This window comes from Euphorbia lathyris, chromosome 5 (genome assembly GCF_963576675.1).
Source record: "Euphorbia lathyris chromosome 5, ddEupLath1.1, whole genome shotgun sequence".
NCBI lineage: Eukaryota > Viridiplantae > Streptophyta > Magnoliopsida > Malpighiales > Euphorbiaceae > Euphorbia > Euphorbia lathyris.
Genome location: NC_088914.1, coordinates 38,709,974 through 38,782,062, shown reverse-complemented (window position 1 = coordinate 38,782,062; position 72,089 = coordinate 38,709,974). Strand labels below are relative to the sequence as shown.

The window sequence follows — 72,089 nt, the reverse complement described above, 5'->3', positions numbered from 1 at the left end:
ACCTACGTACCTACAGATGACCAGCTTGCAGATATCTTCACCAAGCCTTTGGCTCGTGAGCAATTCAGCATATTAGGGGAAGCTATCGGTATGTCTAATCCTCTTCAATAATACTATGTGCTTAATTGAATGTTGAGTGATTACCATGTTGAGTAACTTGTGCTAAATTAGTAACTTCTACATGCTGAGCTTAATATGTGTTATAGAAAATTACCCTATGCTGAGTAAGACATACATGCTAAGTGATTATCTTAAGATGAGTTACTAAAGTAGTATGAAAACCCTCTATGTAAAACTGTGCACTCAGTACCACAAAACGTTCAGTATTCTAACAAACTGAGTAAAATTCATTTGCCCAATTAATACTAGTGCACGTGCCATAAATAGACACCTAGGGTGACATAATCGCAATAATGAAGAAAACGAACGCGCCGAACATGTCATAAATGTCAAGATCTTTGTCGATTGATCATTTCGAGGTAAAACGACTAGTTCAAACGTTTAGGATCATTCGAACTTCTATAAATATTGGAAGAATTCCCACATATCACTCTTTACACTCAAAATCCTTGGCAAATAGATTTTCATCTCTCTCACTCTCCAAATCCCAAAACCTCTCGAAAATCTCTGAGAAAACATGTCGGATTCCCAGAATATCTCCGGCGGTGATTACGACAGAAATCACTCCGATGAAAACCCAAAATCTCCTCCTCATCAGGAATTTAGCGAGACACCCACCAAAGGACAAGTTCAGCATGACCAAACTCCAAGCAAGAGCCCTCAAGCTGACCTCGCAACCTCTTCGAAAAAGAAGAAGAAAAAGAAGGACAAGCAGCCCAAGGAAAAGTTTTTCCTCAAAGTCTACAAAAGTGTTAAGAACCATGAGGTACTTCGCTGTCGATGGTTTTCTCCGAGCTTCGTAACGGCTGAGCAACCGTTCTGTGAATGGATCTCGAAAAATGAATGGGCTGGACTCTTCTCCCTTCCTGGTAAAGCCTACCCTAGGTTAGTAAGGGAATTTTATTCCAACCTCTGTGTTGATGAAGAAGATGCTGACCATCTTGTAACCCATGTCAAAGGCCAAAAGATAACGATTACCCCATCTTATCTAGCAACCCTGCTAAACCTGCCAGCCAAAGGGAAAGAATTTAGAACCACAAAGGAGAAACTTGACCATGTCGTGACGTTTTGTAAGCTGGAGGATCACAAAGGGGAAATAGCTAGTACATGTATGGGTCAGAATCAAAAGATGGCTCACTACCTGCTAACTAACTTTATCTTCCCAAAAATCAACTCCGCATCATCCGCTTCAAACTTCAAGCAGTGCTTCATCTGGCACATGCTGACCTATCAACCACTCAACATGCCGGTGTTTCTTGTCGGTGCACTTCAACGAAGTACTGGGAAACTCATGTTGGGATCCCTCATTACCAGAATCCTGGAAGATCATCAAAAAGACTTGATTAATGAGACTGAGTCTTGCGGAACTGAAATCACAGCGGCTCTGCTGTTCGGGTTAGTATACGACCAACCCCTTAAGTCCAAAGAGGGAAAAGGGGTCATTGAGGAAAATGAGGAAGCTGATGATGTACAGGATGTGCAACCCAAGGAAGGGAAGAACGCCATGGCTGAACCTGCTGACCAAACTAAGCGAGAAAAGAAAAGGAAAGCCATTCAAACCTGTTGCAAAGATGTTAATGCTGTTCCCAAGAAAATCAGGATTGTATCAAAGGGGAAGAAAGTTGATGCTGAGCAAACTCAGGACACACCTAAGTCAGCAGAGAAACGAAAAAGACAAGTTGAGCTTGAAGAAGAGAGTGAGGAAACTCCAGAGCAACCACTGCAGAAAAAGAAAAAGAAATCTTTGGAGATAAGTCCTATTGATGCTGCCCCCCTTGGTTTCGTGATCTCCGATGATTCACATTTTGCCAAGAGTCAAGAAATTGATCTTGAGAAAATCCATGCTGACCAAGATGAAGAAGAGTTGGGTAATCTTGGAGGTCAGTTTGATGCTGAGGAGACAGCAAATATTGAGCAACATACTGAGATCCTAGAAGAACAAGCTGAGCCCATAGCAAAGGAACATGCTGACCTAGGGGTAAATTCACCTTCTGAATCTCTTGATTCTATCCGAGCTGACCCCTCTCCTCCAAAGGCTAAGAGATTAAGGCGACTCAAGAAAAAGGCTTACAAATCGCCAGTTATTGACCTTCTGGACGATTCTCCTCTGCGGGATCCCATTACTGATCTATCGGACATGCAGTTCCAATTCTTCTCCAATCCTACTGAGCCTTCTCCAAAAGAACTTGAGAAAAAGCAAGCCTCTGTTACTCATCCTGAAGAACAAGCCAAGTCTCCGGAAAATCCAATCCCTACCGAGCAAGAGCTCGAAGTCCAAGTTGTTCAACATGAAAAGCATGCAAAGGAAAATCCTGCTCAACCTGAGTTGACTCCTCCTGCACCAACTCAAACCAACATTGAGGAGGCCAATATTTCTGCTGATCCACCTCCGTCCACTCCAATATCACAAAATGTTGAGAAGTTAGTTCCTGCAGCTGACCTAAATAAAAGCCCAGCTGTTGACCATGCTGGCCCCTCTGGTTCCACACGAATTCCGGCAACTGAGCCAATTCCTGAAACAACATATGCCTATCTTCATGCTACTGAGTCCGGGCGTCGCATTATTGACTCCGCTCAAACTATTCTTCAGGATTTGAATACTTCTCATGCCGATGTTGCTGGGTCTGCAAATGTTGAGTCACCACAAATCTCATATATCACTCAGCTCCTCAATGAGATCAAGGGTCTGAAAGATCTGGTAAGTGTAATGGCAACGGTCCAAACATAGCAACCCAAGCAAGAATCCATCGTCAAGCTGGCCGAACTACAGTTAATGATGGTGAATCACATGGATTCCCTTCAAGGCCAAATTAATGCTCTTTCTGCAGTCAACACGGGCTATGCTACCTCTGCTGAGTTGAATCAACATTTCACCAAGTTGAACTCTGAGCTGACCGGCACTCACGAGCTAATCTCCTCAACTTCTCAATGTTCGGTCGAACAAATTAGCGAAGCTGTCCGTCTACTCAACTTGAGTAAAGAGGAAATGGAAACTGATCAACTCAAGACAAACGAACTGTTGCAATACTCCAGAGCCACCTACAAACATGTGCGCCACACGAATGCTCAACATCAGTTTTATGATTCGGGTTTGCTTAAAATGTACCATCAAGCTTATGCCATGCTAACTGACACTATTACATGGGTAGGAAAATCTCAAGAATATATCTTGAGTATGTTCCGTGCCTCCATCCGAATTCCCCGTGATACCTTGGACGACGGTATTCCAGTTTTTGATGGTCTAAGAGAAATCACGAAAAGGCTTAAGGCTTATTCCGTGAGATTGACTCGTGATGCTCTCAACGACACCTTCGTTCCTCCTCCGCCCGATGGTGGCAAAACGGGGGAGAAAGTACAAGCTGATAGAACTCAGCATGCAGGAGAAGCGTCTGGTAGTCAGCAGCAACAAAAAGGAAAAGGCAAAATCAATACTGCCCATGTCCAAGTCAATAGGAAGAAATAGTTTGGCTAGGTTGCTAGCTTTCACTCTTGACTTGTATTTGTTCTGTGTATTTTGTCTTGCTGACTATCTATAAAATTATGCATCTTTTATTCCAAATTGATTAATCGTATGCGATGCTTACTTACGTATTGTGTTTTATGCTGATCTGTCTTAATTGAACAAACAAACAAAAGAAAAAGGAATAAACTCAGTACACATTAGACTTGATACATCTGCTCTGAAATTTTTTCCCATAACTCTGTTATCAAACCAACCATGTATCAAAACTGAGTCAAAACATATTCCACACATTGACCTCTTTTGAAAAGCTGACCTAGGCTCATCTGAATTAGATCTTGGAAGGTCTAGAATTGAACTAAGTAAGTATAAGCATGCCTTAATTTTACTCAATTGAATCTTAGAAGGTTTAGAGTTAAGTTAAGTCAATAGATGCAACCCTCACGGGGGAGCAATTTCAGAAGCATAAAAAGAATTTCAATCATGGGGAATCTCAATGCTGAGTTCCATCAATTAAATATTTTGCCAACATCAAAATGGGGGAGTTTGTTGAAACACCTTTCCACATGATTTTGATTTGACAAAATTATTTAAGTTAATCCATGATTAAGGGACAATTAAATTTAAGTGCTTTGATTTAATTGTACTAATATGTTTGTTCAATGTTGAGTATAAATATAAATATAAATAGAAATAAAAAGTAAGACAGGACGAAGTCAGCATGAGATCACAGCACAAGCTGAGTAGAGTGGAACTCAGCGTGAAAGAAGATAAGTCATCTTCAGAACAGAAGCTTAAAGATCAAGAAGCTGAGTGGAACGGAACTCAGTATCAAAAGTAGAAAAGTCTTCTTGAGAACTATGTCTTGTAGAACGAAGCTGACCATGGAAGCGGAGTAAAAGAGAACTCAGTATCTGAATTGGCGACAATCAAAGACAATGGTCATTAAAGTCAAGCTGAATGACCTTCAGGACAGCATGAATGATCCGTTTGCTAAAAGACAAGATTCGACAACTGTCCGCACCAATCCAGAACCTTGGAATTATGCAAAAGCCAATTTCGAGATGCATGGGTCAACTGTTCGATTAGCAAAAAGACAAACTGGCGTAAGAAGATGAAATCTGAAAGAAGAAGACAAACCTGACGCCTGCGGAATTCAGACGACAGGATTGGTCTGCAAAACTGAAGCTGACCAGAACTTGTCTCAAAAAGGAGCCGTTTGGATTAACGGACAAATCCAAAGTTCAAACCATTTCTGCTTCAGACCTCAGCTATATAAGGATATGATCATTCTTGGATCATTAGCTGATTGCAACAAGAACAAAAAGAGTATACATACAAAGCACACAAAAGCCAAAAAGAGATCTTACACCAAACTTCTATTCTTGTGTAAAAGCTAGATTGATTTCCTATAATCATCTAAAGTGTTCTTTATTCGAAAAGAACAATTTGTATCAATTGTAAAATTGAGAGTGTTGTGCTGAGTACTCGGTGTTGAGTGCTTAGTGGTAGAGAAATCTAGGTGTTTGGTTATAGCACTTAGTAGGAGTTGAGTAGACGAATAGAGGAAGGTACTCTTGCATATCCAACTGCCTTGTAAACGATTTGTGCTCTACCTTTAAAGAGCTCAGTATTGGATTTAAAAAGCCCGGAGGGACTCTGGGGACTAGAAGTAGGCGGAGAGGCCGAACCAGGATAAGTCGTACTGAGTAATCTCTACCTCTCTCTCTCTATATATATATATCTGTATGTGTTGCTTGTCATATTTACTAAGCATATAAATTGTTTAAATTGACACTGAGTAAATAAGAGTGCTGAGTTGGAAGCTGACCACAATAGTGTCAATTCCCAACTCATATGTAAAATAGTTCTAGTCAACATCTGACTAAAGCTGTCTTACACTATAATCGGCCGTGCTGACCAAAGCTGAGTTAACAAACTCAAGAAAATATATTAAGTCAGCTTAATTAAATTTGAAAAAGTTAGATTAGTTCCTAACCCCCCCCCCCATTGGAACTAATCACACGGGACCAACATCATCCTTGTCACCTGTTCATCTTATTGGTATTAATAGGTATAAGTAATCCTCATACTCAAAGGAATGTTAATTAGTGATTCTGGATTACGGAATGTGATGCTTTGATCCTGTTGTAACACGATCCATAACAGAGATGACTCTGGGGTGTGAACGGCAAACGTTGGGTATCACAGGAAGTAATTGCAGGATAATTATACATTGGATTGAGCATTTGTCACTCCCGATAAATGGGAGATATGTCCAAGGATCGCTTGTGAAAGACTCGACTCTAAATCCTTGCAAGGTGATAGCTTAAAACTTGAAATACAGATTTCACTTAACCTATCTAATTGGAGTTGACTCGGCCTGTACAAGTAAAACGAACGTCTCGCTATATGTGACTTGACATTATCCATAGTCATAAGATTCAGTTCAAGGATGTAGTTGATAAAGGATCGAATTATACTGTAACTAATACAGAAAGGTCAACGACAGAATCAACATGTCTTCTTATAGCTCTGGGGGAATGTTTCGGATTTTCTAATCACATTTCGCGTACTCATTCCGTTATGCAACGATTAAATATAATTCTGTGAAAATTAATTTAATAGTTGCATACGGCTAGAAGCAATAAGAACCTAATGGGTCACACATAAGACTTGGAGCCCAAAAGAGAAACAGATGTTAATTAATTGATGGAAGCCCAACTGAGTCCACTAAGGCCCAGTAGAGAGAGGGGAGCGATTTTATGTATGAAAATACATAAATAATTTAATTTGATTTTAACAATTCTAATTAGATTATGATTGTGAATTAAATTAATAAAAGGATAAATAAGTTAGGAGGTTTAATGAGATTAAAATTACTCCTATTATTATCCTATAAGGTTATTATTATTATCTTTATATTTAGATATATTAATAGATAATAAATAAGAATTATATTCCGAATTAAATTCTTATTCAGTAACCTAATTCTATCTAACTAGGGTTTAGATACAAGAGAGTATTTATACCCCCCTCCTATGTAAATTTCAGCCAACCCTAGCCAGAGAGAGAGAGAGAGAATTTCAACCCACAAGTTTGAGGACGAGATTGTCTACCGCTTCCTTCCATTCAATTGATTTTCATCTCTTTCTTTTATTCCTTGATCTTGTGTTGATTGATTAGAGGCAATCTATTCTTGATTGCTTTTATACGGTTGATATCTAACTTGATTTTAGGTTGTGTTTGTTTTTTGCTCGTGAACTCGGAGTAAGAGTTGAGGGCACTTCGCTTGCAACGGTAGATAGTTCATCAAAAGGTATTTCCTTCTATCCCTCTTTATATGAAATAACGATTAACGGATCTTGGGTTAATGGAAAAATGTTAAAATTTTTATATTTCCGCTGCCATACGTTAGCCTTAAATTCCAACAGCTTTAAACTGACGTCGTTTGGAGTTTATATGCGTGTGCAGGTCAAAATAGGAGCAATTTCGGGTGAAAATCGCATCTCGGGGACCCCCGGTAGTCGCTCGGTGCGTTTAGGCATTTGTCGCTCATCGAACTGGCCTTTGTAGGCCAACTTGGTGAGCTGGCACTACTAGTGAGACGAGCTGGCGCCCAGCTCGCGCCGAGCTGACAACCCAATGGAAGATTAAGCCCAAATTACTGAGCCTTAGAGCTAGTTTCGGCCTTACAAGGGAATCACACGCTAGAAACTATAGCTAGTTTCGGCCTTACAAGGGAATCACGCGCTAGAAACCATAGAAGGATAAGTAGGGTTAATCGCCTTAGGCAAAAGCGACTCATATTAGGTTTTCACTTGATTAATGAATTAGGTTGAATTTAATATTATCGTATCACCACGCTTTCCTCGGGGCAATTGCATTGGTAAAAGATCACCTAGAAGTAGAATAACTTAGTTAGGAGTAGATTAATATAAAAACAAAACCAAGTAGCTTAAACCCCCCCCCCCCCCAAGCCTAGATAACACTAGAAACCGAGTAGCTTGATACTTACAGGAGTAAATCTTGTGGATTCGATACCTGGACTTATCCAGATTATTACTTGATAATGATGGGGTACACTTATCCCTTAGTGAGTCTCGTTGGGCGATAGCTCCGAGGTACATCAGTTTTTTGGTGCCATTGCCGGGGATTTACTTTCTCTGTAATATCGAACCAAAGGTCGAATTTGTTAGTTTAGGCATTCATTCTGTTTATAATTTTTGTTTTATACCTTTTATACTTGTTCATATGTTAAATAGATTAAGTTATACCTTTTCTATACTTTTTCGTATGTTGAATCTATTCAGTTGTATTTTGTTACATTGTAGAAATCTGTATTACTTATTTCTGTATTGCCAAAAACAGTTCTAAGTATCTCTTTGTAATTATGTAGACTATATGACAAACATGTATAGTATGTAATTATGCTTTCCTTTTCTTGGAAATCGTGTTTATTTAGTTATCTTTTCTTTTTAGCTTAGGCATACTTGATCAGCGGAATTACCTTGTGTCCCTCTTAATCTTGAACTTGAACGTACCCTTCGCAGGATCATGCAAATCGAGAATAGCAACTCCAGCCAAGACTATCGAACCTATCAAGATGGCAGATCCAGAGAACACTATTGAGACAGGCCCTGATACCCGCTCCATGAGCGAGATTCTGGCACCACACTGACACCAGCATTTATCTGGGATCATGGCTCCAAACATCCCAGCCAACTCCTACGAGATCAAGTCGAGGATAATACACTTGATCCAACAAGCGGGACTGTTCGGAGGAGAGGTGCAGGAGAGCCCGAATGATCATCTGGATCGCTTCTTAATGTGTGCAGACACCGCAAGGACAAACAAAGTCCCTCAAGATGCTGTCAGACTGAAAACTGTTCCCATTCTCTTTGACTGGGCAAGCTTTGGAATGGCTAAGATCGCTAGAGCCCGGGTCGATTACTACATAGGTGGGATTGGAGAAGGAGTTCCTCTCTTACTACTTTCCTCCTTCAAAAACGGTGATGCTAAGAAGTGAAATCACTTCATTCCACCAACCCGAGCACGAGGCGCTCCATGCATCCTGGACCAGATTTAGGAAGATGCTGCACATGTGCACTCATCATGATATACCTAAACATTAGTTAGTGAGCATCTTCTATCACGGTTTGACGCCTACTAACCAAGCTATTGTAGACTCCGCTGCAGGTGGAGACTTGTTTAGGAAGACTACGACAGAGGCATATGAGATGATCAACAAGCTGGCAAGGAAGAGTATGCAGTGGCAGGAGGAGAAACTTGCTGGTCCTTCAAGATAGCGGGTGTTTGCTGTAGAAGATCAGGATCAGAACCTGGTTGTAACAGAGCTGAGCAAGAAGATGGACGTCCTGTTGGTAAAATTCAGCCAACCTCCCACCTGCGTGCATTTTGGCGGCGACCACCATGGAAAGGAATGTCAAGTTGGCAACCCTTTCGCTGGAGATGGGATGGAGATGGTCAACTATGTTAGGGGACAGCAGAGGTATAGTCAGAACTTCAACACCTACAACCCCAACAACTATAACTCCTACAACAACAACAATTGGAGGAGACCTCAGCACCCGAACCTATCATACGAGAGCTCGAATCAGAATGTGCTAAGGCCTCCAAGCGGGTTCATCTAGGAGCACAAAAGCAGGGGCTTGGCATGCCCCCATATCAGCAGAAAATCCAAGGTCATATGCCATGTTCCAAGGAGGCTGATGAAGTGGTGACTCTCCTGAAAGAGATTTCAGCCAGGCTTGCCAATAATGAAGCTTTCTGCAAGGATCTGAGCAATTAGGTGGCTCATATTAACAAGGACATGCAAGAAAGGCTACAGGGTTCTCTTCCGAGCACAATGAAGAAGAATCCAAAGATCCAGAGGAAGGAATGAGTAACGGGAGAAAGGTGGGTTTTCCGGCTTTTTGATTCAATAATGAACAATTCTTTTATTTTTCAGTTTTTACTTTTCCTGAATATTTTTGTTTGTTTCATTTTCAATTTTTGTTTTCTTTGAATCGAATTTCCTGTTGGTTTTTCTTATTTCTTCCTCTAAAAAAATAAAAAAATCGTTTTTGGTATTTTTTGGTGTCCCGAGCTAAAGGGCGGCGAAATTTCACCCCCTAGTGCCCAGCTCGGCCGAGACGGGGCCGAGTTCAGGAAAACTATTCCCGAACTCTTAAAAAAATAATATTAAATTAAATTAAAAGAATGGGGGATGAAATTCATCCCGCTTCTTCTTCTTCACCTACCTTCTTTCTTTCTTCCTTCTTTCTTCTTCCTTCTTTTCTCTTTCTCTCTCTAACCAAACCCAAACCCCAATTCTTTGTTTCTCACCCGAATTCAACAAATAAGGTATGAAATCTTACCTATTTTTTATTTCAAGCATGATTCTAACTGTAGTTTCTAGTTTAGAGGCTTTACTTTTCGTTTTTAGCTAAACCTAGGTTTTAGGATTTCTAGTTTTTTTTATCATTTTTCTAGTTTTCCTTGATTGTTTGGCAAATTAATTGTTTGTTAGTGATTTCTACATGCTTTGGGTACGATTTGAACTTCTAATTTAGGATTTTTGGAAAAACTCTTCAATTTGGGTGTTTTCTCCATTTTTGCTTCAAAGATCGACTATGTTATTTATAGCCGAAAACTTGTCAATGGGCTTTCATCTTACCCGCACTACATGTTTTGGTCACTGAGGCTCGTTAATTTCGCACCAATTAGGATTTAGGAGTTAATTACCAACATTTAGGGACCAAACCTTGCAATTTAGTCCCTAAATGCCTAACTTTAGGATTAATCATGCTTTGCGAGTTTATGATTTGGGTAATTTAGTACTACTAACTAGTTCCGTGTATATATATGTTCTAACTTTTCTGGTTTGGTTACTCTTCTTAATCTCAGGGAGCTATGGGACGAAAAGGAAAAGACAAAGCCATTGTGGATGAGGAAAACGACGATTCCGACGTCGAGTTCATCGACACCCTTCGGGTTAAGTATGGCTAACCCTTCGGTTTAACATGTAAGGAAGAGGGAATTAGGTATGCCCGCTTTATGGAACAAGGTCATTCCCCCCCGAGTCCCTTTTGACCTATATAACTTAGCGTCTCTAGGATTGGATAAGGATTTCATGAAAATCCTGTAGGTCCAAGACTGGTATAATCTAGCCATAAAAAAGACTATCGCTTATGATAGCTATACCTCCTAAGTACACTAAAAAGGAAGGGGCCAATAAGTAGCGACCTCTATACCTTTCGGGTTAGGGGACGCCCCTTTCGCCTCTGAGAATCGGCCATAGCGCCTTATGTGGGTGTCAGAAATGTTAATGGGGCTCTTTCGAGTTTTGAAAAACCCATGGATGCGAAAACAGCCTGGGAAGATATGACCGGGGACAAACATTTTCACCCCAGTACTTCCACTCCTAGATCTTTACGGGATCCGCTCCTGAACCTCGCCCATGGTTTATAGCGCATAACTTATTGGGTGAGCAAGAGAGCAACAAGGTCTCTACCGATGAGGTCTTTATGCTTTGGTGAATTTCCCAAGGGAAACCAGTTGATAATGTGAATGCTATTTTTTCTTGTTTCCGTAGCATGCTTAGCAATAAACGTGGGTCACTTGGGTTAGGTTATTTGGTGACTAACTTCGTCAAAGACTACTGGAAAGACATTTCCTTTGATGAAGTTGGTCACCCACCACTTGTGCTTAACTCGGATTTTCTTGGGAGATCCACTTTTCAGGAGGTGCTGACCCGAATCCTAGAGTGTTAATGCCGACTACTCCAACATGCACTAGTTCCACTATATTGGGAGATATTATGACCAACAACAACATATGGAATATCTTGGCCAACTCCAAAAATCTGGGCAATTAGGACAGTACAAAGGGTGGAAACCCTAGCCTTTAACAAACAGTGGAAGACATGGATATGGAGAATGAGGAGGAGGGTGTTGAGTTTCTTGAGGACTGTAAACAACGCAGGGAGGAAGCCGTCTTAGTTTTGGGATGAAATTCTGAGAATGCAAGCAGTGGAGCTGCTCAAACCAAAACACAGCAAGAGGTTCCTATTTCTCATATTGATATGACAAGGCCTGACATTCAGGCCCGCCAAGCGCAATGAGTTGCATTAGCTGGAGTTGTCAGGGTTTGGGGAATACTCGGGCAATTCAAAATGTTGTCGAGCTTGTTAAAGCTCATTCTCCATCTGTTCTTTGTTTAATTAAAGCTTTGTGTGATAATAAAAGAATTGATACTTTGAAGAACCGAATTAACTTCAGTGGTATCTTCGGAGTTAATAGTAGAGGTCACAGTGGCAGACTGGTTGTTTTATGGAAGGATACTTCTCAAACACAGGTTCCGAGTTATAGTGACAACCATATTGAACTTAGCATGCCAGACCTCACGGTTGGGGAATGGAGACTGATTTGCTTCTATGGCCAACCCAATCGAAGTAATTATGTGCAATCCTGGGCGCTTCTTAATCAATTTTTTACTACCTCAATGTTGCCTACTGTCATAATTGGGGATTTCAACTACATTCTATCTCAGTTTGAGAAGAGAAGGGGGTCTTCCGTATCCAACTTCCCTTATGAATAATTTTTCTGATGCTATCATGTAGTGTCAGCTTCGGGAACTGATTCTTGAGGGAGATCAATTTACTTGGGAGCGAGGTCGTGGCATGACTGTCAGGGTACAGGAGAAACTGGATAGAGCTTTTTGTTCAGACTCATGGCTATTACGGTTTGGTACCTATAAACTTTCAAATTTAATTTCCTCTTACTCTAATCACTCTCCTCTTCTCCTTGAATTTACATTCCAACCTAGCCGGAGGAGGAACATGAAATTTAAATTTGACATGGGCTGGCTGCTTCAGGAGGGCTTTGACGAGATGGTTCGGGGTTGATGGAGTGTTGGCCGAGGGGCCACTGTTGTCTCGCGGCTTTCTTCATGTGCCTCCTTGATGGAGCAGTGGGGATTTGAGGACCGCAATCGGATCTCTCAAAAAATCGGGCACTGTAAGTATGTGATGCCTAGATATTGGTCTAGCAATTTGGAGAATGATATTAAGTAATACATGGATGCAAAAAATCAGCTGGAGCACATACTATATGAGGAGGAGATATCTCTTAAACAGCTAGCAAAGGTACACTGGTTGCAAGGGGGCAATTGCAACTCTAAATTCTTTCATGCTTGTATTCGCATCCGACATACACAAACTTAATTCAACGGATTAGAGGGGATGATGGCATATTTGTGGAAGGTAAATCTAAATTGGGCTCTCTTATAAAACAATATTTCAGTATTGTCTTCACTACTACTCAATCTAGTAATTATTCTGTTGTGGAAATCTTAGATGAAGTTATTACTCCTTCTATGAATAATGCATTGACTGCACCATTTCTGTATGCTGAGTTCACTACTGCTATTTTCCAAATGAAAGCCGATAAAGCACCGGGACCGGATGGCTTAAATCCGAGTTTCTATCACCACTTTTGGGAATTGATTAGACCTGATATATTTAGTGCATGCTCTGGTTGGCTGTGTAGAAATGAGTTCCATGTTGAGTGACACAGTATTTCCCTTACAATTATGTTGGAACTAATTGAGGAGGGATAAAAGTTGAAAGGAGCCTAAAAGAGGAAGAAGAGAGAAAGAGCCCGAGAATGAAGCCCAACAAGAGCAAACAACGTAAGTTAAGAACAAAGTGGCTAAAACAGGAATTCAAGGATGAGATGGTGAAAAACCCATGAGTGGTCACGAAGAGGGGTCAACGTCCGCAGAAATAGGGAACGTGGCAAATAAGGCAAGGAGTACCGGTCGTGGGTAGTTAGAGATCTCATTAGGAGCCAGATGGATCTAACAAAGAAAACAGTTATAGAACTTATTGCACGAAGGAGCTTGTTGAGAACGTGAGTAGTTGGCAAGCAAGTAGTGGGGAATGGAAGTTATTGGCTCAAGCATGGAAGGTATTTAAAGGAAGAAATCGAAAAGAAAAGGATCCAACTCAAACCAATCAAGAAAAATCAAATCAAAATCAAACTCAATCCTAATGGAATTCAAAAAATTCTCCAATTACGGACTTTAGTTATTCTACAACCTAGTTTATTCAATTTGATCAACTTCCAACTTGTAAGTTCTAGCTATAGTCTCTCAATGATGTCAACCCTCAATCTTATTCAATTTAATGCAAGCATTTCTACTTCATTTCTTTCTTTTAGCATCATTTCAGTGTAGTCATAATCAGTCTTCTAGATTTCGCTACGAACTCTAGGCTCTTTTATATCCTTGAAGTCTTTTACACTTTCGTTTTGATTAGAAGTTAGAACTCTAGGTCACTATTATTAAAAAATAAAATAAAATATAACTATTATTTAGACATCCCAAAAGTTAATTTGGGTATATATTAATCCATTTGTTCGTGGGGTAAATTTCACCAATGGTGTATAACTTTTGCTCCATTTCACACTTTAGTGTACAACCTTCAATTTGTCTCACTAATATATACGACCTTATAGGTGACCTCCCACTATGGTGTACATCCGGTTAAAATGACCGGTCAACGTTTGGTCAACGCGCCACCTCATCATTTTTTAACTCCAAAAAATAGAATTATGGGACCACCAATTAAAATTACTTTTACACCCTCTTATTTTCTCCTAATTAAAAAACCTATCTTTCTTCCTCCCCCAACTTCTCTCTCTGTCTAGCTCCTCTCTCTAGTGTATATTCTACCATATGCAAACCCAATTCATATTGAAACCTCAGATTCATATTGGCTGCCTTTAGTGATCAAATTCCACACCTATCCAACCCAATTTCATCATCTCCTCTTTTACCCATATGCCGGAGCTATGCTTTCTCCTCCGCTGAAGGTGATGTTGCTGAATCGTCGAAGATGCAAACATCGCCTCCGTATCAAACCGTTACTCCGATGAAAAAGTTGTTGCAGCACGTCCGAGATGCAAACGCGACCTCCGTATCGAACTTCTCCTCCGCTGAAGAAGCTGTTGCAGAACGTTGGATATGCAAACTTATTTGAAAATTAATAAACTTAACATCTCAAAAGAAGTAAGGGACCAATTGTTGTAATTTTTGATTTCAAAGCTTCACCTGCTATGGCCATCAATTCTTTAAATAAATTAATTCCTACTTTCCCAGCACTACATCCATTACTAGAAAGATTGAAGCTTTTAATGTTGCTTCTTACCTTGTACTTATTAATAACCATAGTAGAAAGAGATGACGTATGAGAGAAAAGCCTGCAATTTACAATTTACAATTTATACTTCAACCCAGTTTAGTTTTCGCAAAAAAAGCATTGACGTCAGAAAAAATTATTGGTTTAAGAGGAATATGATGAATATCACGAGAAAGACAAGTTTATTCCCCAAGGCCATGCCATTCAAGAATCCTAAAAAAAAAATTAACAAAAATCTAAAAGTAGTTGAACAATTGAGAGATCTACAAAAATTATCAGAAATAAGATTGAGAGAGATGAGATAAAGAGAGAGGAATGGAGGGAAAGGGAATCAATGGAGTTGTATAAGGGTATTTTAGTAATTATATTAGGAATAAGGATATTTTTGTAATTGTAGAAGGAGTGGGTCCCACAATTCTATTTTTTGGAGTTAAAAAATGATAAGGTGGCATGTTGACCAGGCGTTGACCGGTCATTTTAACCGGCTGTATACTATAGTGGGAGGTCACCTATAAAGTCGTGCATATTAAGGAGACAAATTGAAGGTTGTACACCAAAGTGTGAAATAGGACAAAGGTTGTACACCATTGGTGAAATTTACCCTTTGTTCATGTCCATTTGTATTTTCTACAGGCCCAATTCCGGCCCGGCCCAATTCCGGCCCAGCCCATTGGAATTCAAATTAGACCACTTCAACTCTCTCTATCCTTCCTTGTCAACTCAGCAGCAGGCACTCTGCTAGTCTGCTTGCTTCTCTCTTCGAAAGCTCATATTTTCGATACAGTCCTCTCCTCTTCCCGCCTCTTTTACAAACTTCCAGTATGTTATGATCTGTTGCTTTTCTCTTTTCTTTTTATATATTACCGGAAGCGCAGCTTCTTGATCGGCTTTGTGGTCTTTAATTACTGTTTCTGGTGTATATGTCCACTTAATTATTTTCGTCTTATCATTAATTTCCATATCATGTTTAATTACTGATGATAATTCGTTAGCTTAATCTGGGCTGAATTCAAGCCAGTATCTAGTTATGGTGATATGCAATTTTTAGGCAAATTACCATTGATTAGGCTTCATGAAGCTTTCTGTACTTTTGATGTTGTTCAGTGAATGTTGAAAATGCTGTCAAGAGCACTGACAATAGTAAGCAGTGGGCCTGAAAAGAGATTTCCGAGGCTATTTAGAAGATGTGCTTCTTTGTCAAGTAGAACTGTTTTGGACAATGCTGGTAAAGATGGGGAATTAAGAGTGTTCATTGTAGCTGGGGAAGCTTCTGGTGACACTATTGGTTCTCGTCTTATGGCTTCTCTCAAGAAACTCTCTCCTACTCCTGTCCGGTTTGCCGGTGTTGGAGGGTAAGCTAGGACTTTTAAAGCTTCTATGTTTACGTTTTTTTACTTTTAATTCTATTTTATATTCATCAGTTGAAATTATTCTTCAATTTACTGATGTGTATATGTGTTTATTTGCCCAATAATAAGATATAGATGACATTTCTGTAGTAAGAATCATGCTCTCGTACTCCAGTCTTTTAGTTGATCTTAGTACGGACTAAGTTCTCTTTTTTATAGGAAATATAACGTTTTCTCTAATTTATAAACTTAATATAATTGAGGATTTCCTTTTTTCTCTTGATTGGCACAAATTCGATTGTAGGTTTGAAATCTATTAATTCTTATCTGATGTGGTTTTGTGAAATTGGTTTTACCATTTGTATAAGGTTCATGATGTCCAAAGAAGGATTAGAATCTCTGTTCCCAATGGAGGACATTGCAGTAATGGGAATATTGGAGTTGCTACCACATCTGAATAAAATCAGAGTGAGCAGTGGGAAACAAATCATCCAATGAATTTCCATGAAATGGCCCCTTCTGAAAAGTTAATTAAAACTGGAATTTCAATATCAGGTGAAGTTAAAAACCACAACTGAAGCTGCTCTTCTATTTCAACCCCATGTTGTTGTAACTGTGGACTCCAAGGGATTCTCTTTTCGTCTTCTAAAGCAATTACGAGGTAACATGATTTTTTTCCGTTGGCACCAATTTTTGCTTATTGCTTATGTAACAATTATATTATAGGATTGGAGATATGCTTTTGCAGCTAGATATAGTCGGCAACAATTAAATAGTCGTCCTGCACACTTCCATTATGTGGCTCCTTCATTTTGGGCATGGAAAGGAGGAGAATCAAGACTCAAAAACTTAGCAACTTTTGTGGATCATGTGTTTTGCATACTTCCATTTGAGGAAACCGCCTGCAGATCAAATGGATTGGATGCAACCTTTGTGGGTCACCCCATTCTAGAAGATGTTCTTAAGTTCAATTTGGTTTGTTTTTATCTCCAACACGTAGAATATTTAAAAGGCTTCTAGATTTCGTTTTTTGACTATCTCATTTCCTAAGTTCCATGTGAAAGCTTGCTGCATGAATTTATTGTTCTCAAATGCTGATGTTCTATACAAACCATGCTTGGCACACGTTTGTGCCATTTTATCTGCCCATTGTAATAATTTATTGTTCTCAAATGCTGATGTTCTGTAAGAACTTGCTGGCTCTATAGGTTGATCAACTGCTGATGCACCAAAGTTTTCTTATCATGTGTAGGAAACGCAAACTTCACTGCGTGAATGCAAAATAGAGGGAAATGGTGACAAATTCCTAAACAAACATGCAATTTCTTCAGGTAAAATGAGAATTTGTGAGTATTTATTTTGTCCAGAGGAGTGACAGCCTACTTTGCAGTACAAAAGGCTCCATTTAATAATAAGTTGGCAAGTCATATGAGAAGGAGCTTGATTTCATTATAATGTTCCATTTTTATTGTTAAATCTTCTTAAACATGTATATTTATAATCTCTTTCTGCTGGCAACATATCTAATTCAGTTTTCATCTCTTATTAATACTTTATGAGCTTTTTCATTGGACAGGTGCCACTGTCATTTCATTGCTACCCGGAAGCAGGTTACAAGAAGTCACGCGGATGCTTTCCATTTTTTCTGATTCTATGAAACAGTTAAAAGACTCTTTACATGAAATAATTACAGTCATTCACCTGGCACCAAACCAGCATGTGGAGAATTATGTAAGAGGTTTCATTCATAAGTGGCCTGTGCCTGCTATATTGATTCCTGGCGGACAACTGGACTTGAAATATGATGCATTTAGCGTAAGTCCTCCCACTCTTCTTTCTAGCTAAGGCTGATAGAAATTAGAACGAAATGAGAAATACATAATGAGGTGAGTGGGAATTGCAGCAACTGATAAACGGGGTTGCACAGGGCGTTGCATGACGTGCGACTAGGAATTTATGAACTCCTGGTAGTACTTATCTATGCCAAAAGGATAAGAAAGGAGTCGTGCGAATGAACCCAGTCAGTAGTCAAACCGCATTAGAGTTGGGTTAATTCTCGATTCCATTCTGTCAAGATTTTGTCAATTGTAATGTTCATTATTGTGGTAAGCAGTGTCTTAATATTGTTTATGTTTAGTTTCTAATTAATTAGGCTTTAGATGTAATTAAGATGGATGACTGAGTTCCCAAGTACAGGTATATTAACTTCTAAATTGAAGCCAAAAGCTGTCCATTAAATTTTGCATCACTAACGTACTAAATTCAAAGTTATAGACTTTGTAGTGATTGGTTTGATATTACTGTTAATGACTAAAATTTTTTAACAAGTGATTTGAACTGATTGCAGCTATCAGTCAATTTGCATTAATACACTTTAGCTTCTAGAGAGGGCGAGCCTTGGCGCAACGGTAAACGTTGTTGTCGTGTTACACTTTCGCTTCTAGCTAGTTTTTCTCTCTAGGGCATCTAAATCTCTTTACGCCTTTTTATGTACTAGGTAGAGAAAAAATGTAGTGTTACTACTTTTTCTAGTTGGAGGGTTACTGAAAAGGTTGGCTGCTATTAAGTATTAACGACTGATTAGCCCTTTGTTTTTGTAATTAGTCATTAGGCTTTGAAGGTAAATTACAAAACTGGCTGAATTGAGTGACCCGTTTACATATTTAGACCCATTACAACATCTTTTATCAAACTAGACATTTTCAGAGTTAACTTTCCCGAACTACCCTTAGTATATATATTATCACTTAGCATATTTTGTACTCAGACAACTGCGAAACGATTTTGGGGTAATTTTTGTTACGTTTTTTGATGCAACATCCACCTTCTCGTGTATTCAATCCCAGAAAAAAGGGATAGCTCTCCATCTTTTATGCCATAAATGATCTCTTATGAGAGACCTAAGTGAAACCCTACAAGTTTAATGGACGAGGGGCTGGGACAACAAATGAGATTCAAACATTTGCTCTTTCCTAGATCGAGGTCTTATAGGAATCAACATCCGTCTTATAGTTAATAGTTTTTTTAGATAATCTCGCCATTTTGCTGCGATTCAACGGCCAAGGTCGGAAAGGAGGTATGAGGAAAACATAAAAACAAAACTACTTCGGAGATATAAACTTCTTCGCACGGCTAAACAAAATAAGCTGAAAATGCTTAGCAGTTGATGCAACCGCTAAACAGATGAAAAAACTGTGAAGATAATTGTCTTGCAGTTCCTCCAATCCCGCAGTTGCTTCCACTATAGAAGGTTTTTATGATTGCTAAATTATTTTCCTGCTGAAATAAGAGGATTTCTAACATTCAAACACGCAAATCTCAAATAAGTTTCTAACGTAACTCTAACCCTAATAAGGTCTTAAATCACTAAAAAAAACTAAACCCCAAAACCGCATAAAATCACTCCGCAGTTGTCTTCGTACAAATAATGTTCCTGACAAAATATGTTAAGGGATAATATATACTAAGGATATTTCGGGAAAGTTAACTTTGAAAGTCTTTCGTTGGGTAAGAGGTGTTGTGGCGAGTCTAAATATGTAAACGAGTCTCTCAATTGGACCAGTTTTGTAATTTATCCGGTTTTATACTGTCTGAATCCTCTAATTCTATAATTTAAATTTCTTTTCCCTTGTTATCTTTTTTATGCACCTAGGGTTCTTGCTAAAATTTCCTTGTGAGATGTTCTGAAGAGCCTATATCTGATGCTTTTATATGCTGTGATATCCCATTTCTTATGGATATATTATTATTAAATAAAACATTCAGGCCAGTAGTGTTGCATTATGTACTTCTGGAACAGCGGCGTTGGAGTTGCAGTTAGCACGCTTGCCATGTGTAGTTGCCTACCGAGCCCATCTCCTAACTGAATGGTTGATTCTCTATAAAGCAAAGATACCATACATTTCGCTGCCTAATATACTCATGGGTTCAGCTATAATTCCTGAAGCTCTGTTTCAAGCATGCACGCCAACAAATCTTTCCTCATTACTTATGTAAGATCATCCTACAAAAGAAGCATCTGCTTTTCTTGTTGATTACTAGAAGATTTTGATTATTTTTCAATTGCTTATGAGTCCTGGCCTGTGCAACTAACAACAGGAGCGAATATGGACTTAAAAAGCTGGGGTGCCAATTTGCATCCCGGCAGCCCCTTATTGTGGAGACGGGGGCTGAACCATCCCTCTCTCAAGGGTGGTTCCCGGAGCACCCCTATCTCCGTCCCTGACTAACAGCATATTACGTTGCAGGGAACTCATACAGAGCAAGGAACTTCAAGAAAAACAAATGGTTGCTGCTGAAAAGGTATTAAGGCTTCTGTTTCCATCACAAACAAGTATTAACAACTTGACAGAACAGGGCATAGAAATGAGTGCAGTGAATTGCACCCCTAGTATGATAGCAGCATCGACTATATTGTGCCATTTGAAGCCTTGACTACCAATTTTACCAGACAATCAATCCTTTTAAGTTGCAGGATTCATTCTAGTGGTTTGAAATGTTTTTTCTTGCATTGCTGATGTGACTGATCACTGAAATCAACACACTTCTATATAAATTAAGATGATAATGGCAATATCATATGTTTGGTCCTAAATTGTGGTGAAAATTTATATTTTATAAAGGAAGTTTTGTGCAATTTTATTGCCTACCCTTGGATTTGAAGTTAAGCTACAAATTTACCCCAGCTCAATCTTGTAGTCGTTAATTATCAATAGATTTTCAGTTCGTTGTTAATCAGTATTTACTTGAACAATAACAAAATTGAGCTAAGGCAAAAACTATGAAGGCCAAAAAAAAAAAAAAGAATCAATATCATTTTCGTACAAAACTTGTGGCCAAATTAATGCTTGGCCCCATAAATTTTGAAGGTTTAATTGTGAACTGTGAACCTATAGAACTTATTTTATAGGCAAAAACCAATTTGAGGCCTCTGCTTATTCAATTTTGGTGGATTGATGCTCATATATTTTATTTTTGGTATACTAAAAGAAGTAAAATCTCAATTGTTAGAGCATTGTTAATTTTATCTACTAAATTCTTTTGGGTATTTTATGTTTTGTTTGATCTTTCTTTCATGTTTTAGTATATATGCAAAAGATCTATCTTGGAGTGATCGAGATTTGCAAGTTTATTGGAAACAAAAAGTGCACAAAGGAAGGATTAAAAATAGAAGAGGCAAAAACAAAATGGCTTAAGAAGAGGTCTAGTCTGTTTGTAAATATAGTAAATGAAAGAAGAAAGGTTATTTTAGGAACAAGGAGAGAAGCTTAAATTGTGAAAGAAAGCAGAGAAATGATAAAAAGAAAGAAGCAATAGAGAATGAGAATGGCAAGAGGAAGAGGAATAATAGTGTTGTGTTTGGTTTCAATTGTGGTTTGGTCATTATTGTTTGTGGAAATGGGGGAAGCAGCAGCAAGTTGTGGAGGTGAAAACGAAGCCGCTTGCACATTCCATAATGTGATGCATGAAGGGGAAGACGACTTCGATGATGATGTTGATGAAACTTACAAAATTGTTAACAGAGTCGCCATTAATGCACCTCTCAACCCAGCTGCTGATGCTAATATGGTTGTCTTGGGACATTAATTAATTAATTACCTATTCTTTCTTCTACTTCATTAATTCTTTTCATTCTCTGTATTAGAATGTTTACAAAATTATTCCAATAATGTTAATTAGTTTAGATAATCTCATCTTTTTTATTTTCCCCTTTCTAGTTTTATTATACCCGCTGTTCAATCTTTTCTTTTCTTTTCTATTCTATGATGGGGGTGTTTGTTAGAAGGGATATAAGAGGTGAGATAGGGATAAAAAACACGAGATAAGTTATCCCATGTTCGTTTGGGAGATAGAAGAATGAGACGGATGAGGGATAAACATCTTATCCCCTCAAATTCTATACTCAGGAGGGGTGGTATAAGGAGATGAAATAAACTACTGCGATTTTAATAGAATGAAAAAGTTCATCTTATCCCTCAAATTAATGTTATGTTGTTTAAATAAAGTTAAAATAGTAAAATTTTATCCACATTTCTATCCCACGTACCAAACATTTAATAATAATTCTCGACTATCATATTTTTATTCTTATCCCAACTAAAGTAAAACCTCTATAAATTAATAATGTTGGGACCATGAAATTTTATTAATTTATAGAGGTTATTAATTTATCGAGTATAATATCAGTGGTCTGGCCCAAGTCGGGACCAGATCACTAATTTTATACTCGATAAATTAATAACCTCTATAAATTAATGAAATTTCATGGTCCCAGCATTATTAATTTATAGAGGTTTTACTGTATTTATCCCTATCACCGCCTTTATCCTTATCCATATCCCAATAGAATACCAAACACTCTATGATAACAAAAACAAAAAAGGTTTCAAGTTTTAATTAATGTCAACTTCAAAGTTTCAAAAATTTAGAACCATTCTGCACCAACCAATATTTAAGTTGTTTCACTTCCTTAATAATAATAATTCCAAAGTGGTCTTTCATATATATTACTCCTTTCCGTTTTTTATAAATATCAACCACCGACTTGTGGATCAAAAAAATGAATTCTAGAATCTACAAGAAAAAACACATGCCGAGCTTATTCATTACTATTCCAGAAAATTCATCCACGACATTACACGCTTATAAATAGGATATACGATTGTAATGAAGAAGCCGGATGAATCAAATAAAAATAAGTAAACACAAAGTGAGTAGAGAGTCCTAAAATAATAAACATTGAGTGTATGATATGCATATGAAATACTATTATATCAAAGTATGATTGTGTTATATATATATATATAGGGGAGGGATCAAGTGAGAATCCTCCCTTAAATGAGAACAAGATGAAACGACGTAGTTTTGGTACCTTTAATTAAAAATTAAATTAAGAAAATGAGAATAGGGGGATTTGAACCTGGGACTAAGGTATAGGAAAAGTATAACACAAATGCTTTATAACGCTGGGCTACTTACTTTTGTCTATTTATTATATAATTCGTTTATTTATATATTATTAAGTGCTTCTGATGTTAAAAAAAATTCAATACTATATTTTTTAAATAAAAATACACTTGCTTTAGTTTGTTTATTATACAATTCTTTTATTTATATATTATTAAGTGCTTCTGATGTTAAAAAAAATCCAATACTATATTTTTTAAATAAAAATACGCTTTTTAAAAAATAACGCTTGCTTTAGTTTATTCATTATACAATTCTTATTTATATATTATTAAGTGCATCTGATGCTAAAAAAAAATCTAATACTATATTTTTTAAATAAAAATATATTATATATTTTAATAAAATTTCATATTAATATTTTATTTATATAAGAAATTATATTTTTTAAAACATACGTTAGAACATATATTTTAACTTTTAAAACACGAACTATGAAGTTTAGAACATACGACATATTTTTTAGAACATACGTTATGTTTTTTAGAACATGAATTATAAATTATATTCTAGGACAAATGCAAAAATGATCCAGATATCTACTAATTTTTTTAGAACATTATACTTAATTTTTAGAACACAAACTATAAACGTTAGAACGTATGTTGTGTTTTCTAGAACATACATTATGTTATTTAGAATATGAGTTATAAATTATATTATAGAACAAATGCAAAAATGATCCATATAATATTTTTTAAATAAAAATATTTTATATATTTTAATAAAATTTCATATTAATATTTTATTTATATAAGAAATTATATTTTTTTAAACATACATTAGAACATATATTTTAACTTTTAAAACACGAACTATGAAGTTTGGAACGTACGACATATTTTTTAGAACATACGTTATGTTTTTTAGAACATGCGTTATGTTTTTTCGAATATGAGTTATAAATTATATTATAGAACAAATGTAAAAATGATCCAGATATCTACTGATTTTTTAGAACATTATACTTAATTTTTAGAACACAAACTATAAACTTTAGAACATACGTTATGTTTTTTAGAACATATGTTATGTTATTTAGAATATGAGTTATAAATTATAGGGTTAATTATAAAAAACTACCCTGTGGTTTCGCCGATTTGCGATGTGGTACCTGTGGTATTTTTTTTTACAAACAGGTACTCGTGGTTGACACCGTTACCAAAATCGCGGAAACGGTAGAATTTCCGCCAGGGGCGATGACGTGGCCGAGGGTATTTGCGTCATTAAGAAAAATTAAAAATATAAAAGGGCATAAATTGAAATTAAAAACCCATTAAACACCTGGCCTTTGATATTCTAACTCCTCTTCATCTTCTCTACAAAACCAGCTAACATTACGAACTCCAGCCCTAGTACAAACATGAATGACAACAAATTATTGAAGTAAATTACTATAAGCGAGTAGTAGAGCATCAAGTCAGAGGCTTTACACCGTAATTTCGTGTTAAAGGGCATGGTTCTTACCTCGTTTCTGCATCGCAAGTAGGGAAGTTGAGGGGGCTTGCTTGAGTTGACGTGCCAGACAAGGTAAATTCTTCCTTCTATAACTTATCGTTCTTGCTTTTATTGTTCGATTTAGGGTTTTCGTCTGTGTTGGATGATAAAGTTATCGTATTTTTTGAGTTGTTGAGCAGCTTTTTTGTTGTTTCCATTCCCTTTTAGTTGATTGCATGTCATTGATGCAAGTTGTGATTTATGTTTTTGTATGCTTAGTACGATTACTGAATGTGTGTACGTGTTATTGGTTTTAGGTTATGGCTGAATTTATAACCCTGGTACTTCATTACGGGGGGAAATGGTCATCGTATGATGATTCTATGGAGTATGTTGGAGGGGATGTGGCAGAGGTTGATGTGGATAAAGATTTGTTGTCCTTTTTTCAGCTTTTAGGGTATTACAGGGACTTGGGGTGTAGACATGGATGTTGTATATGGTATCATGTTATTGGTTTAACTGGTGAGATCTCATATGAAGAGATAGTGGATGATAAGAACGTAGCCTTCACGTGTATAGAAAACAAGGATCATTCAGAATGGGATATCTATTTTGAATCCCTTAGCCCACCACTCAATGTGGATATGACTGATGCTGCACCGCATGTTGTGGAAGGGGTTGATAGTTGTGGAATTAGTGCTGAAGGGGATGATGAGGAATGGGGTGAGATTATGCAGGGTAATGTAGGGGCTAATGATGGAGTTACTGCTCAAGGGGATGATGAGGAATGGGATGAGATGATGCAAGGTAATGTAGGGGCTAAGGATGGAGTTGCTGCTCAAGGGGATGATGAGGAATGGGATGAGATGATGAGGAATAATGTAGGGGCTAAGGATGGAGTTACTGATCAAGGGGTTGATGAGGAATGGGATGAGATGATGCAGGGTAATTTAGGGGCTAAGGATGGAGTTGCTGCTCAAGGGGATGCTGAGGAATGGGATGAGATGATGCAGGGTAATGTAGGGGCTAATGATGGAGTTGTTGCTCAAGGGGATGCTGAGGAATGGGATGAGATGATGCAGGGTAATGTAGGGGCTAATGATGGAGTTGTTGCTCAAGGGGATGCTGAGGAATGGGATGAGATGATGCAGGGTAATGTAGGGGCTGAAATGATGCATGACAATGGGTCTGTTAGTGATGCTGATGAAGATGAATACGTTAGTGATGATATGTATATGGGGACAAGAATGGATTTTGGAGATGTTGAAGATTCCGATGATAGTGATTATGTTGAGGGTTCAGAAAATGATGTTGTTAGTCTAGGTGAGGATGTGTCACTTGAGTATGAGGATTGCTCGTTGTTTGCTGATGAACCACAATCCGTGCCACGAACTGATGTGCCACAATATGCAACAATAAATGAGCCATAACCTGCAACAACAAATGAGTCACAACCTGCACCAACAAATGAGCCACAACCTCAAAATGCAAATGATCCACAATCTTCACCAATGAGTGAGCCACAATCTACAGTAGGCGAAGAGCTGGACGAAGAGCACCTCAAAGAATTTAATGAACCAGCTCCTGATTTGGACGATGAATTGGAAAGTCTACATGGCTCAGACAATGAGAGGCCTGATCCAAGTGCTCAATACAGGGAGAACATGAATGTTGTGTTAAGTCTTGGTATGAGGTTTGTCTCTGCTGACCAGTTTAGGAAGGCTTTAAGATCATGGGTTGTTGTTAAAGGGTATTCATATCACTTCAAGAAGAATTGCAAGGATTTTGTGGTGGTTGGGTGCAAGTTCCCAGCTTGTGACTTTTACATAAGGGCATCTAAAGTTGGTGATAGCCGTACCTTTATGATAAAATCATTTAAACCAGTTCACAGTTGTCCGAGGGAGTATGATAACCATTTGATTACAAGCAGATTCATTACTGAGAAGTACCTAGAAGAATTTAGGGATGATGAAGAATGGAAAGTTCAGGTTGTTCAGAGGAAGATCAAAAGAGACCTGGGTTTCAATGTCAATATGGCCAAATGTTACAGAGCAAAGAAGATTGCAAGTGATATTATCCAGGGTGAGGTAAAGGAACAATATCATCGTCTATACGATTATGCACAGATAATCAAAACATCCAACCCAGACAGCAATGTGGTACTAAGGACAGACTTGACACTAGTTCAAGATGAGAATACAGTTTCAAATGGTATCAGGAGCATGCCTAGGGAGATTGTGGTGTTCAAGTACATATACTACAGGCTGACTGCACAAAAGCAAGGGTTCACAGGCCTTAGACCATGATGAGAATGCGTATAACTGGGTAATATCACATGAAGAAGCTGAAGGACTATGATGAGAATGCGTATAACTGGGTAATGGGACATGATCCAAAAACGTGGGCTAGATGCCATTTCAGCACAAGGACCAAGTCTGATATCCTTCAAAACAACATGGCTGAATCATTCAATTCATTTATCAAAGGAGCTAGGTGTTTGCCAATAGTCTCATGTTTGGAAACCATTAGGAAAGCATGTATGAAGAGACATTACATCAAATTGTGTGGAATGTTGAAATATAAAGGGGACATTTGTCCAAAATATCAAGAGCATTTGGAGAAACTGAAAGTTGCAAGTAGGAATTGCTTCTGCACTGCTGCTGGGGATAAATTGTATGAGGTGACCACTTTTGATAGGACAGTTGCTGTTGATCTGAATCTTCATACATGTACTTGTAGAAGATGGGAATTATCTGGTATTCCGTGTCAGCATGCTATTGCTGCCATTTACATGCACAGGGAGCAACCAGAAAAATATGCTGACAAATATTTTTTGAAGTCAATATATATAGCAGTGTACAGTCATCCATTCAGGCCAGTCCCATCACAAGAAGAATGGGATAGGACCAATTACCCTTATATCCATCCATGGATAGTTCAAAAACCACCTGGCAGGCCAAGAAAGAGAAGAATTAGAGAGGTTAATGAGCCAAGAAATCCATTTAAGGTGTCTAGGGCTGGAGGTGTTGTTAAGTGTGGTAAATGCAACCAAGTTGGCCACAATGCTAGAGGTTGTAAAGCAGGGGTAACTGGTGAGAGTCCATGGCAGAGAAGGATACGAAGAGAAAATGCTAGAAGAACTGGAGCACAGGTAATTGTTGTATTATGGTTTCTTATGCTTCCCAATTCAAATTGTGTATTGACTTATCTGCATTGGTTGTTACAGTTGAGTCCAGATAGGAATGGCAGACAGAGGATGGCACATGGTGGAAGTGCTAGTCAACCAACCCCACATCAACAGGTGAATTCAGATGCAGGAGCAAGGATTGCTCAAAGTCAACCGACATCAAACATAGGCAGTGGTAGGGGACGAGGTACAAGTAGGGGTCGTGGTAGAGGATGGACAAACCATTTTCAAGATGGTACCATATCAGTGCCTACATATCATTTTAGACCCCCAAGAAGTAATGATTCTGAACAAGCAGGCTTATGCGTTCTAGGAGGACATCATGCCTAGAAGGAATGGCAACAAGATTGGGTGCGGGGGCACCAGTTAATGAGAAGTGACATGTATTTTGTGTCATGTAAATGTTTGACAAGTATTAGGGTGATGTAAATGGTGAACATGTTTTTGTGATTGTGAAGGCTAGGACATGTTTTTGTGAATGTCAAATTTGGACATGTTTTTGTGATTGTCAAATTTCGACATGTTTTTGTGTCATGTATATGGGTAATAGGTTTTTGTGTCCTGTAGAGTTGGACATGTTTTTGTGTATTTTGGACAAGATCTTTGTGTATTTATCAGGTCCATGAATGACAAAATGGTTTACACATATTATTGACTTTTTTTATTACATCTGTGGTTTATAGATCTTCTTGAGTTTTACCATTACATCTGTGTCAATTACAGGGCACAAACTAATACATAAACTACTTCACAATTACCACAAACTTATCAGTGACAATTAACTCAAAACGATATTGAAACAACAATTACATCTCTGGTTTATCGTATTGAAACAACAATTACACAGCAAATAAAACCAAAAATGATCGAAAAAGCAAGTGACAATTAGCACACAATGAACACAAAAAAAAACCCATTTTCATTCATTCAATCAACAGTTACATCAAGGCATGATGCCAATCTTGGCTAGCTCATCTTTTTCCCTAACATTTGTGAAACTAAACCACAAGAAAGCAACGAAACACAAGATCACAACTACTACCCAAGCCTTTGAGAAATGGTATTTTGTGTTCTTGTACTGGTCTAAAATGCCTTGCAAGTAGACGATTTCTGCATTTTTGCAAGCATTAAGCTCCTCCAACTCCCTATTCTTCTCTGCTAATTTACTAATTTCATTTTGCAGTTCAACCTTACGACCATGGTATTGCTCGATTTCATCCTCGAACTTGTTGATTGTCAGTTTCATCTCTTTCATAACGTCTCTTCCTCTAGCACATATAGGTGGATCAATCCAGTCAAAAAAACGACACGCATCTTCATTGGGGTATCTAGAACAACCTATGTACCTCCGACCCATGTTAATCAAAGACCAAGTCGTTCTTCTCCGAGCTCTATGCCCGCAAAAACAGTGAACTCCATTCCAGTACGTGTTTCGTGTGTTTAAGCTCGACGAAGAAGAAGATGAGCTCATGGCGATGGCGAAGGCAAATTACCTTGTTTTCCTGCAACTTCTGAGGGTCGATTTTTCTTCCTACGAACAAAATTGAAGAATTATAGCTGCGATTAACGATTTAGGTTTAAAGATTTTGGGGATTTGCTGGATTCAGGAATTAGGTTTCGAATGGATTTTGGGGATTTAATGAATTTGGGGCTTTTAATTTCGATTTATGCCCTTTTATATTTTCAATTTTTCTTAATGACGCAAATACCCTCGGCCACGTCATCGCCCCTGACGGAAATTCTGCCGTTTCCGCGATTTTGGTAACGGTGTCAACCACGAGTACCTGTTTGTAAAAAAAATACCACAAGTACCACATCGCAAATCGGCGAAACCACAGGGTAGTTTTTTGTAATTAACCCTAAATTATATTATAGAACAAACGCAAAAATGGTCCATATATTTACTGATTTTTTTAAAACATTATACTTAATTTTTAGAACACAAATTATAAAATTTAGAACGTATGTAACAATATTTAGAACATCGTTCTTAACATTTTAAAACATAAATTACAAAAATATAGAGGAATTAAATAAATAAGAAATTGGAGCATGTTCTTGAATTTATTTTTCTATTAATAATTCATTATTATGCATATTTCTTTTTTTTACTATTAATAATTCACTATTATGCACATTTCTTTTTTTTTCTATTAATAATTCATTATTATGCACATTTCTTTTTTTTCTATTAATAATTCATTATTATGCACATTTCTTTTTTTATTAATAATTCATTATTATGCACATTTAATCGATATTAATAAGTGTATGCGTCAAATATTAAACAATAGAAGATACAAGGACAGTAGTATATTAAGTAGCGCGCGACATAATGTACAAGAAAAGTAATTGGTTTAGTGGTAAGTAGCATGGAGTGTGGGTAGAAGTGTTTGGAATCGAATCCCACAAGCAACAGTTCATATATATATATATATATATATATATAGGAGAGGGCTTTTGTGAGAACCCTTTTTTAGGTGATGACACTTTGTTATGTGAAAACACTCAAAACTACGCCGTTTTGAGTATAAAAATTAAAAAAAATACTACTGCTTTGGGGGATTGAACTTGAGACTTTACATCTATACTTCACACTATTTACCACTAAGCCAATTGCTTTTCTTATGTATTATGTCGCGCGCTTCTTTATATATCACTGCCTTTTAGCTTCTATTGTTTAATATTTGATGCATGTATTTACTAATATCGATTAAATGTGCATAAGAGCAAGTATAGTGGTAGAAACACCACAAGTCTATACAAGAGAGCCACCTAAGCATAAACTAAATGCACAAAGAAACACACCACTAAAGAACAAGAGTTTCAAAAAATAAATTAATTAAAGTAAGTGAAAAAGTGAGGAAAGAGACAATTAAAAAATAAATAAAAAAGATGGTGGCAGACACAATTAAGGGCATGTGATACGCAACATGTGGTGCACGCGCCATATGCACCACTTTCTACCCTCTGTGTATGCCAAACTCTCCTTTTTATCTATATAATTACAATTTTGATCCAATTTTTTGCTTGTTCCTACTGTTAGTAACTTGCAGAAATCTGTAACAATAAAGTCATCACACCTCTAGTGGTTGGGTGTTACAAGTAACACCCTTGTAACACCCACTAGAGGTGCTCTAATAATAAATTATTAATAGAAAAAAAAAGAAATATTCATAATAATGAATTATTAATAGAAAAAAAATCCAAGAACATGCTCTAATTTCTTATTTATTTAATTCCTCTATATTTTTGTAATTTATATTTTAAAATGTTAAGGACGATTGTTACATATGTTCTAAACTTTATAATTTGTGTTCTAAAAATTAAGTATAATGTTTAAAAAAATAGTAAATATATGGACCATTTTTATATTTGTTCTATAATAAAATTTATAACTCATATTCTAAATAACATAACGTACATTCTAAAAAACATAACGTATGTTCTAAAGTTTATATTTTGTGTTCCAAAAATTAAGTATAATGTTCTAAAAAAATCAGTAGATATCTCGATCGTTTTCATTTGTTCTATAATATAATTTATAACTCATGTTCGAAAAAACATAACACATGTTCTAAAAAACATAACGTATGTTCTAAAAAATATGTCGTACGTTCTAAACTTCATAGTTCGTGTTTTAAAAGTTAAAATATATGTTCTAACGTTTGTTTTAAAAAATATATAGTTTGTGTTCCAAAAATTAAGTATAATGTTCTAAAAAAATCAGTAGATATCTGGATCGTTTTTTCATTTGTTCTATAATATAATTTATAATTCATGTTCGAAAAAACATAACACATGTTCTAAAAAACATAACATATGTTCTAAAAAATATGTCGTACGTTCTAAACTTCATAGTTCGTGTTTTAAAAGTTAAAATATATGTTCTAACGTATGCTTTAAAAAATATATTTTCTTATATAACATAAATTACAAAAATATAAAGGAATTAAATAAATAAGAAATTAGAGCATGTTCTTGGATTTTTTTCTATTAATAATTCAGTATTATGCACATTTCTTTTTTTTCTATTAATAATTCATTATTATGAACATTTCTTTTTTTCTATTAATAATTCATTATTATGCATATTTAATCGATATTAATAAGTGCATGCGTCAAATATTAAACAATAGAAGCTAAAAGGGTAGTGGTATATTAAGCAGCGCGCAACATAATGCACAAAATAAGCAAATAAGCAATTGTCTTAGTGGTAAGCAATGTGGAGTGTATATCAAGAGTCCTAGGTTCGAACCCCCAAAACAGCAAATAAAATAAAAAATGCTGCTACCTAGGGGATTCAAACCTGGGTCTCTTCATCCACACTCCATATTACTTACCACTGAGCCAATTACTTTTTTTGTTTATAATATTGCGCGCTGCTTAATATACCACGGTCCTTTTAGCTTCCATTGTTTAGTATTTGACGCATGCACTTATTAATATCGATTAAATATGCATAATAATGAATTATGAATAGAAAAAAAGTGCATAATAATGAATTATTAATAATAATAAAAAAGAAATGTGCATAATAATGAATTATTAATAGAAAAAAAATCCATGAATATGCTCTAATTTCTTATTTATTTAATTCCTTTATATTTTTGTAATTTATGTTATATAAGAAAATATATTTTTTTAAACATACGTTATAACATATATTTTAACTTTTAAAACACGAATTATGAAGTTTAGAACGTATGATATATTTTTTAGAACATACGTTATGTTTTTTAGAACACGTGTTATGTTTTTTCGAATATGAATTATAAATTATATTATAAAATAAATGAAAAAACGATCCAAATATCTACTGATTTTTTTAGAACATTATACTAAATTTTTGGAACACAAACTATATATTTTTTAAAACAAACGTTAGAACATATTTTTAACTTTTAAAACACGAACTATGAAGTTTAGAACGTACGCCATATTTTTTAGAACATATGTTATGTTATTTAGAATATGAGTTATAAATTATATTATAGAACAAATGTAAAAATGGTCCATATATGTTTTTTTTAAAACATTATACTTAATTTTTAGAACCCAAATTATAAAATTTAGAACATATGTAACAATATTTAGAACATTGTCCTTAACATTTTAAAATATAAATTACAAGAATATAAATGAATTAAATAAATAAGAAATTAGAGCATGTTCTTAGATTTTTTTTATTAATAATTCATTATTATGCACATTTCTTTTTTTCTATTAATAATTTATTAGCATACATATTTAATCGATATTAATAAGTGCATGCATCAAAATTAAACAATAGAAGCTAAAAGGGCAATGGTATATTAATCAGCGCCCGACATAAATTACAAGGAAAGCAATTGGTTCAGTGGTAAGTTGTGTGGAGTGTAAACATAGAGTCTGAGGTTTGACCCCCCCAAGCAGCAGCGTTTTTTTTAAAATTTTTCTACTCAAAACGATGTAGTTTTGGGTGGTTCTCACCTAGGAAAGGGTTCTCACAAGAGCCCTCTCCTATATTTTTTTTTCTTTTAACTTTTTTTTTTAAATTTGCGCACATCTCTCCTATATATAAATATATATATATATATATATATATATATATATATATATATAAAATAGTGGAAGCAGATAGAATTTACAAGAAATGTTTTAGAAGCTTTTTGGCCTAGTTAGTACCGTAGAAGCAAAGAGAATAAATGAGTTAAAAGACTTTCAATTATCTCTATATTATGAGTAATATATTAATACATTATTTATTGTCAATTACTAACCTATGAGTGTTAAGCTAGTGATAGGGGATGAGGTTGTGAATGTCATTAGTGCATATGCACCACAAATAAGATTAGATGTTTCTATAAGACAAACTTTTTGGGAGGACTTAGAGGAAGTGGTGCAACAGGTTCCTAGGGATGAAAAAATGGTACTGGGGTGATCTCAATGGACACGTGGGTTCTAGGCGAGATGGGTTTGAGAGTGTTCATGGAGGGTATGGTTTTGGAGATAAGAATAAAGCAGGAAATGATATTTTAGAATTCGCATCAGCCTATGACTTGAGTATCATGAACACATGGTTTATGAAGAGAACATCCCACTTAGTGACTTATCGGAGTGGCGGTAATGCGAGCCAAATTGACTTCTTCTTAGTAAGGAGTGCTTGGAGAAAGAGTTATATTGATTGTAAGGTGATCCCTGGTGAGAGTACGACAACCCAACATAGAGTAGTGGTGCTTGATTTTCGAAGTAGGAAATGTATAAGAAAACAAACACCACAAGTGGAGACTAAGATTAAGTGGTGGAAATTGCAAGGGGAGAATCAACAAAAATTTGTGGATGAGATGACCAAAAAAGATATTTGGACTTGTAATATGGATTTAGATATAGATTCGATATGGACTAAGATGGAGCATAGTATAAGGGAAGTAGCGAAGGAAGTTCTAGGGGAATCTAAAGGTAGCATGCCACCGGGTAAGGACACATCTTGGTGGACAGAAGAAGTACGACAATCAGTAAAGAGTAAGCGAGAATCCTATAAAATTTAGGGAAATGTAGGAGTGACGAGAACTACGAAAAATACAAAGAGGCTAAAAGAGAAGTAAAGAAGGTCATACGAGATGCTAGAGCAAAGGTGAATCGGGGTCTGTATACAAGATTGGATACAAAAGAAGGGGAAAGAGACGTATATAGAATTGCTCAGATGAGAGATAGGAAGACGCGAGATCTCGGAAAAGTTAAATGTGTGAAGGATGTGGACCAGAAAGTCCTAGTTGGAGATAAGGATATCAAGGAACGATGGAGGTCATATTTTGATGACTTATTTAATGGAAATCACAGACAAGATGTTGGAGATATAAGTATCCCTCACGATATGATAAATCATGAATGCCTGCGGAGAATTCAAAAGGGTGAAGTCAAAATGGCATTAAATAAGATGAGGTTGAAGAAAGCAATAGGACCCGATGACATCCCTATTGAGATTTGGAGATGTATGGGAGAGAGAGGAATCGAATGGTTGACGACGTTCTTCAACAAAATTTGGAGAAATAATAAGATGCCATCAGAATGGAGGAAAAGTATCTTAATCCCTTTGTATAAGAACAAAGGCGATGTCCAAGATTGTGCCAACTATCGAGGAATCAAATTAATGAGTCACACTATGAAACTTTGGGACAAGTGATCGAACAAAGGCTAAGGAGGACGGTGAAGATCTCGGAAAACCAGTTTGGCTTTATGCCAGGAAGATTAACTATGGAAGACATCCATCTAATGAGACAATTAATGGAGCACTATCGAAATAAGAAGAAAGACTTGCATATGGTTTTTATTGACTTGGAGAAAGCATGTGATAAGGTACCAAGGGAAGTACTTTGGTGGGCCTTCGCGGAAATATATTGACATCATAAAGGACATGTATGAGGGAGCATGCATGAGTGTACGTACTAGTGTTGGGAAGACTGAAGAGTTCCCTATTACAATTGGAGTGCATCAAGGTTCCGCACTAAGTCCATTTCTTTTTTCCATCGTTATGGATGAACTAACAAGTTCACTTCAAGATGGTATACCATGGTGCATGCTGTTTGCAGATGATATTGTGTTGGTTGATGAGACGAAAGAAGGAGTGGAGAGGAAGTTGGAACTATGTAGACAAACTCTAGAATCTAGAGGCTTTAAGTTGAGCCGAAGTAAGACAGAATATTTGGAGTGTAAGTTTAGCGGCCATAGGAGTAGGGAGGCAGAGACAATCACCCTAGATGGGAGAGTTGTTCAGGCTTCGGATTGCTTCCGGTATTTAGGATCTATTATCCAAACGGATGGAGAAGTAGATGGAGATGTTGCTCATAGGATTAAAGTTGGTTGGTCAAAGTGGAAGAGTGCTATGGGTTTCCTTTGTGACCCTGGCATGCCTAATAGATTGAAGGGAAAATTCTACCGCACGGCAATTAGATCAGCATTGTTATATGGTATGGAGTGTTGGACAGTGAAACACTGTCACATCCATAAGATGTCGGTGGCGGAGATGCGTATGTTGAGATGGATGTGTGTCATACGAGAAAGGATCGGGTGAGTAATGAAATAATTAGGACAAAAGTAGGGGTCACATCTATTGAGAATAAAATGAGAGAAAACTGACTAAGGTGGTTTGGCCATGTGAGACGTAGAGCGCTTGATCCGCCAGTTAGGAGAACCGAAGAGTGGCAAAGGGATGTAGTGGTGAGGGGTAGGGGAAGACCTAAGCAAACTTGGAGGAGGGTGATCGAGAGTGATATGAGTTTACTGGGAATTGTGGAAAATATGGTAGTGGATAGGACGAAGTGGAGGGAGCGAATTTGTGTCGCTGACACGACTTGATTTCACGGTTTTATATGATGGTTCATGTTAGCCGACCCCGAATCATTTTGGGACTAAGGCTTTGTTGTTGTTGTTGTACTAACCTATTGATTAAAGTAATAAAAGAAAATAAGAGTTATAGAAAGATCAAAAAACACAAAACGAAGGAAATCAATGATTTCAGTATACTCCATTATTTTACAAAAATTTATATAGTAGTTATTTTGTTCTCAATTGCGTTGTTCCACACTTCTTGCTGCCTTATCTATGTTTTCTTTTTTTATTTGTCTTTTTTTTTCTTCAAAATGACTAAATAAAGCTTTGTATATAAGTTGCTCGGTATAATCGTTTCGATTGTTAACTCTAACTAAAATATGGATTTTCGGCTTTATATGAGTTCAATTATTAAGTTTAATTGGAGTTAGATTAATTTTTCAAATTCAGAACCTAGTGAAGTCCACTGATTTTTTAATTCGGGTTTATCTAACTCATATATATTGAATTTTTTATTTTTATGTATTTTTTGTAGGCTAAATTCCAAAAAAAACCCATGTGGTTTCATAGATTTCACAAAAAAAAACTCATGTGGTTTGTTTTTACAAAAAAAAAAAATGACCGTGTTATACGCCGTTACAAAAAAACGGAAAATGGCTTAACACCGTTAAATTGGATTACGTGGCAAAAGGTAAAACGGAAAAAAATTCTTCTTCTTCTCTACTTTGAATGTCGTCTTCTTCTTCAAGTATGGTCTTCTCTATTTACTGCAACAGAAGAAGAGCAAGGCTTTGGAAGTTCTTTTGTTGGTTTTTTTTTTTTCTCTAAATGTGTAGTGGGAAATTCTTTTGGAATGTTGTAATTGGACTCTTAAGTATTGTTTGGCCTTTTTTTTTTAATATGAATGTAAGGTTTTCGACTTCTTCTCTTTTCCTTTTAACCTAAAGAATTTAATTTTAAAGACCTCAATGTCAAACTTTTTTTAGGGTTAATTACAAATAACTACCCTGTGGTTTGGCCGATTTACGATGTGGCACCTGTGGTATTTTTTTTGCAAACACCTCCCCCTGTGGTTGTCGCCATTAGCAAAATCAAGGAAACGGTTGTTTCACTGTTAAATCATAGGGGTATGTTCGGAAACAAATTTTTTTGACTTTTTTTTTTGACTTTTTTGTTGACTTCATCTTCTTCTTCTCTTCTTCTTTCTTCTTTCTTCTTCTTCTTCTTCTTCCTCCATTTCCTCTTCTTCTTCTTCCATTTTATGTTCTTCTTCTTCCATTTTCTCATCTTCTTCCTTTCTTTTCTTCTTCTTTATTTCTTCTCTTCATCTTCCCCTTTTTTTTCTTTTTTTCTTTTTTTAATTCTGAAAATTCCAAATTTTTGGAAATTCCAGATTTCTGGAAATTCCAGATTCTGGAAATTCCAGATTCTGGAATTTCTAGATTTCTGAAAATTCCAGAATTAAAAAAAAATTAGAAAAAAAAGGAAAAAAATAGGAAGAAGAAGAGAAGAGAGGAGGAAGAAGAAGAAGAAGAGAGGAGGAGGAGGAGGAAGAAAAAGAAAAAGAAAAGAGTGTCGGCGAAGAAGAAGAAAACGCATAAGAAGAAGAGAAGCAACGATGAAGGAGACAAGAGGAGAGAGAAAAAAAATTAAAAAAATTAAAAAATCGAATTTCTAAATTGAGCAAAAATAAGAAAAAAATCTCAAAAAGTGTAAGAATTCTACAACAGTTCTCCTAATCATAAGGCTCTACAAAAGACAAAAAAAATGAAGTTGTGACCGGTTTTTCGGATTGTAGGTTCAACCGACCGGTTGACCAGTTCTCTAGACGGTTTTGAAATATTTAAAAAGTAGCTACATCCATACCGGTGTGACTACCGGCTCCGGGGAAAATAACGTTCATAATTTATCATGAAAGCTCATATTAAATACTTTTCTCACTAAAAATAGTTCTAACTTTTAACTTAATCTCAAAAATAGCTCTAACTTCCAATTTAATTAAAAAAAAAAAATAGCCATAGCTTTCAATTTTTATGATGTATTTACCAAACACTTATACCAAACACTTACTAAATTATAAGAGCATCTCCAATAGACTCTTAGTGCACTCTCTAAAAATAAAATAAATAATTGACTCTTAGTGATTTAAGAGTGAATAAGACATATCAACTCCAATAATACTCTTTATATTCACTCCTTATTTATTATTTTATTATTAAAATTATTATTTGTTATTATATTTACCAATAGTGTGAGGAGAGAGATTCCTCAATAATAAATTATTAATAAAAAAATAAATTAAGAGGTACTAAGAGGTTGAGAGAGACTCTCTATTAATAGAGAGGATGGAGAGGCTCTTAGTGATTTGAGGAGCCACTAAAAGACTGTTGGAGCTGATTTTTTATTAACCTTCGTCAAAATTTAACTTAAGAGTCAATTTAAGAGGCTGTTGGAGATGCTCTAACTTCATCCAACTATCAGAGCGTATTGAAAATAACAGGTCTCCCCTTGGCATGGCGATGGCAAGGCAACTTCAGCTGCCAGCAAAGGTATTCTTGGTTCGTTTATCAAACATTCAACACTTAAAATCAACACAAAAAAGGTAGATGCATCAACTGATCAAGGAAGAAGCACAATTTCATCACCATGTCCACAGGTATTACTATTTATTCATTCTTGCCTATGCACGACTGAATAATAAACAAGCCTTGACTTTGAATTTCTCAACCTTATCTGTAAATTTTCATAACCATCTTACCTATATTGATGACATTGTCGAGCAAGCCTGCATTAGTATCTCCATGGACATAACCTTACACCCCAAATTACTAATTTGGGGTACTTCTTTCATTCCTACATACAGGATCAGCTTCACAAGTTCATGCATTTTTTTGGGGTGAAATTCTAGTAGCTTCTCCAAGTATTTGGTCTCAAGCCATAAAACACCAAACATGGCAAAACATTACCAGGAAGGCAGGAAACAGTAAATTAGCAAAGTCATCCTTTAATATGGTTGAAACCATAACCCTTGAAATCTTATTAAGAGACCATGAATCACACTATCTTTGCAATCTAATTAAGAAATACTAACATTTCAGTGGTATTTAGACTGAGAATCTCTCTTTTTTTTTTTTTTATCAGAATGTTAAATTACTTCTAGGCAAAGGGTTCCTTGTAAGTTGCAATCCAATACATAAGGAGTTCTTAATGACTATGTATGTTTGACCACTTTACCAATTAAATTTAGCAGTTTCTCATGCTTGAGCTTCATCACTGGTAACTCCAACGTCACCTGTCAAATATGTGAGGACTAAAAGTTGAATATATAAATTGCACAGACACCAGATGTTTGAGCTAGGAGCAGCAATAAGAGTATTATACAAATTGAAAATTATTATTCTCTAACAAGTTCATTCATACGTTATAAATAACCAATTCAGCCAGGATAATTGATACAGTGTGTGCAGGACAAGATTGATATAAAAATCCGACAAAAAGAAATAACAAATACTAGAACAAATCTAGCAACGAGTTGGAGAAAATCCACGAGAGTTGAGAAGAAATCACAAGAGAATTTTTATTGATTATTATCAAAGTCTGAAAAGAAAAAGAACTAATACAACTCTAAAGTGTTTATAGACTAAGGTAGTCCTAAACCAAAAAGAAAAAGGAAAGTAAATAAAATATAATAGGGTAAATAATTTAAGTTTATTAGTCCCTGAGTTTTTAGTTTTTACCTATTACACCGGTTAGTCCTCGTATTAGCAAAAATACATTACAAGGTCCTTAAGTTTTTCTTCCGCCAACAGTTTAGTCCCATTCAAAATCCAAATACATCAAAATTAGCTTTTCCAAACCACTAGATACCATGTCATGCCCAAATTGTTTCTATGGACATCATGAGTTGGGAAATTCAATTACGAAATAGGCTGAACAGCGATTAAAATGAACATTATTAAATATTTGTAAGGCTCATTTGACCAGATCAGGAACAAATAGTTTCCATAATTCAATCAATCATGAGGCATCAGATATACAACAACAATAACAACAAAACCTTAGTCCCGGAATGATTCGGGGAAGCATCAGATATCACTCTCATAAATAATGAAACATCCATGCATGCATAAATATAAAATGCTCATCATATGTTTTCTCATTTCTGCTTCTTGAACAGGTAATAAATGTAGTCACCTCTTTGAAGATTTCACTATTGGAGACCTCCTCAAAGCCCTGCGGAAAAAAAAAGAGTATTGGAAAAGAGTACAAATATATTAACCAGACTATAAGCATGCATAGTAGATGCAAGCCTCCAAAACGAATAAGGGGTCAATTTGACTCTCAACTTGGCTTACAGCATCAATTTGCCTTAAAAAATGAACTTTAGATACCAATTTAGCCTATAGCTTGACATTTTTGGTCAAATTAGCCCGAAAATGACCTGTCAGCATATGATTCATGGTTTTCTTACACATCTCAATTTTTTTAGTGCTAACACGGGTCATTTTGAACTAGTTAAAAATATAATGTTGAATGACCAAATTGATATCCAAAAATTCAATTTTAGAGTAAATTGACCCTATGAGGCAGTTTCAATGGTGAAATTGACCTTTATCCCCTCCCAAATTCTCCCATTTAAAGGGATTATGCGTTATACACATCTAATGAATGATAATATGGCATCAACAAGAACATGCAAATAAAACTATACGCATGTTGCGAGAAAGAGAGACACCAACCAACTGGTAGAATAAATTAAGAGATTTTCCATTCGATTCTCCAATTTTAGCACGGAAAACATGGATCCCAAGGCTCTGGATAGCATAGGTCATCATCATTACCACAGATTCCTTCCCAAGTCCTTTACCACGGCTATTCTAGCAAGAACAAAATACTAAGAAATAAGGATAAAAGTACTGCTTTTACACACACTAATGCAGAAAAAATGTTAAATTTGAAACAATCTATATAGTCAGAATGTCAGGTACATCTCTTCCACAGCTTCACCTTGGAGATATTATGCCTCAAGATAAATAAAAATACCATATTATCATTATTATTATTATTATTATTATTATTATTATTATTATTATTATCTTATTTGCTAGTGAGGGTTCATACGCAGTTGGAGCTTAATTTGGAACTAGATTAATTTACAACATAGAACGATAAAGATCTAGGGAAAAAGTGATATAATAATAAAGGAATTAAATAAAATGCCCTACACAGAAGTAGCTCCTGTGCCAATTGCCAAACACCTCCATCCGACAATCTCCGATATGAAAATCGTTAAAAGCAAAAAAGGGCTGTCTGAACAAGCAAAGGAACAGAGATAGGAGCGACAAAAATAAAATAAATAATTATAATAATAACGTTAAGCATGTCATCTATCATAGCAAGCAAGGTGCACAAAAACAAAATGCTAACTTCAAACACAATTGGACCATATACCGAAATGAAAATCTAGTTAAATAGTTTCCATTCAGTAAAGAGCCTCTAAAAGAATCTTGTCTATGTTCTCTTGTAAAAAGCTGACCTTAATTAGTTGGAATTCAACAAAATCTAGTCAAGCATTTCTGTTCTACATAATACACGCTCTGGAGATGATATATACACATGTATCTACTAATTTCTTCAGACAACTCACACGAGTCAAATATAATTTATTAGACAGGCACACACAAACATGCAAACCCACAGAGAGGATAAGGAACCTCCTCCAGAGAATGAAAGAGAAGATATGAGAAAACATTCAGCTTATAGTTTTCTCCAGTCAAAGTCTAATTAACATAAAATCTCATCCAGATATACAAAAAAAATATATATATAAGGATTTACTATACAATATGTGGCAATTAAAATTATGGTAGTACTAGCACCTATAAATTAGACCCAGTTACGGTTCTAACGATTGAATGAGAAAGATCTTTTAAGAAATCACTGGAAGGATGGGAAAAATGAATACATGGCCGAACATTCCAATCACTAGTTTTCACAAACTTCTTGGCACTTACTTTGCACGACAAATTCCTTATACTAAAGAAATAGACGAAGACAATAATATTTTCAAAAGAAAATGCAAAAGTCAATGGGATAGATTACTCTTATAATAAAATGCATAGCACACAATAGAAGAGATAACCAGAAATTTGGTACCTTTTGGGTTCAGCAATCATTATCTCGATCTCAGCCATTTGACGGTCATCCAAGTCATTCATATATATATTAACATCACCTACCATTGCTGATAACTGAAACACTATTAATTTCTAAGAAGAGATAAAGACAGTATGAAGTAGTTCTAGGCAATCTAGTGTTCTCCATATGGAAAGCACAAAAAATAACCACATCAATTCCACAATCATGCCTTGGTACAATAACAATTCAATTAGGGATAAAACATTTGGAGGCACAGTTATATGCCTGCTATAACATTCTCCAAATCACCAAAAATTGGGAGGATGAAGAAGAAATAGATGATTAATATTCTCTAGAATCCATCAAGTGCAGAATTTTCTCTCTATTGCGAAAATATTTCATCTAATAGCTACTAATTTGTGCTCCTATCAACCTACAAGATAAAATCTGATATTACTCCCTCCCACCAAAGTAATAACTGACCTTCTATATGGGAATCCCCATGAGCAAAATCTCCCTGTACCAATTCCTTATCCAGCACAATAAAAGTTCGTTCTGCAAATAAAAATTCCCAAACAGTTAACTACCGATCAAACTAAAAATCAAAAGCTTTAGTTAACGTGATCATGAACCAAAATCAGTAACAGAAGACATTAATTTAAGAAACAGAACTGAGAGGGTCTTGGTTCCAAGAGAGCTGCATCTGGTATTCTTCTTCGAGAGAAAGGGGCTCCGACCCGGTGGCTTGGAGTAGAGCCGGGTCTTGCATCCAGTGATGGTATTTGAGGACATGAGCTTCCATGTAAGGTACAAGAATCACCTTCTCTCCTTCTAAGCTCACCGCCATTATGCCTCCTCTTCTCTCACAAGTTCCAGTTCTTAGCCGAACGAATCCAATCTTTCTATTTACATTTAAAAAACGGATAAATTACGGAATTGGACCAAATTGAAGGCTGGTTTATATATTAAGACTCATTTCATTCATAATATACTGGGTGTTGTTAAACCGAGCCCCAATTTTCCACCTCTTGCTCCGTGAAAGGACGAAAGTACCCTTTCAGGCTTTGAGGTGGGAAATTGGAGGAAAAAACCTCTCCCGACACACGGACGTGAGGTAATCACGCCTCACCACACGGTGAGGCGTGGGACTATCACGTCCGCACCTATGGTGAGGCGTGATAGCCTCACGCCTCACCACATGGTGAGGCATGATTACCTCGCGCCCGCATGAATAAATCACAAAAAAAAAAAGTTCATAATTATGGTAACTCGAATTATCCGTTTAGAAATAAAATTACGGCATTTTAACTCGTATTACCCTTTAACAAATAAAATTTAAAAACATAAACATTAAAATAAAAATTAATAAACATAAAAATTTATAAACAATCGGTCCCCTCCTCAACTGGTCCGTCGCAGCCCCTCTACGCCTACGACCGGATATATCAATACCACGCAATCTCGTATGGCGTGGTGTATCATCCTCGCCGTCCATATCTAGACGACGAGCAGATGACGGGATGGATTTCCCACCCCTAGTAGACCGCTCCGTCTACAAAAAAAAATTACATATAGTTAATAAAAAATGGTAACATATAAATTATAAATTACACTAAAATAATAAAATTGTAAATAATGTAAATTATACTAAAGTTATAAAATTATGCTAAAATACTACTAAATTAATAAAATCGTAAATGATTGTAATTATACTAAAATTATACAATTATAATAAATTATATTAAAGTTATAAAATTATGCTAAAATTATACTAAATTTATACTAAAATTATAAAATTACACTAAATTAATAAAATTGTAAAAATTATGATAAAATTATACTAAAATTACACTAAATTAATAAAATTGTAAATAATGTGAATTTTTATTAAAAAAAACCTTGGGCGTAAGGGAATCACGCCCAGACCACTGGTCGGGCCTATGAACATTACGCCCGACCAGTGGTGCGGGCGTAAGCGCATCACGCCCGACCAGTGGTTCGGGCGTTCTAGCATCACGCCCGACCAGTGGTGCGGGCATGTGGCTATCACGCCCTCACCACAGGTCGGGCGTGATTCCCTCACGCCGGAACCACAGGTCGGGCGTGATGTTCATACGCCCGACTGCGATTCCGGCGAATTTTTTAAACACCCCACAGATCACAAAACAGAGCGAAAATCAATGAAATAAAACCGCAAATCTTACCATTTTGTCTTTCCCTTTACGGGCTCTTTCACGATCCATGATTTGGTTCACAAACGAGTCCGGATTTGATCGAAGAGTGTATAGGGTATTTGAGAGGTTTTGGTTTTTTTCAATTTTTAGGCAAAGGGTAGTTCGGTCAATTTTCGAGACTAGAGGTAGGAATTTGTGGCTAGGTATAGTAAATCACTAATATCCTTTATATATTATAGGTCTAATGCTTCTCCAGTCCCCTTAACTTGTTCAAATTGGTCATTTTATCCTCTAAACTCATCGAATGTCCTATTTACCCCCTAATTTCATAAAAGTGGTATTTCTCACCTCCTCAATTTATCCATTTATGCCTCCAACTCATAGAATGTCCCATTTATCTCTTTAACTCCACAAAAGTGGTACTTTTCACCCTTACAATCCGTTATCGATGCCTAAATTGACAGTACTATTTTTTAAACGTTAAACTTATATTGATGCTATTTTGTACGTGGAACATAAATTAATACTTCCCAAAAAATCATAGGTTTATTTTGGTACTTTATTCTTACCTATAATGTTTTTAACTTGTTTATATTAATGTTCTTATTATTTGTATCTTTTATTCATTTCTTCTCTTTTCAACTTTTTTAGTTAGGTTGTGTTTGATAAAACTTAGGTGCTGTTTGATAAAACTGAAAAGGTTTAAAGCACTATTCAGCCCCTTATCTATCTAAAATTTTATCATTTGGCCCCTGACCTATTATTTGGTCACATTTGGCCTCTGATGTATCCCAAATTGGTGAACTTTCACCCAATTTGGATTCAAACTTAACTGAATCATTGTCTCATTGATAAGTAACGATATTTTGACACTTTAACTTAATAAATTTTAGTTTAGGATTTATTTTTTCTTTTTTTAATCTAATTAATTATTTCCACATAATGTGGAAAAAAAACTTTAAGAATATCACGTTTCAAATTTAAGTGTCAAAATATCGTTACTTATCAATGAGATAATAATTCCGTTAAGTATCCATATAAATTGGGTGAAATTTCACCAAATAGAATACGTCAAGGGCCAAATGTGATCAAATAATAGATCAGAAGTCAAATGACACAATTTTAGATAGGTCAGGAGTCAAATAATGCTTTAAGCTTTTAATTTAAGTCGATCAAACAAGGCCTACAGAACATGACACGACATTAGTAAGTTGGAACCGCCCAATTCTAATACGTCGTCGCAATAGGTAACAAGATAATCCAATTTTCCTTTAAATATTCAAATTTGTTTTTCCACGATAAAATTAAGCGACACCGTCGTTTCAAATGAATTAACAAGGACAAACGCCTAGTCGGCTTGCGTATTGACCGTACTCTCGTCAACACGTTCTTAGTTTACTTTCTTTTTTCTAAATATAATTTTCTTTATAATATACTATTGAATCATATTTCGTACTCTCCTTCTGTACTACCAACAAGATCTCTCACTTGTAAATTTTCTATTTTCTATTATCATTATTATTAGTAAAATAGATTTCTTTAAAGGGTTAATTATAAAAATAGGTCAAATGGGAGGCTCATTTACATATTTAACCCATTTACTCAAGCTACTACATATCTAGATTGATTTTGTGTGACTTTTCCATAATACCCACAATATTTACGTGCGTCTCGCCCCCTCCCGTCTGACTTCGCAGATTCCATATTATGCGAAGCCTGCGAAGCTAATGTTTGAGTTTACTTGATGAATTTAATTAGCATATGCGAAGCCTGCGAAGCTAATGTTTGGTTTACTTGATGAATTTCATTAGCATATGCGAAGCCTGCGAAGCTAAATTTTGGTTTACTTGATGAATTTAATTCGCATATGCGAAGCCTGGATGTGTTTTATAGCTAATTCGCGAAGTGGTATATAACAAAAAATGGCAAACAACAACGGATTCTAACATTAAAATCATAACATTATCAAAATTTACAACAAGATTACCACAATAAACTCTTAACAAAGCACTTCAAAGTGAACCTAACTAATCTGGTACCAATTTTGAAGCGGATGAGTAATCTTGGTGTGCACCATGAGATACATCCATCCCAAAAGGTCTGGACTTCCATTTCTCATCCCAAAAGGTCTGGACTTTTGGGATGAGAAATGGAAGTCCAGACCTTTTGGGATGGATGTGTCCCATGGTGCACACCAAGATTGGCACAATCTCTCCTAACCAACCATTTTAGGAGTGAATGTGCCAATCTTGAGGGGAATTTCTCCATGTACAGGAAGGAAAGTTATCTCCCCTGCATCCGAGGACGTCGCCTTCTAGAAAGGGATGTTATGTAATCAACCACCTTTAGAAAAAAATAATCATGTTAGGCAGGGGAAAAGACGATTTTGGCTTCGCGAAATGAGGATTAGCGAAGCATGCGAATGTAAATGTGCAGGGAAAGAGGTGATTTTACTTCGTTAATCGATGTCTTCGCGAGGTATGCGAGGTCTGAAACGTGAAGATCTACGTCGCATATCGATGCTTTCGCGAAGTCTGCGAGTCAAAGCATGAACTTTTCTACTCACAGACTTCGCGAACTAATCGATTCACGAAGTAGATCCACACGTTTCAAGCTCTTTCTCTTCGCAGATCTTCGTGAAATCATCGATTCACGAAGTAGATCGTCACGTTTTAGGCTCTTTCTCTTTGCAAATCTTCGCGAAATCATCGACTACGCGAAGTGTATTCATGAAAAAACAACAGATACTTACATTTTTCGCGCCTTTCACCCTTAAAAGCGACAATAACAATATGATAAACTGGGAAAAACGAAGGAAATAACGTAGAATAACCATTTCTTTGATGGTAACAAGAAGAAAGAAACCAAGTAACGAGCAGGAACAGGAAGATGAAGAACCATGGCTTCGTTTTCTAGGATTAGGAAGTTGCAGAATAAAGAGATGAAGAGAGGAAAAAGAGAAATTCATTGTGATTTGGTGACATGGTGCATATTTCGTGCAATTTAAAGGCAGATCAAAAGTCTTGAAATCATTAATGGAGGAGCCAACTTTTTGTGTAACCAATGAGATGGGGGGGAGCGGTCGTTCGCGTTGTGGGAAGGTTGGGGGTATTATGGAAAAGTCACACAAAATCAGTCTAGATATGTAGTAGGTTGAGTAAATGGGTTAAATATGTAAATGGGCCTCCTATTTGACCTAGTTTTCCCTTCTTTAAATGATGACTAAATGATGATGATAGAAGACATTTATATTTTTTCTATCTAGTTACATACTTACAATCTTTACATACTACATGAGTGTGTGTCACCTCCATCCAAAAAATATATATATATATATATATATATATATATATATATATTTATTGATAACATCCAGATATTATCACGGGACCAATTCATAAAGTTCCTTAAGACGAAGGGACTAAAAGATCATTTAACCAAACAGCCACGGTCAAGGGATATGCCAGTAGGGTGTCGTACGAGGCAAGCTGTACGCCATGATGGATCCATAGATTCGGCGATACGCCACAGATGATCAGACATCATAAAGAGGCTTGTAACCGATATGTCTCGAGAGACCCGCCATCAGGCATCGATACACCCAAAGGATGTCGGCGCCATCTTCCTATGAGAAATCCGACATCATTAAAGGCAAGTAATATTCCTATAAATGAGCTAATGGTCATACTTGAATGAACTCGGTAACCACCATTAATGAGACATTAATGGAGACTTTCTAGTTACAAGATCGAAGGTTGCAACTAACCTAGTATAAATAGCCTTGCACCCCAAGCTATTAAGGTACACATTCCGATACCATTCTTCGTGCTTTTGTTTTATCATTCTATACACTTTAGTAACTTTAGCATCGGAGTCCCCCCGGCCGAACCCAACGGCGCCCCCCACAGGTGGAGCTCTGACGAGAATTCAACCGAGTAATATCAATTGGTGCGGTGAAGGTGGAAGCTCTAAACACAAAAGAGCTTACACTATGAATTTAAGATGGCTAACGAAGGGCAGAATCCTTCATATGGAATAACAACACCCCCACTTACTGTTCCGGCATCAGTAAGCAATGCCCCAGCAATCCCTGTTAATCAAAGAAATGATCTACCTCCTCTTGTAAATGCCGCCAGAAACCTACACCGATCTTGTCATGGAACTGGTGGCGAACATCTATGGCACATCGGCAGTGGATCGATTAAGACTGTATTTTGCTAACCCACTCGTGGATGGACTGAAAACTGGAATTGTGTCGTCCATCCGCCGTCTTTCGCCAAGGCCAAGAACATCAAATTGGGAAAGCGCCATTGTGAGACCACGAGCCAGGAACGAATCGTTGTTCCTATTCCAGGATCCTGTAGACGTAATCATCACGAGCATAGAATTAGGAGGTAACCTGCCCCTGAATTGAAGACTCTGAAGGGAGCCGAAGGAACAATCTAGTACCGCCAAGAAACATGCAAAACCCTGGAATCATAATTGGCGGACAACAACCACCTCCGGCGATGGTGGCGGGACAACATCAGCCTCTTGGAGCAGCGGCTGATCAAGGTCACCAAGGAGGTGGAGTTGCCAATTCCAAACGCAGAAGGCGATCACGTTCCTGTGGTAGAAGGCGATCTCGTTCCCGTAGCAGAAGATGATCTCGTTCTCATAATAGAAGGGCCCTGCCCCCATCTAGAAGGCGTGGTAGAAGTGGCGGACGTTTCCTATCGGATCCGTCATCAAGCTCTTCTGGATCTCACCATAGTAGATCAAACAGTAGAGATCGTCTAAGGACCGTGATAACATGAACGTGGAAATTGCAAGACAAATTTGAGCTGCCTTCCAACGGCAGAACGAAGAGAATGCAAGGCACACTCTGCATGCCAATAGAGAATCGCATTCTCAAGGCGTATCCTGGAATTCGTACCGGATAGACGATTCAAAATCCCTAACGTTCCCAGCTATATGGGGGAAGAAAACCCAGAAGCTCATGTAAGGAAATACAGAGAGTTACTAGAGATCAACGGAGCAAGTGAAGCAATCCTGTGTCGAATGTTCCTGACCACTTTGAAGGGACCAGCGTATGATTGGTTTCAATCCCTTCCACCAGGATCCATCGACAGTTGGGAGCAGTTGAGTAGGGAATTATGTGCTAAGTTTGCGGGAAGCATCCCCCCAGTGGTATCATCTTGTAAGCTTTTCGAGCTTAAGTAGAAGGAGGGCGAACCCCTCAGGGATTACATCAACAAGTTCAACAAATTATGCATCTAAGTAATTAATGTAGACGTTCCTACGTCAGTCGAAGTAGTGATAAAAAATACCAAATGTAGGAGCTTGCAGGAAAAGCTAGTAAGACATAAACCTAGAAGCATTGCTGAGCTCATGGAAAAGTGCAAGGGGTTCATGGAGATTGATGATATTCGAAGGGAATCCATATCTCCCCCAAAACGCGGGAAAGGCGAATCTAGGAGAAAAGATAAAGAAAAGGAGCAAGAAAAAGCTTCTGAACCACCAGCCAGAGGTAGACACAGGAGTTCGAGGAATAGGCCGGCGTACACTCTGTTGAACGCCCCTGAAAGTGAGGTATTGATGTGGATGGAGAATAGCCAACACAAACGGCATATTACATATCCCCAAGAATTACTGTAGATACCATAGAAGGAATGGTCATGATAAAGATGCATATTGGGAGCTAGCTAAAGAAATTGAAAGGTTAATTGAGAAGGGCAAGTTGGATAGGTTCATCCAAGATGATAAAAAGCAAAGTGACGACAAATAGAAAAATGATCCAAAGAAGAAAGCGAAAGGCGTCATAAACATCATCGCCGGCGGACCAGGCTATCAACCACCTGCTAAAAAATCAAAGACATCCGCCCTTGACCGATCATCGTTTAATCGTCCGTTTACTGAGATAGGCCCAGTGATCCCCCCACATGTAGACGCCTTAGTTATTACTATGGTGGTAGAAGGTTGGGAAATGAAGCGAGTAGTGGTAGATACGGGCAGTTCTTGCAACGTCATTACCTAAGGTGCATTCGCCAAACTAAAGGTTAATCCGATCCAAATAGAAACAACTATAGTTGACATCCTGGGAGTGACGGGCCACACTATCCAGACCAAAGGCCAGGTAACTTTAGAATGCAAGCTGGCGGATGATGATCAAGCATAGATTGGTGATCTGTAGTTCTCTATTATGGATGGATAATTAGCTTACAACATCATCCTTGGGCTGCCGTTCATCTGAGAAGTAGCAACCCTAATTTCCATCGGCCATCTGGCAATGTATATTCCCACCAGCAAGGGAGGGGTAATGATTAGCAAAAACCAAAAGGTGGCTCAAGAAACCTACTCGACATCTTTATCCATCCGCCTACAGTCCAAAGATGATGAAGGCAAGGAAGATGAACTTCTCACTACAGCTTTGGGAGACACGGAAATGTTCCTTATTACTGATGGAAAGCGAGTGTGGATCGCCAAATGATTAAAACACGAGATCAAGGAGGATGTTAGAAAAGTTCTCGTTGAGTGTGAAAGCATGTTTGCATGGGAGAATGAGATCCTAACAGGAGTAAGCCCAGATGTGATTACTCACAGGTTAAACATTGCTGAAAATGCCATTCCGGTGGCTCAGAAACATCGAAACCATGGTCTAGAGAGGAAAAAGGCTATCGAGGAGGAAATAGCCAAATAAAAAAAGGCCGATGCAATCGAGAAAGTTATCTACACGCAGTGGCTGGCGAATGTGGTGCTAGTTAAGAAAGCTGTTGGCGGATCCTACAGGATGTGCATAGATTTCACTGATCTTAACAAGGCATGTCCCAAGGATAATTATCCTTTACCTTGTATTGATATTCTTATGGATGGAACTGCTGGGTATGGAGTATACTCATTTATGGATGTCAAATCGAGCTATCACCAGGTCCCGATGGAACCCTCAGATCGAATTAAAACTTCTTTCGTGACGCATCAAACTACGTATTGTTTTAAAGTCATGCCTTTTGGACTCAAGAATGCTGGAGCCACTTACCAACGTATGATTAATAAAATCTTCGAGGGTAAGGATGGAAGCAACTTCTCTGTTTATATTGATGACATGATCATCAAAAGCACCATTGTGGAGAAACATGCGGGCGATATCAAGGAGGTCCTAGGAGTTCTCCGCGAACACAACATCAAGGTCAATCTAGAGAAATGTACTTTCGGAGAAACGTACGAAAAATTCCTTGGTTATATGATCAGTCAGAAGGGAGTAGGCACCAATCCGCTCGAAGATGCCTTCCATTCTATGAAGTGGTAAAAAGCAGAAGGCGTTTGAATGGAATGAAGATTGTAAGCTCGCCTTTGAAGGCATCAAACGTTTCCTTGCGGAACCGCCTTTCATGAGAAGACCTCTCAAAGGGGAAGATTTGTACATGTACGTTCCTGTTACCGATAAAGCTATATGTACAGTGATGATCAAAGAGGAAGAAGGTCAGTAATATCTAATTTACTATGTTAGTAAAGTTCTAAAAGATACCGAGACTCGGTATTCAAGATTGGATAAGATGGCATTCGTGGTCGTTACTACTTCCATTCGCCTTAGACCCTATTTACAGGCGCACACGATCATTGTCAGAACCAACATACCAATGAGAAAAGTATTACAGAAGCCTGAGACTTCCAACAGGTTAATGGAATGGTCTATCCTCATGGGCGAGTTTGATGTTCATTATGAAGGCAGATCCGCTCTTAAGAGCCAAGTATTGGCGGATTTCATAAACGAAATCACTGAGGAAGACATTAACCCCCTAAGGCGAAACAAGAAGAATGGACCATGTACACTGATGGAGCATCGTCAACCGGAGGTGATGGGATTGGAGTTGTGATCAAAGGCCCAGAGTATATCAAGATACATTACGCAGCCAAACTAGATTTCCCAACAACTAATAATGTCGCTGAGTATGAAGCTTTGATTCTTGAGCTTCGCTTGTTAAAAGAGATTATACCAGAACGAGTTGTGATCTATAGTGATTCCAAGCTGATGGTCAACCAGATGATCAAAAACTTCAGTGTCAAAGATGAAACTTTGGTCAAGTACGTAGAAGAATCCAAGCGGATTCTAAATCACTTGGAAAGCAAGGAAGTGAAGTGGGAGATGATCCATGTACTCAAGGGGTCCAATACAGAAGCGGACCATCTGGCTAAATTGGCTTCTAGGAAGGATCAATAGGCAGATCTCGAATGTCCCTTTGAAGTAAAAGCTAAACCAGCATTCACCCCAGAATTTATAGCAGTTATAATGCTTGCTCCCGACGATTGGCGAATCCCAATTCGCCAATACCTTACTGACAGATCCTTGCCTCAAGACAAAGAGGAAGCTAGTGTTGGTCCCGTGTGATTAGTTCCAAGGGGGGTTAGGAACTAATGTAACTTTTTCGCTTAATTATGCTGACTTAATTAATTCCTGAAGTTATTTAACTTTGTTTTGGTCAGCACGGCCGAAAGACGTAAGGCAGCTTTAGTCAGATGCTGACTAGAACTGTTTTACTTATGAGCTGGGATTTGACACTTGAGGTCAGCTTCCAACTCAGCACCACGATTACTCAGTGTCAGCTTTTACAATTTATATCCTGAGCAATTTAATCAAGCAACACATACAAATATATATATTGAGAGAGAGAGAGTTAGAAATTACTCAGCAGACTTATCCTGGTTCGGCCTCTCCGCCTACGTCCAGTCCCCAGAATCCCTCCGGGCTTTTTCAATCCAATACTGAGCTCTTTAAAGGTAGAGTATAAACCGTTTACAAGGAAGTTGAATATGCAAGAGTACCTTCCTTTATTCGTCTACTCAACTCCTACTGAGCGCTATAACCAAACACTCAGATTCTCTACCGCTGAGTACTTAAAACCGAGTACTCAGCACAACTCTCTCAATTTTACAATTGATACAAACTTGTTCTTTCTAGATGAAGAACACTTTAGATGATTACAAAATCAATCTAGCTTTTACACAGAAATGGAAATTTGGTGTAAGATCTTTTTCTTGTTTGAATGTGCTTTGTATGTATGCTCTTTTTCTCTTTTTGTATTTCAGCAATCGGCAAAGGATCCAAGAATGAACTTGTCCTTTTATAGTTGAGGTCTGAAGCTCTAATGATTTGAATCTGGAATTATCCGTTGGATTCAAACGGATCTATTGCGTCATTGTTCTGGTCAGCTTCAGATTTGCAGGCCAATCCTGTCATCTGAGATTAGTAGGCGTCAGGCTTGTCTTCTTCCCGTAGGTGCGTCTTCTAGTGCCAGTTTGTCTTTTAGCTAACGGACAGTTGACCCATGCATCTCGAAATTGACTCTGTGCATAATTCCAAGGTTTCTATTATTGGTGCAGACAGTTGTCGGATCTTGTCTTCTAGCAAACAGATCATTCACGCTGTCCTGACGAACACTCAGCTTGGCTGTATTAACGTTGCTTTTGTTCTTTGTTTCTGAGTCATATTCTTACTCAGCTTCCGTGGTCAGCTTCGTCTGCAAGCATTAGTTTAGAGGAAGACTTCTCTTCTTTGATACTGAGTTGCGTTCCACTCAGCTTCTTTGGTCAGCTTCATCTTTAAGTATTTGTTCTGAAGATGACTTTCCTTCTATCGTGCTGAGTTCACTTCACTCAGCTTATGCTGTGTTCTCATGCTGACTTCGTCCTGTCTTACTTTTTATTTCTGTTTTCATTTATATTTATACTCAACACTGAACAAACATATTAGTACAATTAAATCAAAGCACTTAAATTTAATTGCCCCTTAATCATGGATTAACTTAAATAATTTTGTCAGATCAAAATCATGTGGAAAGGTGTTTCAATAGCTAGAAGGATGGTGAAAAAGGCAGCATATTTTTCGCTAATTAATGATTACTTGTACCGCAGGTCTTTTAGTCAACCTTGGCTAAAATGTGTCACGTTGGAAGAAGGTCAAGAGACCATGAGAGAATTACACGAAGACGCATGTGGAGCCCATGAAGCATCCGCCACGATTCTAAAAAAGTCTAGGCTATCGGGGTTCTATTGGCCTACCGCGGAACAAGATGCTTAGAAACTTGTAGAATTCTGCCATAACTGCTAGGTCCATGCCAATGAAAGTCACACAGCAAAAGCTCTACAAAAGCCCATCATTGAAGGTTGGCCGTTTTCCACATGGGGCATTGACATAGTCGGTCCCTTTTCGCCAACCAGGAAACAAAGAAAGTATGTGGTAGTAGCTGTAGATCACTTTACAAAATGGGTAGAAGCGGAATCTGTCTCAACCATCATTACCGAACGAATGGTAGATTTTGTATGAGAGAGCATCGTTGGAAGATTTGGGATCCTCACACAATCATCACAGATAACGGAACACAATTTAATTGCAAAGTATTCAAGTTTTTCTGCAAAGATTGAGGAATCCAGAACAAATTCGCCTCGGTGTATTATCCGCAATTTAACGGCATGACAAAAGTCACCAATAGAACAATTGTGAAGGGCATAAAAAAGAGGCTAGGTGAACATGACAAGAAATGGGCGGATCAACTGATGAATGTCTTATGGGCGTACAGAACCACTCCTCGAACCGCGATAGGCAAAACACCATTCGCTCTTACTTACGGGGTGTCGTGCAGGATAATAAAGGGGGTTGGTTAGGAGGTTTCGTGATGAATCTCAGTGTTTGCACGACCGTTTTGACAGAGTTATGGAGGTTATATTTTGGCCTGAAATACACTTGGGATAGGCACTAACCAGGGTAGTGTTTGAGATGGACTCTTTAGTTGTTACTCGGTTGGTCAGCAATGACATAAAGCACATGCATAGTTTTTATTGGTTGATTTCATCGTGTCAAGAGCTCTATAATCGGGACTGGGAGGTGCGGCTTATCCATGTCTTACGCGAAGGGAATCGAGCCCCAAATTGGATGACGAACTACGCACGAAGATTAATTTTGGATCTTTACGAGTATGTTGTGCCTCCTGCAAGCATCTATGATGTTATTTTTTTTTTCAGAATTATGTGGCACATGTCTTCCTAGAATGACTTGTACATGAATGTACTTCTATTTCTTTCTTTGTTTCGCTTTTCTATTGTCGGGGTTTCGTTAAATAATATGGAATATGAGGAGTATAATCTATAAAAGATTAGTATAATTGACAGTGAAAAAAACGGAGCAGAATTTGATGAAATTGCAAAGCAAAAATGAGATTGAAGAAAACTATACTTAGGTTTTTATGGGTTGAAAACTTGGGATTTTCATTTGATTGTTTGATTTTTTTTCATTTCATGTCTTGGTTGGGTTGAGGCCAATACCCTATGTTTAAGCCGCCACGAATAAAGTTATAGTTTTTCTTTATTTGAGAGAGAATTAAGTTTAGGTTTGATTAATGCGTGTGAATGAAATTGGTAAGTTTAATTTGTCTTGGGGTGGGTAGGTAATGTTATCTTCTTTTTCTTAATTTAATTTGAGACTTTATACGTCGAACACTTGTTCTACGTTCTGTTTTCCGTATAGGCCCCACATCTCTACTTTCCCTACTAGTATATTTTTTAATTATGAAACTAATTTAGTTTGAACTTTGAACCTATTTTCTTAGAAATGACGACTTCAATAGGTATGTGTGAACACAGTTACGGAGAGTGGTTGGACAACAAATACAGAACAGAACAAAATCAACATTAACACACGCACAAACTTAACTTCACCTATTACCTTAACCTAGCCGGATATATATATTAAGTTTCTATATTAAAAGTATAATTTCAAGTAATTGATAAAAAATCCTATTAACTTTCGGAACCATCAAGCCTCAATTACAATTTTTCTTTTTATTAAAATTAATTAAATAACCTATCAAACCATCAATTTTACCTTAAACATTTCCAAACAAAACCATTTTTATCCATACTTAATAAAAATATCTTTTAAAAAACAAACAAAAAAAAATAACAAATCAATTTACAACTATTTAAAACATAAATTATAAATTATGTCTAAAATATCTACTATTCTATTAATATAGATTTAATATGTGAATAAATTACGTCTACAATGTCTACTCTTCTACTATTACAATTATAAACAATTTATTAAAATATCAAAATATAACTCTGCCATTTACAAATTAGTATCTTAAGAAATATTCAATCAAAGCATCCTTTATATGTGGATTAAAGTCACCATTTCAATTGTGGAGGATTCATAAAAACCATCCGATCTAGATAAATGAATATTCTCTCAAGATGTGAATGGCACCCTCAGGTCACGTGGACGAATCCTCATCGTTCGTCCTAACAGTTGTATGGCTAGGAAGAGGCAACCATTGGATCAATATAGGCGGTTGCAAAAAGGACAGTGCGCATCGCCTGAAATTTCAGATGTCCGAAACTCTTTGGCTCAATCGACTAGTTAAAAAGTGGTTGAGGGAGAGGCACAAACTAGAGGATGAAGAGGATGATAGACGTATCACCAAGCGTGAGATGTAGGAGATAGTACGAAGGGATCTGTAAGAGGCCAAAGAAGCAGCAGACGCAAAGACGGGACCTCCAAAGTTAACTGACACATGCACCCCTCTCTTTGTAGAGATTACGTATCACAACCTTCAAAGAGTATGGTGGTGTGGGGGATCCAATAACCCATGTAAAGAACTTCAAGCGAACGATAGAAGCAACAACGACCATTGATGCCATTCTATGCCGACTTTTTCCAACTACTTTCAAGGATTTGACAACCTTTTGGTACGAACAACTCCTCCCTAGATCCATCAAAAGCTTCAACTAGATGGACAAATCGTTCGCTGATCATTCTGTGACATCTTCCCCAAGGGGAAAAGCATGCAAGACCTTAACCAAATGGTCCGGACCGAAGGAGAAACATTAGGCCAATTCATTAAGAGATTCCAAACCCTTGCCATCCGCATCAATGAGTTTAACATCGGTGGCGCAATATCTTTTATGGCAGGCAATTGCTGAAGTAGAGCCCTCCAACAAAGCATTGTCATCCAAGGTCGTAAGACTTTCATGACCTAATGAAAAGTGCCAGGAGTTACACTCACTGGGATGAGCACAAACCAAACGTTCTGTTGAAGGATTGACTCAATTCGACTAACGAGCAAAAGCTTTCAATTTGGGAGAAGGAGATGGAGCATAAGGGAAAGAGCAGCAAAAAGGCAAGCCCTCTATCCTCTTCAACGCTCCCAACAAATAGGTGATATACTGGGTGGAAGACAATAAGCTATGCATCTATTTTCACTTTGTTCACTTGTTTGAAATATTGAATGTGACAGTTAAATAACAATTAAACTGATTCGTATTTGGATTTTTTTGATTAAATAAAGATAAAATTACTATTTTCAGGAAACATTAAAAGTAAATTTTACTATTTTATATATGTTTTATGTTATATGTGAATCTGCAAATTTTTTTATGATAGGAATAAATTTGAATCTAATCCCAAATATATTATAATATGATTTTAGTTTCCATATTAAGTGAAAATTTTAGGGGTTTTTTTTGTGTGTGTGTTGAAGGTTTCTTAAAGAAAATGAAAATCAGAGGTGATGGATGCAAGTCGTATTGATTAGGTTGAAAGTCGTTGAAAATTAGGAAGTTATTATATTTTTGAAAACTATATAACTCCTTAATAAGATTAGGAAAGTAGTATATAATATTTAAATATAAAATGGGGGAAGAAATAGTCAGCAAATCACAACGCTTCTAGCAAGTTTCCCTTGTTGACCACTCCCTCCCGCTTTTGGGAGACTTCTTTCCATCTTCCTTTTTGCTCTTATATATATACAGTTTTCCGATTTAACTTCTCAATTCACCACTCAAATAATATTCTTCTCTGGTTTGTAGCCATGGCTAAATCTTTGGCTGCTGCTCTGTTATCTTGTGTTTTGCTAATTTTAATATGCGACCCATCTTCGGCTCAAACCTGCAATTCCTACAGTTTCTCAAGCAATCAAGTCTTCCAATCCTGCACCGATCTTCCTGTGTTGACTTCGTTCCTTCATTGGACTTACCACCCAGCAAACCTCACCGCCGATATTGCCTTCCGCAAAACTGGATCACCCACCACCAATTGGGTGGCTTGGTCTCTCAATCCAAGCGGCCAGACTATGATGGGATCTCAAGCGCTCCTCGCTTTTCACAATTCCGCCGGACTACCAATTGCTTACACCACACAAATCGACAGTATGGGCCCAAGTATGCAAAACCGCACCTTAACCTTCGGGGTTTCAAATATCAGAGCAGAGTATTCAAACGGCGAGATGACAATATTTGCGACTTTGCAGCTTGATAACAGTTTGATAAGCACAAATCAAGTCTGGCAAGAAGGTCCCATGTCTGGAACTAGTTTCAATATTCATCCTATGGGGGATAATACAAGATCTATGGGGACTATTGATTTTTCAACTGGAGCAACAACAGCTGGTTCTGCCCCTTCAGCCAAGAAGAAGAATGTAAGCTTTTTTTAATATTTATATATTAATTAATTGAATTGAAGGAGGAATTTGTAATTAAATTGATTCGAATTTTCAGGTTCATGGGGTATTAAACGCAGTGAGCTGGGGGATTATGATGCCTGCGGGAATAATGATAGCAAGGTATCTGAAAGTGTTCAAAGTAGCAAATCCTGCTTGGTTTTACCTTCATGCTGCTTGCCAAACCTCTGCCTATGGTATTGGTGTTGCTGGGTGGGCTACTGGCATGAAACTCGGCAGTGATTCTCCGGGAATTAAGCACGATAAGCACAGAAACATCGGAATTACCCTCTTCTGTTTTGCAACACTTCAGGTATTTGCTTTGTTGTTGAGGCCAAAGCCGGATCACAAGTACAGAATATGGTGGAACGCATACCATCACGCAATCGGATATGCGACCATAGCAATGAGCATAGTTAATATCTACGAAGGGTTTGACATATTGCAGCCAGAAGACAAATGGAAGAAGATATACTCAGGCATTCTCATATTCTTGGGAGTCGGGGCTTTTATTTTGGAAGTTACTACATGGATCATTGTCCTTAGGAGAAAGAAAACAAATACCTCTGATAAGCATACCATTACTAGTAATGGTGTTCATAATAATGGATATGGTGCTTAGTTAGACCTTTCCTAATACCTTTTTTATTTAATCATTTTTTGCCCATCTTAGATGGATTTAGAATAATAAGTTTTTGTATTTAGACACATTTTGTTTTCATCATTCCTTACTAGTGTCATAGATTGCTTCTACTCTTCTTATATATACACACATTTCATTATATTTGTTTTTGTTTTTGTTTTTGTGAAATTTCATTGCATTCTTACACAATTATGAAAAATAAACTTATGAAATTTTCAAATTAGTATTTAACTCATTTACTTCATAATAAAACATGCTAAAATACATTGCGGGCTTTTATAACCACTGTTAAAAAAATAAGGATGTTCTAGATCGTTCGAAATCGAGAATTCGTCTTGATTTTTCCTGATTAGTCCCTTTAGACAATTTTTAACCGTATGAGTTCTGCCTAGACCGCCTTCTAAGCGACGATAAATAAAAACATTTATTATTTATTATTATTATTATTATTATTATTATTATTATTATCTTGGTTTATTATCATAGTTGTTAAAGGAACATGAAGCACTTAGGAGCTAGGAGTCCCGGTGCCTTGGCACATGGCGATGACGCGCGTCATAGCGACACAAAGCACACTTATAAAAATAAAAATCATAAAATTGTACAACTAAAATAAAAATGTAGTGAATACTAAACCATACCAATATTCTTAATTATAAATAAATTTTAAAATACAAAATAAATATAGTATTATTTTATAAAACTAAAGTTGAATACCAAATTCTAAGTTCTACTCATCATCTCTTCAAATTCATCACTTCTCATCTAAAGCATGAACAACTATTTGAATTCGACTTCTGCTTGTGTTTCTATTGTACTATACTTCTTTCTTTTTTAATAAGACTCTATCTCATTTTCTAATTAATTCAAACCTGTATAATATTTTCATCTTTTAATATATATATTTTTCTTTATTTGGAACCCTCAAATTAGATCACAATTAATTCAAGTGTAATATATTTCCAACTTTACAAAACCTTAGAAAATGCACCTATGTTACCAGGGTGCACCATGGCACACCTTTGGCAATTGCACCTTGGCACCCCTGGCGTGCGACTGCGCCCGTCATTATGGATGTCAAGGCGCTAAGGTCAGTGCCTGGTGCGCCATGCACCTAAAGCACGCCCTTCAATAACTATGTTATAATCCACTTTTGAATATTGTCATATGATTATTTCTGAATTGTATTTATTATTTTCGGATATTTTGGTTTAATGTGTTCACTACTTCTTTTCATAAAATGGTTTAAGACTAATAATATTGTTTAGCTTTTGATAAATTATATTACTTGAAAATATTATATTTTATTTGTTTGAGTTGTTTCAGTAATATTAATTTTTTTTATGGAAAACAAATTGCATTAAGAAGAAGCATCAATTGAAATACAAGTTGAAAGAAATAAAGGAAAATCCTCTAAAAGGATTTGAGTTGATGAAAAGTTGTGTCCCCAATTTGTAAGTTCATAGGCATCAATATTGCCTTTCCTATTTTCAAAAAACAAACTTTAAACCTAGAAACAAAGGTTTCATATTCCTAATTGTTTGAGTTATTACATCCATAAAATTGTTATCCTTCTTTAATGAAATAGCTTTTAATGCATCTTTGCTATATGAGGTTGAGCAGTTGCTGAAGACCGCTTTCTTTGGAAAAGTGACCACCATTCAAGATGGCTAAAAGCTCATCATAGAGGACAGACCAATATGTTTCTAAGGGACATGCTCCAAACATCAGTACCTCTCCTTTCTCATTCCGTGCTACAAATCCCGCTGCACCATACCGATCACCCGCTATAATAGAGGCATCGCAATTTAACTTCACAATACCAGGAGGGGGAGGTGCCCATTTAAGTTTAGTTGAGGCACCAGTTGGATTTCTATCCACCATTTGGTTCATTTTCTCGATAGCTTGCTTTGCCCCCCCCCCCTCCTCAAAATCTCACCATCTTTCATTAGTCTCTTACCATGCCGAACAAGATTGTGGTCAAACTAGAGCATCCAATTTACAACACAGCATAATCGAAACTCATCCACCAAAATTTCTTGGAAAGCATTTCTTATGCAATCTTGCCACGAAGCTCCCTCCAATTTATACACCTTCATGTTAACCTTGTATTTTTCCATCTATGTTTTGCTTTCCTACAGAATTTAAGAATATTAATAAGAGAGATAACTTCCATTCTATAGTTACAACATTGGTTTAGGGTTGGAATCTTTCTTCATTGGAGGTTATCTAGGCAAGGTAAAACATTGTGACAACATGCCGACAAGAAATGGATAATTTTAAAAGGCAAGTCCATCTTCCACATAACTTTCCACATCAAGTCTGATCCTCCCAATGTATTGGCCATCTCTATTGGTCCATTGTGAGTAAGAGTTTAGTTCCAGGGGGGTGAATGAAACTATTGGGTAAACTTAACCCTTAATAAAATTTTCTCACAAATAATTCAATAGCACGAAACAAAGGGAAGTTCAGAATCAAAGACAATCTTCATTTACTGCGCTATACAAATAAATGAAGCTTGATTCTGCTTCTAACCTTTCTAAACAGCACGTAGCTCAACCAGAGGAGCTTTTGTTGCGACTTAAGGTTATGCGATTTGTTGTGAACAATAGTCGGAAGCGTTACTTATATATTGTTAAGCCCAAAATATACCTAAAATATCATCAATAATTACATCAATATTGCTACGAATTTATGCTATTTATAACTGTTTAGAAAGCTTTTACTCTCGAATATGTTTCTTTCTTGTAAGGTACATAAATATTTGGTAAAATCCAAATAGGAACGAAAAGAGCTCGAAAACAGAAGAAAAACCCTACAAAAGGAGTCGAAGACGACGAAAATTAATAACGCCAAATCGAGGACGCGAACGAAAGCAGAAGAACTGAAAAACGTTCCGTGCCGCGACCGCGGCCCCCACATTCTCGATCGTGACACGCGTTCGTCAGCTTTTCCTTCCCTTCGTTTGAAGACCAATTGATGCTCCCCCATTCTCGGTAGAGAATTCAATATTCTCGGTACGAGCAGGAGTTTGTAGAAGCCTAGTTACACACTTTCGTTTTCGACGAAACACGATCGTTCGGGTGGATAAAGACGTCCTTTCGCAACGGATACGTCTCTTCACAACGGACACGACACTTCAATCACGACTCTTCAACATCTATAAATAAAGAGTTGATTTGAGAGTTGAATGATATAGAGAGAGTTAGATTTTAAGATTAGTGCGAGAGTTATGCAGAAACTCTGACTCAGAAATGAGTCAGAGATTAGAAGTTTGATTCTGTTCAAAGCAATATGCTGTACACACATTGTTTATTCAATAATAACAAGTTTAGTAGCGTTTAGACATTGTTCCAATTTAGTTTTCATTTTAGTAGTAGACCGACCCAGTCTCTATTACGAAGATTCAACGAGAAGATTGAGTAGAGGATCCGCCCCGGAGCCTGACAAACTCTAACGAAACCCAAGGAAAGGATTGACAACCCGTTCACTTGCACGTCGTCGAATGTTTCCATGCTCCATGTTCTTTGTAAACTTGTATTAATTTATATTTCATCTAATAAAGTCTGTTCTATTCGATAGATTTTTATGCAGCACTTATGGTAACCAATCCACTAAAGTGACTGCTGGTGTTTTCATTAAAACGTATTTAATTCAAAATCTTTACAAGGAAACTTTGTTGAACACTTAGGCAAATTATTATCTCGAAAGAGTTTTAATTTGATTAAGGGCAATTATCCCGGAAGGGTTTTGTCATGTTCAAAGCCAATTAATTAGAGGTTCCGTCATTTATTTCATCTTTATAATTCATACAAAGTTTAAAGTTGTTTTCTTTGCTTAATGCAAACAAATACATCTGTTTACTTTTCTAAAAAGTACTAAACGTTCCTATCTTGCAAATTCATTCTTAAATCAGAATATTTTCTAACGTTTTCATACTCTATCTAATTCTCATTCTAGCAATTTCAAAACCAAAACCGATTAAACGATTTTTCCATATTATAAACCTAAAAGTAAATTTAACCGATTGTAAATAAGTTTTGTTCGAAAAACGTTCCCTGTGGGATCGATATCTTTTATTACTACAAGCGTATATCGTGCACTTGCGAAAAACGTTCGGAAAACGTTCCCTGGGGCTTTTATAGTGAAGCCTGAAGAGATGTCATTTCGAAATTTGAAAAGACCATTGGAGGGAAACGCTCCTTCTATCGCTTTCACCCTCTGATTCCAGTACATCACACTTCTGATTTCTACCGGAAGCAGTCTGACGGTTTGCATAATTATGGTAAAGATTCCAAATTATCTTGGGGGACAAGCAACATATTGCTTGTACTTCTTTCTCGATATAGAGGTGCAATGTCGTGTGAAGAGTGAACATTGATCTTTCTTGATTTGGGTTGATTCTTATGTTCCGGAACAATCAAACTTCTGGGGTTGAGATAGGCTTTTGGATTCTTCCACCGATTGGGCTAGGATTAAGCCTTGGGCTTTTAGTCCATCTCAAGGCATTTCATTGATTTCTTTTCTTTCTCTTATTTAATCAAACACACTTAAAAAAACAATTAGTCCAATTAAATCAATATTTAATTTCTATACTTTAACTATTTATGGAATATTAATTTTCTAGAACAGTTTATCTTGCCTATGTTTTACCGAATGGGGAGACTGCGTATCACGTTGGCATCTTCATTGAAAAAAACTCTATAATTAGGTTCATTTTCCAATCATGTGTTTCATTATCAATTAGGGAGGCTATGTAGTTAGAAGGAGGTGGGGATTTTGTTGCTAATGGTTGATATCTAAAGAATCTTGTGGATCCACCTCGAAGATATGATTTTATTGTTTTCTCCATTATCCACCCTCCAAAGTCCTCCTTTTATTAATACATTTCGTGCCCCTAATAGGCTCATCCACATCTAGCTACCGCGTGCCTTCCTTATGACCTAAAAAAAGGTGTTGTTCCTCAAGTATTTTGCATAACATATATGGGCACAGAGTGAGTAAGGGCTGGTTATGATTCTCCAAACTTGTTTGGCCAATAGAGATTGGTTGAAAGAGAAAATATGATAAAACCCTAAGCCACCTTCTCCTTTTGTCACACAGAGAACTCCATTGTTTTCCAGTGGATGCTTTTCACCTTTCATTTTGCCTGACCAAAAGGATGCCATTATTGCTTGCAGCTTATTGCAGAAAGTCTTTGGTAGTTGGAAACAACTCATTATATTTTAGGGAACTACTTATGCTACTACTTTGATAAGTATTTATTTTTCTGCTCTAAAAAGGCATTTTTCGTTCCAACCTCCTACTATTGGCATCACTAAGTATTTGGGGAGATTCTCAACGACCTTAACCCTAAGATAGTTGTGAAGACTTAATTTCAGCTCGTCTTGAACTTTTGTACTGAAATTGATCTCAGACTTTTCCAAATTCACACATTGTCCTGATACTTGTTCATACCGAGATAGAATATTTTTAATCACCCGAAATTCCGGCTAAGAATAGAGGCTGGAGAACAATTCCGGCTAAGAACAGAGGTTGTAGAAGCAGCGACGCTAGAGGGTGGCTGATTCCTGGTGCTCGACATTGTTGGAGTTGGAGGAGTAAGTGAATAAAGGTGATACATTATTAATTAATTAAGGCATAGAGCCCAATTGAACCCTAAAGAGTCACTTGCATCATGCTTTTTTAAGGGGGCAATGCAAATGATGCGTTTTTCATTAATAAAAATAAATGAAACAATTGGGATTAATGGAGCTTTATATAATACACAATAGCACCTAAAGCATGGTTCTGTCACTTTTTTGAAAGTGAAAACCGAACCAAAACCAAAAATATTTTTATACTGAAAATGCACCAGACTAATAGTCTATAAACACCAACGTGAATCACATTTTTTGTTTCAGTTGATTCATTGCACACCCATAGTTGAGCATGACAATGTCAGATTTGTTCAAAAGCTATCTTAGCCTATAGTTGATTCATTTCATCATGTAGGTTGGGGACATCTTTTCTTTTCATATGTTACTTGAAATACTACAACTATCCCTTTTGAGTGATGTTTAATCTATGATGCGTATGCTATTCATTTTACTTATAAGTGTAGTATCTTATTTATGATAAGGCTAATGTGCAAAAATATCCCTAAAGTTTATAGTACGGAGCAATTTTACCCCTAACGTTGTTAAGTTGGATCAATTTGAGAAATAATTCATCGAACTGTAAAATTGCACCATTTTAGACGTTAGGAGTAAAATTGTACCATTTTAGACATTAGGGAGGAAAATTGCTTCTGGCTGTAAATGTTAAGGGTATTTTTGCAATTATCCCTTTATGATACAATCATAAAAACTGTTCAAAGTGTTCAAATATTGACAATCTTTATAAAGAGATGAAAATGTTAGGGAATTGGTGGTATTAACTTCGATCTACTAAAAAATACAATGATATTTCTAGGGATAAACCTATCCTACTTTAATGAAATCAAATGATTAAATCTGTAGGTATAGTTTCTCTTTGTTATGTAGTTTCTGTTAGACTGCACGTGAATGAGTTTCCCATATGTTTTTGTTTATTCATTTTAAAGGGGTTGTGCATGTATTCACATAGATGTTATGGCTTAGATATATAAAAATAAAACATGACTCTTAATATTTAAACAGATGAAGTAATTTCTTACGAGGATAGCTTGAAAATCACATGTAACTAGAAAATTTAGAAATCTATAAAAATATATAGTTAATTTTAAACTTCACTAACTGATCTCTTTAATTACTTTGGTAGTTTATTTATTTTGTAATGTATCAAGAGGTTCAGTTTTCAAGTTGATAAATCCTAATGAATCAATACATTAGGGAAATGAAGAAAATTTCTTAGTTTTTCAATGCTAAATTATAGATCTATATCTGGAGAGTTGAGATTGTTTCCGCTAAAAAAATGTTTTATGATATTGTTAAACATGCTATTGATCTTAACATGATGTTTTATATTGAATTCACAGGTCTAAGACTCTTTTTACCAATCAATTCCAACTTAGAGTCTAAAAGGACTCTTTTTTTTACAATTCCAACACCAGTCATAATAAAGTAATTTTAAAGAGGAAGAAAAAATTGCAATGTGTTGAAGAATGTGAAAATCAAAAGATATTTATAGATTCTTTTTCATTTTCAATTCGGAACAAAAAAAAATAGCCATATGTGACTTGAACTTTGAGTTCAAGCACACTCCTCATTCTAGCATATTTCATGAGCAAACCATATTATATTCTGCTTCTATTTTAGGAAAAAATGTGCAAATGACATCCATAGGCATTAAGCCCGAGCAATGTCTAAACAAAACTTCCCAACTCAAAATATCAGGTAAAACATTCACAAAATAATTGACATTTTTTTAATAATTTGAGAACACCAAAATCTAATAATGCATAAAACTAACATTCCTAAAGTTTGAGCATTCAGTCTTTCCATTCTACTAACCTCTTTTTTTTCTTGAATTGAATTGTCACTTCATTCTCTTATTCTACTATTTTCCACAATAATTAATCATTAATATCAAGTGAAATCGTATAAAATATAGCATAAAATGCTCGTCGAATAATATAAATGGAAGTCACCGGTATAGAGAGTAGTAAGTAGAAGTGTATAAAATTCTTTTAGAATTGGATGTGACGTGTCTTTGTACTATTGATTATTAAAACCAATGTACATATACTTTGTTTTTAAAGCTAGTGAGGATAGCGGACACCTAAAAATATATATAAAGCTCATATAATAAAAAAATCAAATAGAAAAGTAATAAAAAATTATAATCATGAATTTGAAACTCAAATAACAAAAAGTTAAACCTAATGTAAACTAAATGTCGTTTTTTTTAATTTTCTATATATTTAATGTAAATTTGAAAAATAAAAAACAATAAAAACCTTCACCATTTAGAAATATTTAACATCACAAAATAAGAAATAGTTTTTTCAAAAGTAAATATTAACATCAAAATCTCTAATTATGATTGATTTAAATAATAATAATAATAATAAATCTCACTACATTAAGATCATATATTAAAAAATCAAATAAAAAAAAGTAATAACAAAAACTTATAATCATAAACTTGAAACTCAAATAAGAAAAAGTTAAATCTAATATAAATCAAATGTTTTCTTTATATTTTTTTAATTTTTTTTTTATATTTAATGTAAATTTGATAAATAAAAATCAATCAAAAACCTCGTCAGCTAGAGATATTTATTTTCATTAATCTATCCATAACATTTTATGTTAAAGTTAAAATAATAAATTTTTGGTTGAAAATGTGAAAATATAAAAGCATTGTAGCAGAATGTTGTTAGATATCTATGTGAAATATTGGAATAAATTTCATCAAACATTTTGTGCAGTACATTGACTGAATTTTTTTCCATCAAATTGCTTTGCCAGATATTTGGGTGGAACATTTCAATCATACTTTTTTGACGAAATTTTGATTATGTGCAAATTTTGTTAGGCGTTTTCACCATAGACCTTTCGATAAAATTGATTCTCTCAGAACATTTCGAAAAAAATTGATTTTTGAGAACATTTTGTCTGAATTCATGAATAGTAGTAAAGAGGAAGAGTATCCATAAATTATAATAAATACATATTTATTAGTTTATATTTTTAGGTAAAATGCTTTCTTGATATGAGAATAGAGAATTTTAAATCAATTAGTCAATATTGAAATCATTACAATTATATTAATATTGAAATTTCAACAAGTGTGTAAGAGATAATAAGGCAAAAAGCATTCTGAAGCACTTGATTCGAATTTTATTGAATTTTCACTTCAGCATATATTAACCTCATTGTTGGAAATTGGTGTATGTATGTTTTTATGTGCATATTAAATGAAGCCATTATGCCAAGAAGACGAAGGGGTTTGCTTTGAACCTAATCAAGAAGTTAAAAGATTATCTTGATCTCTACAACCTTATTAATTGAAGGTGTAGTTTACGAAGCATCACACCATTTGGTATGGTTATTTGTTTCCTATAAATAGAGGCTCCATATTTCTGGAGAAAATAAGTTGTAAAAAAGCTTGAGTGTTTTGGCTAGAAGTATTACTGGAATTCTCACTCTGCACACTTGTGTAAATTGTGTGTGGTCAAAATGAGTAGGGTGTACTTGGGTTTTGGGTTGTGAGTGAGTGATTGAGTGTTGTAATACTTGTACTCCATTCTCCTATAGTGCAAAGAGCTTCTTGCAGTAGCTCCAAGGATTAGCCACTGTTATGTGGTGAACCTTGTAAAAACTATTGTGTTCTTTGTTGTTTGTTTATTTCCTGTATTCTGTGTTTTTTATTTCCGCGTTTTTCCGTTGTGTCTTGGAAAAGGAATTTGATATTGTTGATCGTTTTTATAAATTCCTAACAACTGGTATCAGAGGTATCTAGTTTGGACAATGGTAGGGTTAGACGGAATACGTTCTAGAATAAGCAAGTTTGATGGAACTGACTTTTCATTCTGGAGATTACAGATTATAGACTATCTGTATAGTAAAAAGCTGCACTTGCCGCTTTTAGAAGTGAAACTAGTAGACATGAGCCAAGAGGATCGGGAACTTCTCGATCGACAAGTGTTGGGCGTAATCAGATTGACGCTAACACAGAATGTCGCTAATAACGTAGCAGAAACCAAGTCAGCAATTGAAAATGATGAGACTTTTATCAGATATGTACGAGAAGCCTTCCGCAAATAACAAGGTACATCTGACAAAAAAGCTATTCAATTTAAGAATGGGTGATAATGCCCCAATTGCAGAACATATAAACGAGTTCAATACCATTGTTACTCAACTAATGTCTGTTGATATTACCTTTGATGATGAGGTACATGCTTTAATTCTTTTGGCTTCATTACCTAATAGTTGGGAGCCTATGAGGGTTGCGGTTAGTAATTCTGTTGGCAAGGGAAAATTGTCATTTAGTGATGTCAGGGATCGAATTCTTGCTGAAGAAGTGTGAAGGATTGATTCCGATGAAGGTACATCGACACGTTCTGCCTTAAATGTTGAAAATAGAGGTAGAAATAATGAAAGGAATTCTAACTGAGGACGAGGTAGATCGAAGTCGAGGAATGGTAGATCCAAATCAATAAATGGATGGAAATTGGAGTGCTGGAATTATAGAAAGCCCGGACATGTAAAGGCTAAATGCAAACTTTCAAAGAAGGAAGACAATAAGAAAGCTACAAATGTTGTAGCTGATGAGGTACAAGATGCCTTACTTTTATCTGTTTATTGTTCCATTGAGTCTTGGGTATTAGACTCAGGTGCTTCTTTTCATACGACATCAAACCGTGAAATCATGGAGAACTATTTAGTTGGAAACTACGAGAAGGTGTATCTCGCAGATGGCGAGCCATTGGAGATAGCTGGAATAGGTGATGTTCATTTGAAGTTAGAAAATCGAACGGTGTGGAAAATCAACCAAGTAAGACATATGCCTAGGTTAACAAAGAACCTTATTTCAGTTGGACAGCTTGATGAAGCAGGTCACAGTGTGCATTTTACTAATGGATCTTGGAAAGTCAGCAAAGGAGCAATTGTTGTTGCTCGAGGTAATAAAATTGGTACTTTGTACATGACCACTAATTGCAAAGATACTATGGAAGCTATTGATGCAGGCGTAAACTCAAATCTATGGCACTCAAATCTATGGCACTATAGACTTGGTCACATGAGTGAGAAAGGGATGAAGTTGATGCTATCAAAAGGTAAACTCTCTGACTTAAAAGGTGTAGAACATTGCATATGTGAAAGCTGCATCTTGGGCAAACAGAAAAAAGTGAGTTTCTTGAATGGTGGAAGAAAACCTAGAGAAACAAAGTTGGAGCTGGTTCACATGGACGTTTGGGGGCCATCTCCTATGCCATCAATTGGAGGTTCAAAATACTATGTTACATTCATAGATGACTCAAGTAGAAAGGTATGGGTTTACTTTCTCAAAAATAAATCTGATGTGTTTGATACCTTCAGGATATGGAAAGCTTTAGTAGAAAATGAGACGAATTTGAAGGTGAAGTGCCTGAGGTTTAATAATTATGGAGAGTATGAAAACGGTGAATGCAAGAAGTATTGTGCATAGGTGGGCATCAAGATGGAGAAAACTATTCCTGGCACACCTCAACAAAATGGGATAGCTGAGCGGATGAATAAAACATTGAATGAACGTGCCAGAAGTATGAGGTTGCATGCAGGTTTGCCAAAATATTTTTGGGTAGATGCATTTAACACTGTAGCTTAATTGATAAACAGAGGTCCCTCAAGCCCGCTTGATTTCAAGATACCGGAGGAAGTATGGAGTGGGAAAGAGGTAAACCTTTCTTTTCTGAAAGTGTTTGGTTGTTTATCTTACGTTCATGTGGATTCTGCAGATAGGTCTAAGCTTGATGATAAATCAAAGAAGTGTTATTTTATTGGCTATAATGAAATTGAGTTTGGTTATCGCTTTTGGGATAACGAAAATCGGATGATCATAAGGAGCACGGATGTGATCTTCAATGAGCAATCTTGTACAAGTACAGCTTGGCAGAAGCTGTACAAACTGATTCTGAAGTTAAAAAGTGAGAAATAATTCTCCCTGAAATTCAAGTTAATATGCCAAGGCAAGAAAATGAAAAGGTGATCATAGAAGAGGAGCCACGTACTCCTGAGGTTGCCTTAAGAAGATCTTTCAGAACCATCAGACCACCTCAGAGGTATTCTCCTGCACTTAATTACATTTTATTGACTGACAAAAGTGAGCCAGGAACCTTTGACGAGGCAGTACAGATGGATGATTCTAGTAAGTGGGAGGTAGCCATGAAAGAAGAAATGAATTCTCTGTTGTCTAATCATATGTGGAAGTTGACAGAACTACCACCAGGAAAGAAAGCTTTACAAAACATATGATTATTTCGGTTGAAAGAAGAACATGACGGTTCTACAAGGTACAAGGCAAAGCTTATTGTAAAAGGATATCAGTAAATAGAAGGTGTTGACTTTAAAGAAATCTTTGCTCCAATGGTGAAGCTGAACACAATCAGACTTGTACTTTCTCTCGTAGCAAAATAAGACATGTACCTGGAACAAATGGATGTGAAGACGATATTTCTTCATGGTGAACTAGAAGAAGAGATTTACATGAAGCAACCACAAGGTTTCGAAGTGCATGGCTATGAGACGATGGTGTGCAAACTGCAGAAAAGCCTTTATGGGCTTAAACAAGCTCCGAGACAATGGTATAAGAAGTTTGACGGTTTTATGACTGATAATGGTTTCCTGAGATGTCAAGCTGATCACTGCTGTTATATTAAAAATTCTGGAAGTCATTACATAATTTTGTTATTGTATCTAAATGACATGTTAATTGTCGGGGCAGATAAGAAGGAAATTGACAAGTTAAAAAGGAAGATGTCAGAAAAGTTTTCCATGAAGGATTTGGGAGCTGCAAAGCAAATCCTTAGAATGAAAATCTCAAGAGATAGGGTGCAGGGTACTTTGAAGTTATCTCAAGAAGAGTATGTAAAGAAAGTTTTGCGCAGATTCAATATGGATGGTGCAAAACCTATCAATACACCACTGGCTTGTCACTTCAATTTATGCAAAGATCAGTCACCCTC

At 36.5% G+C, this 72,089-nt stretch overlaps 3 protein-coding genes across 7 annotated transcripts; 2 read left to right on the top strand and 1 right to left on the bottom strand.

Annotated features, from left to right (window-relative positions):
- Positions 1 to 15,476: 15,476 nt before the first annotated feature.
- LOC136231313 (probable lipid-A-disaccharide synthase, mitochondrial) lies at positions 15,477 to 21,820 on the top strand. 2 transcript variants are annotated; one of them, XM_066020659.1, is made up of 10 exons: positions 15,477 to 15,602; positions 15,888 to 16,135; positions 16,501 to 16,600; positions 16,688 to 16,793; positions 16,881 to 17,107; positions 17,385 to 17,463; positions 17,709 to 17,947; positions 19,898 to 20,124; positions 20,380 to 20,434; positions 21,216 to 21,820. In XM_066020659.1, exons 2-10 carry the CDS (start codon positions 15,891 to 15,893, stop codon positions 21,243 to 21,245), a joined length of 1,308 nt encoding a protein of 435 aa, XP_065876731.1. In that variant the 5' UTR covers positions 15,477 to 15,602; positions 15,888 to 15,890; the 3' UTR covers positions 21,246 to 21,820. The 2 variants fall into 2 exon arrangements, with proteins under 2 accessions (XP_065876731.1, XP_065876730.1); XM_066020658.1 differs by lacking the exon at positions 21,216 to 21,820 and having other exon boundaries at positions 20,380 to 21,185.
- Positions 21,821 to 39,011: 17,191 nt separating this feature from the next.
- LOC136230479 (GCN5-related N-acetyltransferase 9) lies at positions 39,012 to 43,087 on the bottom strand. Of its 4 annotated transcripts, XM_066019556.1 has the most exons (7): positions 42,843 to 43,087; positions 42,654 to 42,725; positions 42,189 to 42,276; positions 41,258 to 41,342; positions 40,772 to 40,909; positions 40,227 to 40,265; positions 39,012 to 39,324 (listed from the first exon to the last, which is right to left on the bottom strand). In XM_066019556.1, the coding sequence occupies exons 1-7, from the start codon at positions 43,015 to 43,017 to the stop codon at positions 39,244 to 39,246; spliced, it is 678 nt and encodes a 225-aa protein (XP_065875628.1). In that variant the 5' UTR covers positions 43,018 to 43,087; the 3' UTR covers positions 39,012 to 39,243. The 4 variants fall into 4 exon arrangements, with proteins under 4 accessions (XP_065875628.1, XP_065875630.1, XP_065875627.1 ...); XM_066019558.1 differs by lacking the exon at positions 41,258 to 41,342 and having other exon boundaries at positions 40,772 to 40,904; positions 42,843 to 43,086; XM_066019555.1 differs by lacking the exon at positions 39,012 to 39,324 and having other exon boundaries at positions 39,958 to 40,265; positions 42,843 to 43,086.
- Positions 43,088 to 58,116: 15,029 nt separating this feature from the next.
- Positions 58,117 to 59,594, top strand: LOC136229634 (cytochrome b561 and DOMON domain-containing protein At5g35735-like). The gene is made up of 2 exons (XM_066018552.1): positions 58,117 to 58,791; positions 58,871 to 59,594. Exons 1-2 carry the CDS (start codon positions 58,186 to 58,188, stop codon positions 59,432 to 59,434), a joined length of 1,170 nt encoding a protein of 389 aa, XP_065874624.1. The 5' UTR covers positions 58,117 to 58,185; the 3' UTR covers positions 59,435 to 59,594.
- Positions 59,595 to 72,089: the final 12,495 nt, after the last annotated feature.

Bases quoted from the DNA above. Each gene is read 5' to 3' on its own strand.
- LOC136229634 (XM_066018552.1), top strand. From the start codon at position 58,186: ATGGCTAAATCTTTGGCTGCTGCTCTGTTATCTTGTGTTTTGCTAATT. The intron at 58,792-58,870 runs GTAAGCTTTTTT...TCGAATTTTCAG, and splicing joins CTTCAGCCAAGAAGAAGAAT to GTTCATGGGGTATTAAACGC.
- LOC136230479 (XM_066019555.1), bottom strand. From the start codon at position 43,017: ATGGCGGTGAGCTTAGAAGGAGAGAAGGTGATTCTTGTACCTTACATG. The intron at 42,726-42,842 runs GTTCTGTTTCTT...TTTTATTTGCAG, and splicing joins TTGGAACCAAGACCCTCTCA to AACGAACTTTTATTGTGCTG. The intron at 40,266-40,771 runs GTTGGTGTCTCT...TTTTTTCCGCAG, and splicing joins TTAATTTATTCTACCAGTTG to GGCTTTGAGGAGGTCTCCAA.
- LOC136231313 (XM_066020658.1), top strand. From the start codon at position 15,891: ATGTTGAAAATGCTGTCAAGAGCACTGACAATAGTAAGCAGTGGGCCT. The intron at 16,136-16,500 runs GTAAGCTAGGAC...CATTTGTATAAG, and splicing joins CGGTTTGCCGGTGTTGGAGG to GTTCATGATGTCCAAAGAAG. The intron at 17,464-17,708 runs GTAAAATGAGAA...TTCATTGGACAG, and splicing joins CAAACATGCAATTTCTTCAG to GTGCCACTGTCATTTCATTG.